At 35.7% G+C, this 72,089-nt stretch overlaps 1 protein-coding gene and 1 pseudogene across 2 annotated transcripts; both read right to left on the bottom strand.

Annotated features, from left to right (window-relative positions):
* Positions 1–30,733: 30,733 nt before the first annotated feature.
* Positions 30,734–35,141, bottom strand: LOC145041820 (putative pectin methylesterase CGR3; annotated as a pseudogene). Its single transcript, XR_013680432.1, has 10 exons — positions 34,507–35,141; positions 33,692–33,834; positions 33,524–33,563; positions 33,397–33,438; positions 33,038–33,319; positions 32,899–32,954; positions 32,601–32,799; positions 31,898–32,384; positions 31,292–31,798; positions 30,734–31,195 (listed from the first exon to the last, which is right to left on the bottom strand). The product of XR_013680432.1 is annotated as a putative pectin methylesterase CGR3 (transcript).
* On the bottom strand, positions 31,332–32,431 carry LOC145039594 (pre-mRNA-processing factor 39-1-like). Its single transcript, XM_078987629.1, has 4 exons — positions 32,042–32,431; positions 31,898–31,984; positions 31,725–31,798; positions 31,332–31,377 (listed from the first exon to the last, which is right to left on the bottom strand). The coding sequence occupies exons 1-4, from the start codon at positions 32,429–32,431 to the stop codon at positions 31,332–31,334; spliced, it is 597 nt and encodes a 198-aa protein (XP_078843755.1).
* Positions 35,142–72,089: the final 36,948 nt, after the last annotated feature.

Genomic DNA, 72,089 nt, shown 5'->3' on the forward strand with positions numbered 1-72,089 from the left:
TACCCTAAGCCCACAACCAAACAAGAAAAAGGAAATAAGGATAAGTCAGTCATTCTAATGCTATATAACCCTAATCGTATACAACTATACAACATACACTTAACAATTAACATAATCAATTATCACATAACAAGCAAATTCCTAAACTATAAGGAATCACAGAAGTCAGACAATACTATCATGCGGTTCTTGAAAGGATCCTTAGCTTATCCATTAGCATGCATTTCTAACAATTCACATATAAGCAAGCTCAAATTTAGCGTATAAAACAAGTATGGATATTTTGGTAACCACCTTCATGTTTGGGCTCTGGATGACTATACATATCACATATTCTTATAGAACCAAGGTTTAGTCAGACATTCATGTTCACAATCCCAAGCCAACAATCAAACAAGAACATGACAAGAGACTGGGCCTATGTCTCCAACCCAATCATTTTATCAAAATTTCTTTTTCAAAAACATTGTGTGAAAATTCTCAGATCCTAGTTTGAGTTTGGATTTACACAAGTGTTCCTCCAAATCCCTCAAACCAGAGCTTTCATACCAATTTGTAACGTCCCATTTTCACAAACATTTTTTTTATTTTTAATTAAGATAAAACACCATTTCCATAAACCCAAGTTAAGAAAACTCATTTGTTCTAAAATACAATTGTTTGAAAATATGAGTAATATAATAAATGCGGAATCTCCAATGTTGTTGATGAGTGTGTACAACCACGCCTTTGCTTTCCCATGCTCAATACTGGTACTTGAAAACATTTAATCCATAAGTGTAAGAGAAAGCATAGTGATTTTCCCCAAAATACCACACACATAATACACATAGAATGCATGCACACACATAAGCCTTCAATTTGACTGGATCGCCTCGCGAGGCCTATAATACACCTTGGATCACTCACATGGGCCTCTAACCACGACTGGAGCCCCTCCCACTCCTACAAAATACAGATGGTTTGCACCTGGCCTACAATACACCGCTGACCCACCCGAGTATCTTGGCCTACAACACAAAGTAGGATTGTCTCAACCCACCACCCAATATGTCGACATATAAACCAAGCAAGTAATCAAACAAGAATATAAACATAAGAAACTACCTACACTGGTCTACCTATCTAACAACTCACTACATCATACCGAGCCTCATACAATGCTTTACGTCAATATTGGAAGATCACTAATGAATACATAGCTATTTGCAATTAGAGGTGAGATAGACAGTCAAAAAATTGATCCCACTCTAGATCCACAACTAAAAAAGGACATGGAAGAAGGCCTAGATCAAGAGATCTCAGGTTATCCTACATAACTATATACAAACCCTATGACATTCAACTAGACGATCACCGACTCCTGGTACTCTAACCAACATACTACTACTCCTATATCCTAACATACAAGGATATATATACACTGTAACACATAGTACAGTGAGGAAACGTACATGAATAAAGACCCAATGAAACACAACAACACACTCACTCGTTGCATTGATCGCTCCCACAAACCGACTAGCACCAATCAAATATAAAATCTTAATCAATAACCTAATTCCTTCAAGTTTGACTAGATGTTAAACTGGTCAAAAATTCAATGGTCAACAAAAGTCAACGATTAGCCATATCAATACCTACTACAACATGGAGACCTCTTGGCCACGTCGTGGGCACATCAAGACAAAACAGTCAATAATCAGGACACCATCACACTGTAGGCCTTCCTTGGCCACGTCGTGGTCTTTGGCAAAATACCCTTTTCTTTATTAAGAGCTTAATTCGTTTAGACTAAGGATCATAAGATCAGCTCTTGTACTTAATAGCATCGTAATGGATAGAGTTTCCAACTTTATCCATTAGGATGGTCTAAGCAACCAAAATCTAAACTTTAAGTCTCAAAGGGACCAAGAATGCATCTTTCTCAACCTAATCCATTAAGTCTAAGTCTCCAACCTTCATAATTGATTCCTTATAATGTCTAAATGGATGAAGTTTCCAAATTTATCAATTAAGAAGCTCTAAACAAGCAAGATCTAAAACTCTAGATCGGAAGATGTTCAAAACATAATGTTATTCATGCATGGAGTAAAGACAACTCTTACATGTACTCTTTACTCCACCAAATAACCAAATCTGAACCCAAACATTACTCAAAAGATCAAGATTCTCCAAAACTCTATGGAACAAGCCTAAAATGGGACCAAAACTCAATAAAATGGACCAAAACACTAAACACACCTAGATCCAAAGATGAAATACAATAAAGCTTGGAACTTTGTGACATATAAAGGTCCAGAAGGTAGATGAAAGTTGAGATATTCAATTGCCAAGCTTCAAGGATCAATCTTGCATGAAAGCATCACTCTAAAACCACCAAAACCACTCCAAAAATTAGATGAGAAAAGCTCAAACTATGAAAAAGGAGGCTAGGGTTACTCCTAAAGAGTTCTAGATGATATGGAGTGTAACAACTGATTCTTGGTACCCAGTTTATTCTAGAAATCTTGATATTTTCACTGGGGCTCGACGAGTTGGTGGCCTAACTCGTTGAGTAGAGTCGTGACCGGCAGGAAGTTTAAGTGACCTAATCGACGAGTCGGGAGACCGACTCAGCGAGTAAGTGTTGTTTGAGTGAAACCCTAAATTTAAGGGTTTGCACCCTATTTAAACAACTTATATCCCCCCATCTCAGCCTCCATCGTCCCTTATACTTCCAGAAAGCATTATCTTGAAACCCTAGCCTTGTTTGAGTGTTTTAAGGCCATTTTGTGCATTTTGGTGGATTGTGAAGCTTGAAAAGAGGAAAGGAGCTTGGGAGTTCAAGTTGGAGCTTGGAGATCCAGAGATTGTGTTCCATTTCCAGCTCATTTAAGGTAAAAAGCTCCTATCTTGATCTTCCATGTAATCAATCATCTTTAGGGCTTGGATCTTGGTATATTTGGGGCTTTCTAATCTATTTTCGGGTTGTGAAGTGCATTATGGAGTTATGAATTCAGATATGGGGCCATTGGGGGTCTTTATGGCATAAAGATGCCAACTTTGTTGCCATAAACACCCCATGCACCTTGTAGACCATCTTTTATGGCTTTTTGAGCCAAAGAACCATGCATGTGCATCAAGCTTGAGGCTTTACGTGTAAAATGGACATTAGGAGGCCGGATCTATGGTTTTGATGTGTTAAGACCCATTTAAATCGACTGTATAGTAATGGTCAAGGATGGACTTGACGAGTCGTTCTTAGGACTCAACGAGTCGGCATGTAATGACCGCCAAGTCCCTTGTGTCGAGGGACCAGATGATAGTATGGAAGGTCCCTTAGTTGTTTAGGCTCTTAAGGGACCTGGGAATCATGGGACTCGATGAGTGTTAGAACAAATTTGGTGTAACGCCCGTAGATCCAAGCTAGTCAATTTAGAGATAATAGGGGTCGAAAACGAATTTTCAACAAAATATTATTTATAATAAATAATTTTAACCAAGTTGTAGAATATGTCTCATGGGGTTCGTACATATAAAGAGCGTCGAAATCCGAGTTATAACGAAGAAGTTATGACCCGTCGAAGTTGCGCGACGGAACCGACACGACACCAGGGAGATGTAAATAGTGAATTTATGATAGAGCGACTTTTAGCCTTAGTGATCTAAACGAAAGTCATAGAATATGTTAACCTGAGAGCGTCCATAAAAAGAATGCCCAAATCTGACTTTGTATGAGGAAGTTATGTTTTTACTAAGATTTGGCTTCGCAGTGCGCGACCTGAAATTCGAATTTTAGTTCGAGCGGTTTTTGGCGTACGCGACCTAAATGAGAGTTGAAGATCTCATTAATAGGAACTCAACGGTAAAAATACAGATGGAAACGGAGTCTGTATGAAGGAGTTACGAATTTTTCGCAGTCATTTAACAGTCTAATCTTTTTGTACTGTTAAATTTAAGATCGGTCGAGAATTAGCCAACAGAGTCAAAATGAAAGTTGTAGATCTTATTTTTACCTAGGCGTGGATATAAATAACATCAAAAACAGAGCTTGTATGTGAAAGTTATGAATTTTAGAAGTCAGAAGTGTACTGTGCGAAAATGGGTGACGTGGCACAATCTTGGCCATTGCTTTCTCCCCAAGTCTTGTCACCAGATGGTGACATGTGGCACCAAGTTCATCCATATTTCACCCTATAAATAGATACTCTCCCACCCTCATTTTCTTCATACATTTCTCATTCTTTGTTCTCTTTACTCTCCCTAGCCCCGAAACCCTCAGAAAAGCCTAAGGAGCCTCCCTAGCATGAGGCGGAAGCCCCTGAGTGCTCGACGGCTACGAGAAGAAGAGATTTTTGGCTCAAGAATGCTGCTCCAAGCAAAGCTCGGTTTTCTATAAAACCTGATGTAAGTGAGCTACGCCTACACTATTCTTAATATAGCTTTTATTTAATTATAGTAACGTTATTAGGAACTTATAATAAGTACTTGGGCTATTATGATGGGTTATATAAGTATTGTTTAACGCTTATATAATAGTAATAATAGTTAGACTACTAATTGGTCTCAGTGAATAATAGACGAAACTCTAGTGGTAATAATACTAGGTTTCGTCGAAGGAAATTATTTTTAAGAAGCGAAACACTGTCTGAGTTCGGAATCACCACCTTTTCAAGTGAGTGCATAGTTACTTTCATCTTACACATAGATATGAAGTATTTAATATAAATTACATGCTGTGAGTTCATAGTTAGTTTGATCTTACACATAGATATGAAGTATTTTATATAAATTATGTTCTATGTGTGCATATTATTTGAATACTTGTTGTCTATGCTGGATGAACGATTTTATACATGTTTTAAAAGATTTAAACGATATATTTATTTTATATCTACAAATACGTTGCGGATGAAACATGGGTAGATGAAATAGTTGGTGTGTGATGAAATCAAATGATGAGAGATAGGTGATGATAGAAAGGTGATGATAATTAGGTAAATAGATGATGATGAATAGGTGGTGTAGGATGAAAGGAGATACCACAACCTTAACCGACAATGTGGCGATGTAGTCATCTACCAGAGTATAGATGGCGACCACAAACTATTATAGACAACCCCGTGGAAACACCAGCAGATCCATAACCTGTAAGTGATGAATTATGAGTTCAAGCGATGTTGTAACTACGTATTCATGCGATGATACTCTAACCCCTTACTATGTATTACGAGTTCAGGCGATGTTGTAACTACGTATTCATGTGATGATGCCCTAACCCTTGTTGGGCACGTATTGAAGGAGTAATCCCTGAATCAATACTACCTATGTGATGTAGGCGATGATCCTTAGGGAGAGTCCTTAGGAACAAACATATAAGGAAATGCAATGTAAGGAGATGAGAGGTAAATATGATGTAGGAGACGATCCTTAGGATAAATCCTTAGGGAAGCTACTTAGGAATAAAGAAGATAATGGGGATGGGTAATTGGGTTAATTGTTTGATGATTAAGCATAATAATTATATTATTGTGGGTTGAAAACCCTATGTACTCACCAGGTTTCCCAACCTGACCCACTCAGTTTACTTGTATCACAGGTGACGAGGTGAAGTTACATTACACTGAGATATTAAGGAGATATAGATCACTAGTGTAAATGAATGTAAGTTCTGTTTATGCTTATGTTTCTGTATTGATGATGATATCCCAAATGTTTTAAAATGAATAAAAATACATTTCTTCGGAAATGCTTTGATAATGAAATTATCATGTTTTTTCTAGGAACAAATTCCGCAACGTTTTTATTAAAAAAGATACTTTGATTTTTATAAAGCATAAACAAAATCTATCTTTTATGGCCGTGAAAATGGGGATGTCACACTCGGCGAGTCCAAGGCAATCTCCCAATCTTTGAAGATTGACTCAACGAGTTGTTCTTACAACTCGACGAGTCATAGACTGGACACATTCATATGCTGAAGATGAACTCGACGAGTTCAAGGAAGAACTCAGCGAGTCGGATGAAGATTGACTGAAGTGTTGTTGAAGGTGAACTCGTCGAGCTCTTGCTAGACTCGACCAGTGGGACGGGTTTGTAGTATTCCGGGGACAAAGGGATTGGACGAGTTGGCAAACCAACTCGGCGAGTCTGGTCGACCAAAAGATGACTTGACTAGGGTTTTACTTTGACTATGCCTTTGACCTGGATTCAAGTTGACTATTGTAGGGGTTATGAGTAGAAGTTGATAACTTAGAGGGGTTATTGTGTAGGGATTCAGGAGTTGAGGATAGCCGACTTTCACACCAAGGACAGTGCAGACACTACACGACTTGGAGGTAAGTTTCATTCTAGTAAGGGTGGGTCTACGGCTACAATGCTGACCCACCAGCAAGGGCGTTGTATAGATGGTTGTCTTTGTGATAATCATCTAGGATTGATGTGCGATATGATTGCTATGCTTGATATGATCATTGTATTTAATATGCTTGTTGTGATTGATTTGTATTAGTAATAGTAGGGGTGGAATAGTCCTCGGATACCGGTTGAAAGATACCGAAGGGGAGGGTAGCTCCCGATTACCGGTTGAAAGATATCGAATGGGAGGGTAGTTCCCAGTTACCAGTTAAAAGATACCGATGGGGAGGGTAGCACCCAGTTACCGGTTGAAAGATACCGAAGCGGAGGGTAGTTCCCAGTTACCGGTTGAAAGATACCGACGATTATGCATTATTTGGTATGGGTATGATGGGGGAACTCACTAAGCTTTGTGCTTAAAGTTTTAGTTTTGGTTTCAGGTACCTCTTCGTCTAAGGGGAAGGAGCCGATGGTGTAGCAGCGCATCACACACACACTCATATGGATTATCCATGGAGATTTCTGGGATTGTACTCTGATTTTTATTACTTTTGATGATATGGTTTCATACACGTTGTTATGATTTTTATAAATTGATATGACATTGGCAATGTTTAGTAAACTATGTTACGAATCTTGTAATTAAAAATAAAATTTTTGGACTTGAAAATTGGGATGTTACATGGAGGCTATGAAAATGCCCTAAAACATGAATCCTTACCTTTAAATATGTTGAAAACCCTAAAAATCATGGGCTTAGGCCTGCCCAACTTCCACTGCATGGAAGACAATTCTCCACTCTATGGCATTTTCCACGTCGTGGAAAACAATTCTCCACTTTCGTGGTGATTGTCACTACGTGGAAGACAATTCTCCACTCTGTGGCGATAGTTTTTCACCCAAACCCATTCTAGCTGCAAACAGTCATAACTTATTCATTTCAACTCCGCTTTCGACGATCTTTACATGAGCAGAAAGGTATTGACGAGCCCCACAATTCTATCTAGTTACTTTTGACTAAAAACATATCAAACTAAAATCATAATTCATGCAAGAAGACCGAATTATCACATTTCCTATTTTACCCTTTTTCCAAGGAACAATTCGAGGTCTTTAATCACTAAACAAACATTATCAATATCCGATAGGGTCTAGAATCTATTCCTTTGAAGCTAAGACCTTTACTCGATGAAGTTACGATCCACTATCCCAAAATTACAAACATCAAGGAAACTAGGTGTTACATAAATGCTAATTTTACATGTAATATCCTAACAAACTTGATCATCACTGATGTGTGTAAAACCAACTAGTTTTAATCCTACTTTAATTATCAAATAACACACAAAAGGCAGTGAACCTATCAATTGTGGTATAGCTAAATAAGCAGGGTATCGAACACAGGGAACGACAAATTAAATTAAAAACTAATTCTACCTAAGTTGATTAAGAAAATAGGGGTTTTTCTCTAGTTTTACAAGACTAGAAACTTACTAACTAAAACTAATTAAAGACTAGAAAATGACAATTTAACTAGATTCAATAATGGGAAAGAAACTTCTGTTTAGTTCAACTCAGTTAACTTTATGGTTGATTTTAAGGTAATAGTGCAATGGATTAATTCTTTCGTTGGTTACCGATTCAAGTGTTTAGGTTCATGTTCACTACCCTCATCCTTAGCAAATAAACTAACTCAAACAGTGGCCAATTGCTTAATTTAATTATATTTACTAGATTAATTATTCGGGTTAAGTTAGACTTGCAATAGCTAATTAATTCATTATTCTTAATTAACCTCTTGTTTGATGGTCATCTTACAAGCTTGCACATGAATTTACTCGATCTCCTTATTAATCCTAGTTTCATATTTATTAATTCTAGACATATGATATAGTGGTCACATATCATATGAGGTTGATAATCAATAGATGTTCATGCTAAATAATTATCTTCCTATTAACAGAAAATTAATTATCATTCATACACAAGGTTCTTTAGCAAGCTAAAATAACAAAAATTCACCAACTTGGAATTAAACATACCAATCAATCAAACCATATCGTCAACTTTGTATTCCCAAACAGAAGTCTAAAGAATTTAGTTCATAACTAAGGTAAATAACAGCAAACAAACAAGTTCAAGTTGCTTAATCATGTTGACAAAACAAAAGAAATAAGTAGAATGATGAAATTATGCCTTAATTACTCCCGGAATTAAATTCTAGCTTCCTTGGTCGACTTTTAGGGTTCTTCTGGCTTCTTATTCGCATCAAAGCACTTCTGAAACTTCCCAGAATTCTCCTCCTTTTTCGATTTGTGGAGTTATCTTTAAATATGCGTTCCGACTCGTCGAGTCAGATGGTGACTCGTCGAGTCCCTCTCACATTCTTCGTATTGCGATAACTATCTTGACTTCCGAATCATTATCCTCCTGAATCCACGATCGGACTCGTCGAGTCAAGGCTCGACTCGACGAGTAGAAGCCTTTTTTAAGGTGTTTTCCTTCTTCATTCCACTCTTGAGCTCCTAACCGCTTCTCTTGCTTCCTTTCGCTTCCGAGCTTCATCTTTGGACTGAAAAACATAATTTAACACTTTTAAGTACCTTTTGTCCATAATATGCAATAATTTAGCTAATATATGAATAAAAAACTATAGTTAATACACACTAAATATGCACATATCAAAATACCCCACACTTGTCTTTTGCTTGCCCTCAAGCAAAACTGAATTTTAACACATTAGAATTATGTATAACAACTCCAATCTAACCCAGCCATGGCCAAGACCGCAACGCATGCATTTGTGTCTAAATTTTTTCCTAAAGAACCCCCCATATTCCAAATACTCACAATCCTCATAAACATCCGCCCACTCACCCCGAACTATTCTCATTTTATGCAACCCTCCGAATCCATCCTCAGAAAACCTCTTTACCCTCAAAGTATTTTTAATTGAGCAACCCAAGCATACATATTCTAGAAAATTACAATTTTTCGATACCACATTGGAACTCTTTGGAATTCTTCACTTCTTTGACATTTGATCTTTGATTTCTTTGAATTCACCACCTTGTTGTTTGATTTTTGGCATCTTCAACTTTTTGGATTTCTTGGAATTTTCGATCTTAAGATCTTCACTTCATTTGCTCCAAAATTCTTACAATTTTTCTTGTAATTCTCTCTTTTTTTACATGTATACCTCACTTTTGTCACTCAAATCCCTACATGCTTAAGCAGGGGCGCTCAATCTCAACCTTTATTGACTAATGATAAAAATTTTCCTGGATACATTTCAGGTTTAGGCTGCTAAACATATTGCATCCCTCAGGCTGAGCAAGGTCATGTTTTTGTCTCATGATTTCACTGGAATAAGGAAGCCACAAATGCACTAGAACGTATACAGGCTCAACTAAACATTTGGGTCTTCATGCAATTATTAACACAATTCTAACATGGAATCCTAATTTTTACCAAAATTTTCTAAATTAAATCCTAAATAATACTTTTGGTATGCAATTTTTTTTTTAAAATTTACTATTATGTAACCAACCCCTTACCCCGCACTTATATGATGCAATGCCCTCATTGCATATGATGCATAAAAACATAAAAATAAAGAGGGAATTGGAACAAACTCCCCTGGGATAGCAGTGGATAGGTTGATCACTCTCAATAAAGCTCCAACTTCAATCAACTTTAGACATGGTAACATCTCATCCATGTCTTGGGTGTTTCGTCTCGTGTGGGTCGCTCCAAATATGCGAAAATCGGTGTAAAATCTTCAAGAATGGAAATGGAAGAATAAGGAAGCAAGTGGTACAAGTATCAGCATCAAATCAGCAGTCCTTCGGCATAAAAAATGAACGACTCGTCGAGTCTGATGGTGGACTCGTCGAGTAACAGCGTGCCTTCTCAGAATTTGTGGAAATACAAGGCGACTCGTCGAGTCAGCTTAGTGCACTCGACGAGTTGGCCACTGAACGAAAAATCTTGGTATTTTGCAACTGTTTTAGCCTCTAAAAACTTCTTTAACTCTTCCTCACGTTCGGACTCAATTTCTCATACCCCTAAGACCGGACTCGACACTTTGACGTTAAAATCCCGCTTCCTTGACTCGCTCTCACTCGCAAAAAACATCCATGCTTTATATCTCTAAACCATCCTAAGCAAGCAATCATAATTCAATCCTGAAAAATAACTAAAGCAAACAACCATTATACATAATAAAATTTCAAAGCATACACACCAAATAAAAAAAATAAAATTGTTTGATTAAAAACACAAAAATATAAAAATCAATCTTCATCCTCCTCATCATCATTGACGGCTCCACTTCCCCCGACTCCACTTTGTCGCGCACCAATCCTCTCATCCCAAGATGGAATGAATGGGTAATTGCCACCATCAATATGTGGGATATTGAAGTGGTCAAAAAGTCGTATGTGGGATTGGTTGCTAAAGTTCAGCCCCCTCGCCATTTGATCCTGCATCCGCCTCATCTCTACATTGTACCAATCCATTGGTACGTCTTCATTCTCGACCGGAATCACTGGCGGCTCGTCCTCCACATCCCGTTCTCTTCTTGATCTTACCCTCCTTCCTGGTGCTTCGGGACCAACAACGGGGTCATCATTTGGAATGGCATAATGGCCACCACCATAGTCTTCAATTATCCGTGCTCTTCGGAAAAGAATGGGATTGAACGGAGGTGTCGGGATCAATTTCATGAAGTTCCAGGCACCGCGGTTCATCAACCCGAATGAATTAACCAATCGGGTGACAAACATTCCACCATTGATACGGGAGGTTTTGCGATCTTTGACCGCACCCTCCGAAAGGTATGAAGCTATACACCAAGGGATGTTGCAAAAGACGCCGGGTGAAATTATGCTCCATAAGTAGAAAACATCAAGGTTGGAGACCTTGTCATCGTCTTTCCTTTGGTTGATGGTGGAGGAAATAAGACGGTGAATGAGGCGGTGAGTTGGGGATCGGATGCTCCCTTCTTGTGCAGACTTTGGGATGTAAACTTTATTTCCTATGGTATTCCACCAACCCGTGCTTGTAACTCCATCGGGGAACACCATGTGAGTGTTTGCCAAAAAGGCCCGAAAGATGTTTGTTGTCACCAAGGATTGATCATAGATCCCTAGTCGGCAGGCAAGGTCCACCACCGAGCATTGCCGATACTCTCCCCCAAGACAAAAAGTAAAGCTTTTCGGGTAATACATATCCACTCCCCCGGTAAAAGATACCGTGGAGAAAAACTCCAAGCAAAGCTCTAAATAGACCGACTCTTGTATGCGGAAGACCCGGCTCCACCCATCGCAGATTATTGTCTCGCCTTCATGTTGGAACTCCTTCAAAAGGTAAGGAGCTAATTCTTCTTCATATCTAACACTTTGCAGCCACTCCCAATCAATTCTGTCCGGCACATACACCTCCTTCTTCTTAATGTCGGAGAGCTTCTTCTTGCACTTCCTCATTGTTGAAGCGGATTCAATTTGCGGGAAGTTTAGCCATGGAAACTCCCCTTGGCTACCACTTGAAGATTGTCCCCTTCTGAACATGATTTCTACAAAACAAATAAACAAAACCCAGAAAACACATAATATAATTTAAAAACTGGATTGCATCTGTAAATCGACTGGACTCGTCGAGTCCATGCCCGACTCGACGAGTCGCGCAACCTGCACGAGTCTCATAAAATTGGACCAATAAACCTGTAAATTTTTTCAAGGGTTTTGTCTTAACACTTAGTATTGATGTATTTAGGCCAAAATAAGCATTCAAAACAACTTAATTCATGAGAAATCAAAACCCTAGAAATTTAGAACTTCTCAAAAACGGGTTTTTCATGCAATTTCTACCTTGGATTGCCTTATAATCATGCTCTAATCATAAAATAGGAAGAAATTTGATACCTTTTTGGATTGTGCTTGAGAATTTTGGAAGAACTTGAAGAACTTGATGAATGCTTGAGAGAGAAATTGCAAAAAAAAAAAAAAAAAAACAGCCCGTCGACGAGTGTTGAAGTGAAACTGATTCTTTAGGGTTAAAACCCTACTTACCCAATGTAAAATTAAATTTGAAATTATTTTTTTCTGTAAATAAGACCGACTCGTCGAGTCGTGGTAAGACTCGGCGAGTCATTTAAAAATTTGTATAATTTTCAAAATTTTTTCTGTTTATTATGAATCATTTCACCCCACACTTAGGCTATGCACACTCTCAAGCAGACATGCCCGATGATTTGGACGATTAAGAATAAAAACCAAGGGAAAATAAAAATAAAAAGAAAACTAAAAAGTAAAAGAAAGCAAACTCTATATAACGGGTTGCCTCCCGCCAAGCGCTTCTTTTTGAGGAGTCATGAGCTAGACTCCTTCCCATCTACGTTTTGTCATCTTCGAGCATCGGGAACGCACGCCTAACTTTTTGTGATTTGTACTTGGTCTTGTAAGCGTGGATCTTTTTCTTGTAAGCCCTTTTTAATTCATCTCTTTTTATTTTCATTGCTTCATCTTCAGCTGCCTGGGCTTCCCTTTTCCTCTTTTTCTTCTTCACCCCCTTCTTTTTCACTGTCTCTTGAACCTCCTTTTCTTTAAATTTAATAACTTCACATTCCATGATGGTCTGTGCTCTAGGTTTAGTGGTGAATTGGTGATCAGCTTCCTCCTTCCTTTCCTTTATTCCTGCATCCTTTCCCGTGCTTAACCCTTCCTCGAATTTGACCGTATCAAGACATGCAACATTAGCGTATTGAACTCTCCTTTCCTTTCCCTTTTCTGTTGTTTGTTCTTCTAAAAACTCCTGTATATTGCTGAAATCTATTATATGTGAAGGATTAGTAACAAGCAGATCCAGGTCGGCCAAGTGTTTGCCCAAATCGACTGGACTCGTCGAGTCCATTGAAGTGACTTGGCGAGTCGGTACGAATTCCATCGATTCTTGGGTTTCTTCTGAGTGGGCTCCTTCCAGTAGCTTTTCCAATTCTTCCAAGTCCTTGTTAACATCTCCTTCTTCTTCAGAGTGCATCATAAACTTGCTTGGATCTTCTTTCATCAAATGTGCAAGCTCTTTTTCTAATATCTCATCATCCAATTGGATCATTGAGACTTCTTCAATCTTTTTCTCTTCTTGCTTGATTTCTGGAATAGCTTTAAACTTCACAGCCTCATCACCCACTCTCAATGTCAATGTAGACTCACTTACATCAATTAAGGCACACGCGGTGTTTAAGAAGGATCTTCCCAAAATAATTGGAATTTCGGGGTCTTCTTCCATATCAACAACCATGAAGTCTACTGGGAATATAAACTTGTCAACTTTTATAAGGAGATCTTCACAAACGCCTTTTGGATGGATTATTGTCTTGTCCGCCAAATGGATCTTCATATGCACCGGTTTTGGTTCTGGTAGATTAATCTTCTTATAGAATGAAAAAGGCATCATATTGATGCTTGCCCCCGAGTCAGCCAATGCTCGTGTGAAGATCTCATTACCAAATTGGCACGAAATCACCATATTGCCGGGATCACCCTTCTTTTTAGGTAGTTCACTCATCAAGACTTCTGCAACTTCAGCCAAATCCTTCCTAGCAGCAAAAAGGCCCTTAAGCAAGTTGAAGTATTTAGGCGTTTGACGTATTGTTTCCACAAATGGCATATTAACTTGTAGAGCGTTAACATGATTCATGAAGGTTCTGTATGCTTCAACTTTTTCTGCAGGCATGGCTTTGGTTGGGTATGGCAGTGGAGGCTTATAAGGTTTCGAAGAATTGATGAGTTTCTCATTTTCGCATGGACTCGTCGAGTCCATAGGAGTGACTCGGCGAGTCGGGTTGGGTTTAGCTGGCTCCGGTTCTTCTACCTTGTCTTCCTTCTTCTTGGAGATCCTTAGTGCTTCTGTAATGTTTTCTTCACTTCTGGAAGTTATTGCGCTCACGTTCTCATTTCTTGGATTGGGCTCGGTGTTGCTCGGAAGTTGGCCCGGTCTTCTTTCATTTACTTGATGTGCAAGTTGTCCTAGTTGTTTCTCAATGTTGAGAATGGAAGCTTGCTGATTCCTCAACATGTTTATGGTTTCTTGCATTGCTACATCATGATCATTATGTCTTTTCTCGGACGCGGTTATGAACCTTGTGAGTATGTCTTCTAAATTCGCCTTCTTTTCCGTCACCGGCTCTTCCTTTTGATAATATCCCCTCTCCCTCTGTTTGTATTTTTCCTCCTTAGCCTTTTTATACTCTTCGTATGGGAGCCATTCCTTTTTCGGTTTCCTCCAGTCTTCATCGTATCTATCGCCACTGGAATAGAATACTTGAGCCTTTTTATTTCCATTCTCGTCGCGATCACAATCCTTGGTAAGATGGGGGCCACCACAATTTTCGCATCCAACTCTAATAGCATGGATCGTTTGATCCATTTTCGTCATTCTTCGGTCTAGGCTATCGAGTTTAGCTATTACTGCCGCCATGCCATCGTTCACCGAGTTTACTGCTCCACGACTCACTTCATTCCTCGGGTTGTGGTATTCTCTAGAGTGCCTGGAGAATTCTTCAATTAATTCCTTTATTTCCGGAGGTGGCTTTCGGGTGAGCGGGCCTTGTGAATCGAGTAGTTGCCTTGTGGTGACATTGACTCCATCATAAAAGATAGAGACCTCTTGTTGGCTATTAAGATCATGGTGGGGGCAATTTCTTAGTAGGCTCTTATATCTTTCCCAAGCTTCATAAAGAGATTCTCCGGGTTGTTGCTCGAAGTTGGCGATGGCTTTCTTTAGCTTGGCTATCTTGGAAGGTGGGCATAAATGATCTCTGAACTCTTCTTTCATTTTGGCCCATGTGGTAACCGATCCGGGGGGGAGTGACTTCAACCAATCCCTTGCAGCTCCTTTAAATGTGACAGGAAGCATGCGTAGTAGCTGGATCTCGCGGGGCACATTGGGTACATTGAAGCAATCCGTCACATCATTTACTTCATCCAAGTGCTTGTAGGTGTCTTCATGATCTCTCCCGTGAAAAGGTATCTCCTTGAGTTGAGCGAGAATATGGCCCTTTAGTTCAAACGTAGCGGTGGCGGGAATTGCGGGTTGCACAAGTCCCGGGCCAGTGTCATCACGCATCCTCTTCTTCCACTCCCCCATGGGAATTTCGTCAATATTAGCCATAGCGGTGGCTAAATCGTCTTCAAAATCGGATGTGTGCTTGCTTTCTTCCTCGGTCTCGTAGTCGGTGTCTTTTGGGATCGGGTCTTCGATTGTGAATGATGCACTGGATGCTCCTGATTTGCTGCTCCTTTTCTTGCAAAAAACGGATTTGAGGTTTTTGAGTGGTGAGTTCTTTGAAGAAGCGGTTTCTCCAACGGTTTTGCCCTTGTTTCTTCTTAATGCGGTTTCCGGGTCTTCAAGAGGGGGAACTAGAGGGGTAGCAGATCCTCGGGTCATGAACTACCTGCAAACAAAACAAAAAAACAAAACAAAATGCGTAAAAAAGAACAAAAAAAAATTAAATCTGATTCAGCGTTGTACTCGCCGAGTCGGGGCGAATGCACTCGGCGAGTTCAAGTGAAAATCAGGTTTTTTTTTTTTTTTTTTTTTTTTTTTTTTTTTTTTTTTTTTTTTTTTTTACCTAAAAACTTAAACAAAAATTAAACAGAAATTAACTTTATGTAAGATGAATCTTACACAAAGGATCGATTGAATTAGAATTTTAATGCTAATTTTAGAACCGTTCCTCGGCAACGGCGCCAAAAACTTGGCGTGTGTAAAACCAACTAGTTTTAATCCTACTTTAATTATCAAATAACACACAAAAGGCAGTGAACCTATCAATTGTGGTATAGCTAAATAAGCAGGGTATCGAACACAGGGAACGGCAAATTAAATTAAAAACTAATTCTACCTAAGTTGATTAAGAAAATAGGGGTTTTTCTCTAGTTTTACAAGACTAGAAACTTACTAACTAAAACTAATTAAAGACTAGAAAATGACAATTTAACTAGATTCAATAATGAGAAAGAAACTTCTGTTTAGTTCAACTCAGTTAACTTTATGGTTGATTTTAAGGTAATAGTGCAATGGATTAATTCTTTCGTTGGTTACCGATTCAAGTGATTAGGTTCATGTTCACTACCCTCATCCTTAGCAAATAAACTAACTCAAACAGTGGCCAATTGCTTAATTTAATTATATTTACTAGATTAATTATTCGGGTTAAGTTAGACTTGCAATAGCTAATTAATTCATTATTCTTAATTAACCTCTTGTTTGATGGTCATCTTACAAGCTTGCACATGAATTTACTCGATCTCCTTATTAATCCTAGTTTCATATTTATTAATTCTAGACATATGATATAGTGGTCACATATCATATGAGGTTGATAATCAATAGATGTTCATGCTAAATAATTATCTTCCTATTAACAGAAAATCAATTATCATTCATACACAAGGTTCTTTAGCAAGCTAAAATAACAAAAATTCACCAACTTGGAATTAAAGCTACCAATCAATCAAACCATATTGTCAACTTTGTATTCCCAAACAGAAGTCTAAAGAATTTAGTTCTAACTAAGGTAAATAACAGCAAACAAACAAGTTCAAGTTGCTTAATCATGTTGACAAAACAAAAGAAATAAGTAGAATGATGAAATTATGCCTTAATTACTCCCGGAATTGAATTCTAGCTTCCTTGGTCGACTTTTAGGGTTCTTCTGGCTTCTTATTCGCAGCAAAGCACTTCTGAAACTTCCCAGAATTCTCCTCCTTTTTCGATTTGTGGAGTTATCTTTAAATATGCGTTCCGACTCGTCGAGTCAGATGGTGACTTGTCGAGTCCCTCTCACATTCTTCGTATTGCGATAACTATCTTGACTTCCAAATCATTATCCTCCTGAATCCGCGACCGGACTCGTCGAGTCAAGGCTCGACTCGACGAGTAGAAGCCTTTTTTAAGGTGTTTTCCTTCTTCATTCCACTCTTGAGCTCCTAACCGCTTCTCTTGCTTCCTTTCGCTTCCGAGCTTCATCTTTGGACTGAAAAACATAATTTAACACTTTTAAGTACCTTTTGTCTATAATATGCAATAATTTAGCTAATATATGAATAAAAAACTATACTTAATACACACTAAATATGCACATATCAATCACCACTTGCGAAAAGGTTTCCTCATCATTTCCTTGAGTATGGGTGTAACCCTTCGCAACCAGTCAGGATTTTAATGTGTGTACATTCCTATATAAGTCAGTTTTCTTCTTGAAGACTTATTATCTTCCAACGGTTTTAATTCTAGTTGTGTGATCAACCAAGTTCCAAACTTGGTTATTGTATATAGACCAAATCTCACTCTCCACCGCCTCTTTGTATTTAGCAGCCTTTGGCCCTACAATGGCTTCTTGATAGCTTTTGTGCTCATCATCTCCAAGTAGTGTGTCATTGCCCTCAGTGATATGGTAACCGTAAAACTCAATATTATGACACTCTCTATCAGATCTATGTGGATGAGGTGGAGGTAAGTTAGATTTCTCAACTACTATATCAACCTCTAGTTGAGTGTTAGGGCCAACTTTAGTTTGTTTATTGATTGAATCTTGAATCTCATCTATATCAATTTGTCTTCCACTAGTTCCTTGGGATATTAGATCCCTATCTTAGAATACTTCCCTTCGAGCAACAAACACTTTGTTGTAATAGGGTTTGTAAAAAAATATCCAAAGGACTAATGAGAAAGAAAATGAAAAGATATAACCAACCACTTTTCTGTTTCTCTACTTAGCACCCATAATACCATGCATCTATTTACCCTAAAAAACATGATTAATATACAAATTATCATAGCCATTATGTTTTTGCATAAAAAACAAGATCTAAAGACGAAACAACATGTTAGATACGATCATATCCTTATTCAATAGAATGTTCGAGCATATTCATTATCTTAATGAAACTAAAACAATTAAAGTAAGTTGCTTCTTGTATTTAACCCTAATATGTTTGATAAATTTTCACGTCATACCAAACGAAGAACATATGCATATCACATTTTACCGATCCGAAGTTTGAAAATCTCATGTTATTTTTAACTACTATCTGTGATCCATAATACAAAGCAACCAAGATATATATTTTACCTTCACATAAGTGTCTATATATGGATATAGGCTAATACTTATTCTTCCTCCATGTATGTGAAATAGATCATATATACATAAACACACATTGTTAAACAAACACGCTTACATGGACAAATAGAGAAGTGGACGATTTAAAATATGAAACATACAATTTTCAAAACCCTCATATTTGTGTAAAACCCCTCAAATTTAGAGCTATTTTTTGTTTTAGAGAGAAATGGGATAAGGAAGCAGGTGATTAAAGGTGGTGGGTGCTTGGTGGTCTGGTAGTGGTGTTACAACGGTGGTTGCTAGGGTTTTTAAAAAGAAAACATGGGTGATGAAGCAAGAGTTCGGGCTAGGTTTTTTTTTTTAAAGAGAATAAGATAGGTGAAGGTGGTAGTGGTGGTAATGGTATCTGTTTCTATGATTTTAGAGAGAAATGTTGTTGTGGTGGTTAGGGTTACATTATAGATTTGGATAAGAACAAATAGAATGGTACATGATCTGAAGAAGAAAAAGTAGAGGGAGCAAGATGTGGTGGCGGAGAAGAAAGACTGGTGGTAGGGGTGTACAAAAAATAGAAAAACCAAGCTAATCTAAAACCGAAAAAACCGAAATAAATTTTTTTTTGACTATCTACGAGTCGGTTTCGGTTTGAGTATTTAGGTATCAACGGATAACCATATCGAACCGTTATGTGTGTGTGTGTGTATATATATATATATATATATATATATATATATATATATATATATATATATATATATATATATAGGTTCAAATGAGAACCCAAAAAGATTAAGAACCCTAAGAACCAATGTTTAAATGTTTTCATTAAGGGCATTTTCGACAAATCAAACATTAGTATTATATTAAACAATCTTTTCCATTCCTTATTTTATGACTAGTTTCCACTTGTTGTTGGTTAGCCGCTGGACAACCACTAGACCGCTACCTGACTGTCGTCGGACAACCACCAAAATAACTCAAAATTCAATAACATTTTCTGTAACGCCCGCGTTTCGGAGATAAGCATTTCAGATGATGTATAGTCTATGTCAACTATTGTAATTCTTTTTGAAGTAATAAAGATGAATGATTTGAATATTATGTGAATTTATATGCTTATTATTTATTTATAAATGTGTAATAAATAAAGAATAAAAATAAGCATCAAAGTTAAAGTGTGAGATAATCCAGATGTATTTACATAAAGCTGTAGTGGTCGAAAAAAGGATTTCGGGGATATAAACAATGCCGAAATCCGAGTTATAACGAAGAAGTTATGGCTCGTCGAAGTTTTACGGCAAAACTGGCACGACAGTGGGAAGCGTAAATAGTGAATTTACGATAGAGGACTTTTTAGCCTGATTTATCTAAACAAAAGTTGTAGTATATGTTAAACCGTGAGCATACAAAAAAAGAACACACAAATCTGACTTCGTATGAGGAAGTTATGCATTTTCTAAGATTTGGCTTAGCAGTGCACGACCCGAAACTCAAATTTTAGATCGAGCGGTTTTTGGCCTATGCGACCTGAATGAGAATTGAAGATCTCATTAATAGGAACTCAATGGTAAAAAGACAGACGAAAACAGAATCCGTATGTAGAAGTTATGAATTTTACGTGGACATTTAACAATATAATCTCCTCGTACTGTTAAATTTAAGATCGGTCGAGAATTATCCAACGGAGTCAAAATGAAGGTTGTAGATCTTATTTTTACCTACGCGTGGATATAAAGAATGTCAAAAACGGAGGTCGTATGTGAATGTTATGGATTTTAGAAGTCGGAAGTGTGCTGTGCGAAAATGGGTGATGTGGCACAATCTTGGTCATTGCTTTCTCCCCAAGTCTTGCCACCAGATGGTGACATGTGGCACCAAGTTCAGCTATTTTTCACCCTATAAATAGAACCTCTCCCACCCTCATTTTCTTTACACGTTTCCCATTATTTCTTCTCTTTACTCTCTCTTTAGAACCTCTCTCTAGCCCCGAAACCCCCCGAAAAGCCTAGGGAACCTCCCTAGCACGAGGCGGAAGCCCCGGAGTGCTTGACGGCTCCGAGAAGAAGAGCTTTTCGGCTCGATAACGCTGCTCCAAGCAAAACCCGATTTTCTATAAAACCCGCTGTAAGTGAGCTACGCCTACGCTATTCTTAATATAGCTTTTATTTAATTATAGTAACGTTATTAGGAACTTATAATAAGTACTTGGGCTATTATTATGGGTTATATAAGTGTTGTTTAACGCTTATATAATAGTAATAATAGCTAGACTATTAATTGGTCTTGGTGAATGATAGACTAAACTTTAGTGGTAATAATACTAGGTTTCATCGAAGGAAATTATTTTTAAGAAGTGAAGCGTTGTCTGAGTTCGAAATCACCACCTTTTCAAGTGAGTGCATAATTACTTTCATCTTACACATAGATATGAAGTATTTAATATAAATTACGTGCTATGTGTGCATATTTTCTGAATACTTGATATTTATGTTGGGTGAAATATTTTTATACACGTTTTAAATGATTTAAACTGTATATGTATTTTATATCTACAAAACATGTTGGGTAAAACATGGGTAGATGTAATAGTAGCTGTGTGACCAAATAAAATAATGAGAGGCCTCGATATAGATGTTATTGATGATCCAGTCATCTAGCAGAGTATAGATGACGACCACAGACTATTCTAGACAGTCTAGTGGAATGCTAGCAGGCTCGCTACCGTAGGTGCTTATTTGAAATGTGTGCTCACCAACAGTACTCCATCCCCCACATGGTTGACTTATTTAACATGAAGTGCTGAGGAACCCCCGAAGCATGAGTTGTCACCCCAATGAAAGTCCTTAGACGAGGTCCCTTGTGTTAGATGTTTTAGGGACATAAAGTGAGGATAACGAGAATGGGTAATCGGGTTTATTTGGTTTGATAAAGTTAATAAACTTATTTATTGTGGGTTGAAAACCCTATGTACTCACCAGGTTTCCCAACCTGACCCATTCATTTTATTTATATCACAGGTGTTGATATGAAGTCACATTACAGTGAGAGATTAAGGAGATATAAATCACTAGTGATAATGAATGTAAGTTATGTTTATGCTTATGTTTATGTATTGACGATGACATCCCAATGTTTTAAAATGAATAAAAATACTTCTCTTCGGAAATGCTTTGATAATGTATTTATCATATTTTACTGGGAACAAATTCCGCAACATTTTTATTAAAAGAGGTACTCTGATTTTAATAAAGCATAAACAAAATCGGTCTTTTCTGGCCGTGAAAATGAGGATGTCACATTTTCTGGTCGTATTCATAGCTTAATAGAATAAGCATTGTAGTTCTCATTTCTTTGGTAATATTTTTTAATATATACCACATTTTTTTGCAGCCAAATATATAAAATTTTTATGAACTAAATAAATTTATGATTTAACAAGTTCAATTTTCTCTTTTCTCTAAATTGTAGATTTTTAAAAACAATATAACATGTATAAAACATATTCACACTTTAAAATATCATATTGAAAGTTTAAAATATACAACTTAATGGAGTCCATTTTTAGTTTAATACAAAAAATTTACAAAATAACATAATAAAAGTCATTATGTACTTATTCACATATTCAAATAAGTCAAACTCAAACTTTATCGCCAGCATCACCAACTACTACCACACGCCATTACCAACCATCTGTGTCACCGTCACCATCATCATTCATTCCAAATTAGATCTGTATATATAAAATCGTTGATTAACAAATTAAATACTATATTCAAAATTTAATAAACTAATTAATTCACTTATTCATAATTTAATGGAAAATAGTTAGACAATACACATAATAAATATATTCACAATAAAATTAATACAAACATTCATATAAAAATCAATTATAGTTGAACACAAATTTCATTAAAAATTACAGCTTAATCAAGTTAATGCACAATTTAGACAGAAAATTCACAGCTTAATACAGTCAATTCATAGTTTAAAACACAAAAAACACACTTTAATACACAAAATTCACAACTTCAAATAGTTAATTTGTAGTTTAAATATAAGATTAACAACTTAATGCAGTCAATATCCACTTTAAAACACAAAAATCGCAGCTTAATGTACAAAATTCACAGTTTTATAAAATAAATTCACAGTTTAATACAAAAAAATGTATAAATTTACAACCATATTATTAACTTAAAACTTATAATACAGGTAATTCACAATTTAATACACAAAATTTACAGCTTAATACAATAAACTCATAGTTTAAAACAGGAAAATTCACATGTTAATATAGTCAATTCATAGTTTAAGCAGAATATTCACATCTAAATGTCGGCAGTTTACAGTTTAAAACACACAAATCACAGTTTAATACACAAAATTCACAGCTTAATACAATAAATTTACAGTTTAGTACACAAAAGTGTGCATTCACCAGCATATTATAAAATTAAAACTCTTAATACAGTTAATTTATAATTTAATACAAAATTTACAACTTAAAAAAATAATCCATTTGTACTTTAAAACTTATAAAAATCATGCTTTCATAATATAAAACTTATAAAAATCCATGAATTCCCAACTTAAAACTTATATTTTCTTATTAACAACAGTTAAAACTTACATTAAAATAACTAAACAATAAACAAAACATTAAAACATCACAGTCACAACTTAAAAAAACATAAATTAACATTTTAAAAAAAGCACTAACACAATAACACACATTCTAAACTCGATTCATTATATAAAAATTATGAAGCATAAGCTATGACTATTAATTTTAGGCAAATATTATAACAAATAAGAAAACAAACTTCGATTCACAACTTAATAGCATCGGATTCACAACTTAAATATTTTATGGAAATATTATAACATATAAGAAAATAAACTTAGATTTACAACTTAATAACAATTAAAACTAAGATTAACAAAAGCAAACAACAAATGATATATTAAAACATATAATTCACATCTTAACACAAGAAAAAACAATCGAAACAAAACTATTTTTTTTTATCACAAATATCAAAGACAGAGAATTATTTTAGGATAAAGGGGCTTAAATTATTATATAAATACATACTCTTAAAAAACCAATATCAAAACATGGATCATTATTAATTCAAGTTTTAATATTTAGTTAAAGTGTTAACAAAACAAATATCATAAAATGGTATGCAAAACAAAAAATTAAAAAAAGTAAATTAGAAAAAAAACTAAGTGCAAAGGGAAATCGTATATCATATTCTTCTAAAATGGAATAATGAATAATACTTTCATAACAAAAGCTTAGGCTACAGTATATCATATTCTTCTAAAATGGAATAATGAATAATACTTTCATAACAAAAGCTTAGGCTACAACAGTAAAAAGCAATATATATATATATATATATATATATATATATATATATAGAGAGAGAGAGAGAGAGAGAGAGTAATGTATCCAATAAATATTGTGTACATGGATACACCAATCACAAATTAGCAAATAATTAATTAATTTATTAAATATGTAAGGGTAATTATGTAATCTTTCATTTTAATCCTTATTTTTAATTTATTTATTTTGATTGTTATTCCTTTATATTCGGCAATGATTTATGACCAATTTACTTATCACTAATTTAATTATCTCTATTTATCTAATTGAAACGTCCACACACAGATCACAAATATCAATTCCTTTCTTTGTTCGTTACTTTTGTTTTACAGAATCGATGGATGTTCATAGTGGAAATCAGAATCAGGTATTCATTCTTGTTCTTTGATGTTTATATGTTTTTACACACACACACACATACACATATATATATATATATCCAATTTGTTAATCTTGCACGATAATGAAGATCAGAATCCCGGGGAGGATCTGGGTAATGTCAATGATCCCAAGAATATGGTGAACGAAGTTGTGAAGAAAAAAAGAAAATATAAAATATGTTTTGAACCTGGTCATGATAGCAGGAATTGTCATTTTGGATTAAAGAAAGCATAGAAGTACAAGAAATTCATTAAATTAGATGTTTATAGATATCATTAAATTTGATTTCAGTAAAATAAAAGTATGGTTTGATGAACTATATGGTATTATTAAGTTTGATTTCAGTATAATAAAAATATGGTTTGATGAATTCTACGTGTTTTTCTTATATATTTATGTTTATAGCCAATAAGTGTTAATGTTACTTCATATACATAGAATCATCAAGTTATCACTCCAATAGAATGTCAAAAACAATGTTTATTATATTTCATAAAAAATGTTTTACAGTTGCTTAAAATGAAAACACATAATGTCAAAAAAAAATGTGTAAACAATGAGTAATACAGTTACTTATATTGTAAACAGTATAAGAGTTAACTTTCTTATAAGCCATATTCTTGTAACACACAGTAAACAGTTTTTTTAAGCCATGTTGCTATATTATTCTAATAGAATGATTTCCAGACAAAACACCGTGCAATGTTTTATAAGCCACATTGATATATCTTATAATCCATATTCTTGTAACATTCTGATAGAATGATTTTGAGATAACACACAGTGAACAGTTTTATAAGTCATATTGCTATATTATTCTCGTAGAATGATTTACAGACAAAACATTGTGCAGAGTTTTAGAAGCCATATTGATATATCATTCTGATAGAATTGTTTCGAGAATAAAACATTGTGCTGATTTTTTTTTAAAAAGTACATAATAATATTGTAAAGTAATTAATTTAATGTAATGTTGAAATATTTTATATTTGGAATATGAATATTTTTATCTTTAGCATGTTTTAAAAAAGAATCACATAGAAATAAGTTTTTATCAATGATCCCTAATATCATGCCTTTTAAGTTGCATATAATCTGTTTTCATCCCTATTTCTTTTCTATGTTAGTTTATAATATTTTATTATATTCAACTTCCAAAGCATATAAAAACACTATCTAAATTACTTAGGTATGGACGATTAAGTATCAGATGTTAATAATCTGTCACACCCCTGAACGAGGACGGCGGAAACGTCCGGGGATGGATGTCATCATTGTATAGTATCATAACAATTGAATATAAATGAAACATAGTAACCCAAGCAACATACACTGAGAATACAAACTTACATACTTTACATACTGTATTTGTTCATAAGTTACACAAAAGTGACTGAAAAGTAAAATTCCATAGTGCAACATCACTTGATCTCAAAAGAGTTGATTACCTATTATATTTCTGGTTCCACAAGAATACAAGTGATTTTGAAAAACGTCAACATTGAATATTGGTGAGTTCATAAGCATATATGTATGAAAAGATTTGTAACTGCTTTGTTTAAAAATGGTTTGTATATCTCTAGAAAATCCGATCTTTTCTATAAAAATGAGTTGTATGTCTTACACCAAAGACTAAAAATGTATGTATGCATGACCTTTGTTTCTTTTCCTTGTAATTGTAAAATGTATGTTCCCAGAAAATCCAATACTTTCCGATGTATAACAAATTGTAGTCTTAAACCTTAAGACCAAAAATGTAACCAATAGTGTATTGAAAAATAGTACGCATTTTTATATTTTAATAAAACTAGTGAAGTGTAAGCTTCCCGTAAACCAAGATAGTATTGTTGATCCCTATGTGAGTTATTATAACCATGATTAATGTGACTGTTATGCATGCACGACATTCTTCAGGCATCGGAATCGGTAAGATATTTGTCATCCTAGACTGGCCCATCTAGATGTAGCGAACAACTCAGGTGTGGGGTTGTCAATCCCATATAGATCTATTCACAACTATCTCCCTCTCCCTCCAGGAGACTCTGGTTATAATGCAGGACTTAAAGGGTACGCTAGGTAGGTATGGTGAAGTGAATGTCTTACTAGAGCATTAACATATTTATGTGAACTATGATTCACCTTTTCTTGTATTATGAAATAATTATATTGTTGAGAATTTATGACACGTATTTTATGACACGCGTTTTATGGCAAGTGTCATATGACATACAAACTATGCCATTTGTAGTTTAACCTGTATACTTTTTTGTGAAAACTATTTATATAACTTTATATAAATAATTGGTTATAATCATGTCTAGTGGTAATATCTGTTTTTAAAACATAGCATTCTTTGGTTTTAACCTACCAAAATGACTAAAAGTACGATCACTTTTACTAGAAAAGTTATTTTTAGCAAAAGTTACCAAAAATTTGTAATTTGTGTTTCTCATACTTGACCGATTGAAACTTATATTACAAAATAGCTTTCTTTTGTCAATTTTACCATAAAGGTCACAATTTTTAGAAATATCAAATGGTGCCTTCAACATTTTTATACAAATACTTGTACCAACTTTAATTTGAAAAGTGAGACATGAGGGTATCCAAAAGACAACATATTTTTATATAAGTTTTTGGTATCTCCTTGTGTGTGTGTGTATCTCAAACATGATTTCTAGTAAACAAAATGGTGTTAACCATATAGATTTTGATTTTCATGTTATAAGCAAATATTAAATTTACTTTTTATACAAGAATTGTTTCATGTTCAACAAATAGACATAGTGCATGCAAATTTCCAAAGGACAAACACATTTTGGCTTGTAAAACCTTATGAGTCACGATTTGTATGTGTATATGTAAGATGATTTCAACATTTTATGCACATATTATTTCATGAACAAGTTGATGCATGAAAATATCCATTGGGTAAACGTAATTTGACTTGTATTCCCCCCTAAAAGCATGTAAAATACGAAAAATTGGGGGTATGAAGCTCACCTTGGTGATTTTCGTGGGTTATAGGAAGGAAGAGGTGAGAGTTTTCGAGCCTAGCCTTGTGTATGAACTTGAAGAACTTCTCAGAGGTATTAGTGTTCTAAGGATCTAACACACGAAAAATATGTTTAAGCATGATGAACTTGACTGCAAAATGTATAAAAACACTTGGGTTTTATGAGAAAACTTACCAAAATCTTAAGAACCGGGTTGGTAGTGTCGATCTTGGGGAGGCTTGGATGAAATTTTGGAGAGAAGGAAAGAGAGAGAGTGGGAAGGAATGGCAAGAGTGTAAGAGCTTCCACTCTTTGGCCATGTCTAAAAAGGAAGGAGGGGGATGCCTATTACCTTTGTATATTGGTCCATTTAGTGTTATGCATGGAGGTATGAAGTGTATTTGCATGTATGGTATATATATATATATATATATATATATATATATATATATATATATATATATATATAAAGCCATGAGGTGTCACCCCATTTGTATATTCCTTTTTTTTGGTCTTGTGCCATACCCAAAACCTCATAGGGTTTTCGAACTTCATGGGCTATTCCAAGGAGTTTTCGGTTTTTAGATGGCCCATTAAAAGGGTTTTCGGTCTAGGGTTATTTGGGCCGAAAACCTTAAAGCAAAGGCCCAAAAATTGATTTTTGTTTAGCTATTAGATCAAACTTGAGCTTATAAGAGGTTATTACAACTCGATTCTTAGTGTATGCATATATGTACTCATATAGCAATGTCATTTTTTAATACAATAATCTATTTCAACAAGGTTACATAGAGAAATCGTTTGTACTTGAATATAATCTCGTCCCTAAATTCGCTAGTTGTGACATAATCATATTTACGAGGAACATTATTTTGCTAGTGATGATGAAGTTGAACTTGAAGATTTCAATTTTCCTGATAATGATACACTATATGATGTCAAATTTCAAGTAGGAGAAAGCAGTAATCCTAATGTAGGTGAGTTTTTGAATTTTTGTTTAAAATTTCATTGTATTTCAGATCGTATCTTGTAATAATCATGTTTAATATTATATGTTAATAATTTCATGGATGAACATACAGAGGATGCATAACATTCAGAAGACGAAATTCAGTTCATTGATGAAGATACAGAGGTTAATATTGATTTTAGTGAGGGTAACAACATCAAACAAAAATATTCAAGAATAATAAATTCAATTCAGAATAATAAAAATTCTTACAGAATAGTAAATTCTTGCAGTATAAAATTTATAAAATTCTTACAGAATAATAGTTTTGTCATTTTTTATATTCCTTCACATTCTTTTGTTTATTTCATAAGTAAATTGTTAATCATGTATTTGTTCTATTTATACAGGACAACCACATGTTACACTGACTTACACATGATTACGTTTCTCCTGGTGGCACCTTGTATTGGACCCCGATTGTTTTTGATGATATCAAACCAAAAGTTACATCAAAATATGATTCATATGGTGAAGCAGTAACAATGTATAGAAACTATGCATTAGAATCTGGTTTTGATGTCCGGCTTGGAAGAGTTAAAAAACCAAATACAACATTATTACAAATATACATCCGGTATGCAATCGGGAAGGTAATCCAAATACTAGTAAAGTAGATACTCTATACATTCAACATAATAAGACTCAAAGAAGGAAATATTTATTTAGGAGGGACGGTAAAGCGAAAGTTATTTTAAATATAATTCCTGGTACTCTTAAATATGTTTTGAGTGATTTTGTCGAGAAACATAATCACGAGTTGTTTAGCAAGGGCAATATGTACTTATCTCGTACAAAGAGAAAATTTGATTATTCCCAGGAACTTTCATTCATAATTTGTCAAAACAAAATATTGTTCCTATAAAAGCACATAAACTGTATACTGCTCTTCAGGGCGGTCCTTCGGTTCGAGGTGGATTGGTTTCGGACTTTAAGAATGCTAGGAGAAATCTTAATTGTTACATAGGTGGGAGGGATGCGAAATTCCTTGTTGACAACACGAATGACAGGAAGAGAAATGTCCCAACATTTACTTTTGAGTATAAAGCGTTGAAGAAAAGACTGAATTCTCTATTCTGGGTTGACGAAACAACAAATTATAACTATAATTCATTCGGAGACATTGTATCACTCGATGCCACATTCATAATGAATAAGTATTTCTAACCTTTAATACTTTTACAAAAAAAATATTTCATTATTTTCAGTTATGTAAGTTAATATTTTCTTTTTAAAATAGGTATGATATGGTTTTTATTCCGTTCACTGGCATTAATAACCATAAAAAATGTGTAACATTTGGTGCTGGACTTTTAAGTAAAGAAGATGGATTTTCTTATGAATGGTTGCTTAGAGCTTTCTTGAAAGCTTTTAGAAAACAACCTAAATTGGTTATATCTGACCAAGATCCAGCTTTGAAAAAAGCTATATCCTTATTTTTTTGCTTATGATTTCTAGAATGATTTTTTTTCATATTCTAACAGAATCTTAAATGAAAACTAACATCATATTTTCCATCATACAAAACATTCATTGATACAAACATCAATTTCTTTAATATTTTTATTTAGCCATCCTCATTAAATTTCAATTTCTACAAATTTTATCAATCGAAGATGTAGCCACCAATCAAAAATTTCGAAAGAGTTTTCATTCTATAATTTGGAATTCTAAGTTAGAACCACATGACTTCGAGAATGTATGGCATATGATGTTGGAGGAGTTTAAAATTACATATAACAATTGGATGAAAATCATGTATGGGTTGCGAAGATTTTGGAACCCTGCATTTTTCAAGCACATTCCAATGTCTGGTCTTATGCGGACTACATCACTGTCTGAATGTCAGAATTGGTCATTTCAAACCACCACACTAATCGGTTCTTATCTTATCATGTTTATGATGACATTTAATTCAGTCATGGAACGACAAATACATAATCAAATTCTCAATGATTTTAACACTGCCACCACTTTTCATAAATTCATCACCCGTAGTCCGAATGAACTTCATGCTTCAGAGCACTACTAAAAAAACAGTCTTTTACGACGCGCAATGCATGTCGTAAAATGCTTAAACGACGTGCAATGCATGTCGTAAAATGCTTAAACGACGTGCAATGGTGTCAAGAAAGGCCCTGTCATAACGAAAGACGACGCGTATTTATTACACGCATTTACGACACGCAATGCATATCAAGGAAGGCCCTGTCATAAAGGAAGACGACACGCATTTGCGTGTCGTAACCTTACGACGCACGTTTAGGACATACATTGCGTATCATTATAGCCCCTATCATAAATGAAGATGGCACACATTTGCGTGTCCTAAACTTAGCAACCATTTACAATATGCATATACGACGTGCCTTTACGATACTCTTTTACACATAATACAAAAATATAGAAAAAAATTATATACCAAAACAATCAATTTCATCCAATAACATCATGTCAAAAAATTGTAATACATTGATATTAAAGGGATCTGATTGTACATTGTTATTAAGAGGTTTTCCCTAACTATATAACCTAATGCTACATTGCTATAAAGGGGCACTTTCTTGTTTCAGTAACTCATCATTAAGCTGTTTAAAGAAGCTCTGAAACCCTTCATGTATCCAACCAATCATCATGTCTCTTAACTTCAATATCAATCCCAACTCTAGATAAAAAACAACACATAAATTCTACACAATAATCATGTCAGTTGTACAATATCAATATAACTAATTAATAATACACATCGTATGTATGAGAGTGGAATCAGAATGATCTAGAATATACAAAATGTCAAGCAAGTATGATTGATTGTAAGACAACTTTGCAGTAATATACAAAATCAGTTGTTGTGGTGACACAAACTTGCAAAACACCAAATTACACTTACCATGGGAACGTCATCAGGTTTCAACCACCCTAATTAGACACTCCACCACCTTCAATTTACAAATATCGACATTTATTTAATTTTATTCCCTTTCATTTTGCAAATTGAGGAACATTTATTTATTTAAAAAATATTAATCACTTACTACTTTATATGCTCTAGAAGAGACTATTAACCGACATCCATCAATCTCCATTGTTATCTGGCATAGCATTGGAAGCAAGAAGCAAACTGAAGAAAAGGAGCTATAAACAAAAATTATGATATTTATATTCTAAACTTAGTAATAAATGAGAAATAAAAAGAGACAAACCTTTATTCATCTTCACCTTCAACTAAAACCATATACCCTAACTTAGTAATAAATGAGAAATAAAATGGATGAATACTGAAAATTGTTTGTTGGAATGTAAGGTGATATGATCATTTAGTTTCATTTTAAAGGTTTATTCAGTCCAGGAAAAAAAAGAACTTTATATATGCTGCACTTTATCCAGATATGCAACATTAAGTCATTGTACACATACAGAACTTAATGGGGAAAAAGTAAACAACCCTTAAGTGATTTTAATTTTTACCAGGCGATAATTGCTCCTTCAATGTTTCCATTGTGTTCTCTAAATCTAGCAGCAAAAAGATGAATCTCTGGTTGCTTCAGTAAAAATAAATAAATAAATAAGTAAAATCAACTTTTACTAAAAAAAGTTTACAGAACACATGCCAACAGAAATTGAGATTGCATATAACTTACTTTAACAAAAACATGGGTAGCACGAGCAAGGGCATTTTCGGCAACATCCGTATTTTTTCTAGCTTCCATGCACAAAACATAACGTATCTAATACTCGTGATAATTTGCACAAGCAATTAGACATCTTTCATATAGTTTGATTACTTTATTCAAGTCATCACATCCTTCAATGAAATCAAGGTAGTTATGATAGTTTTCAAGCTCTGTAACATCAAGTGGCCTAAAATTATAATAAGGTCTCCTGATGGCTGTTTCAAAATCTATGATTTTAGAATCGAAATCCTTAGTTTTTTTATAAAGTTCTTCTCTAAGGGAAATATAGGTCTCCAACTCTTTAGCTTCTGTTAATCCATCATTCGGATGGATCTCACCCTCACTTTCTTGATTCTTGAATTCCCCTTTTGCCCTTGCTGCAGCTTCAAGTTCTTCAGCTGTTCTCAGTTCTGATAAAGCCCGTAAAGGGCGACTAGCAGCTAATTCCCTAAAGCTGTCAAACAAAACACTGAATTTACCTTTCCCCCCAATAAAAATCATATAATATCTGAGAAAGGTACTAAAAACAGTCTAAAAATAATCATTTGTTCCAACAAAACAATACTTAAAAAAAACATGAAAATAAGAGTGTAATAATAATATACATCTTCTTCATAAAAAAAAAATCCAAGTTGTTGTGTATGCATGGTATTTGAGGTATATAGTTTACCATTTTTATGTTTTCCATATTTCATATTTCATCAAAATATTAAATTCAATGGAGTGATTTGAGATGGAAAATTTGACACGTTGACTGGTATGCCTTCTTGGCTGCAGCCAATTCGAATTTTTTAGTAGCAACTTCATTTTCTTCTAATTTTGTCTGAACAAAAAAACCGAATCCACCACAAAGAGCTTCGTAATTTCACCTATTATAAATATATATAAATTCATTTTTTATTATTCAATGTTTCTTTAAATTTTAAATTTGAAGTAATTGGGATCAAGTAATATAAGAGAGGACTTACAGGGCGACCAAATTTGGACATTTCAGCTACTTTGACTTTACGTTGACCAGGATAGCCTTTATCAAAATAAAATCCACATTACTTTTATAAAATATAAGTGAATAATTGCTAAAAAAAGCAAAAAAAAAAAAAAACTCACCAGAGAGAATAACAAATCCATCTGAACAATCCCTTTTCTTAATATCAGCAACATGAACAATCCCTTTTCTTATAAGGCTTTTGCAGTTTGCATCACTTTCATCTAAATCATAAGGTTCAAGACCCCATGCTTATGTATCTTCTTCTTTCAATAATTTGGACACCACTGAACATGAACTGGGACCCACGTGTAGAACTTTATGCATGCTGTCAAGTGTCACCATATGCTTTTTTTTTAGAAATAGTAATGCTTGATTAATCTCTGCTGAACATGAAACACCACCTGCATATTCAACACATCAGAAAATTTATAATCATTCAATAGATAACTGATTGTTATTATTATCTTAAATGGTTTACCTTCAAGCCTACTTAGAGCCACTTTATCAATATTGCTTCCACCTGTTGTTACAAAGATAATTTTGATATAGGTTGAGATAGGAGAAGATAGAATTTTTTTAGCCAAAAGAAATTCATATGTACTAACCTGAACCACTATAAACATAGCCAATTATGAGAAAAGCTCCCTAAAAGTTTTGAGAGAAGGGAAAGTCTCACTCAGTATTTTTTTAAGAAGAGAAGAAGAGTATCACAGGTATGAATCATGAGTAACAGATGTTACAGTAGATGCAAAAGCTTTAAGAGGTGTGATTACCACAAGAACAAGGGCAATGGATAAGAAAGGGGAAGGGCGTAATTTTGGATTCAAGGATCCCATAAAGGGAATGCCATTTCCATCACCCAAACGCCTTGATAAACTAGCTGGCTTCCTTGACATCTATATATGTTGTGATTCACCTGCAGAAAAATGTTTAACTTGTTTTATTATGAATTGAATTGAGTTATCTAAATTGAAACAATGGTAACTTTGAAAGATCAATGGATCCAATATCAGTGACAAATGGGGTGTTCCACAATTTTAATTCAATAGCTGAGATTTTAGTATCCTAAATGGCTAAATCAATCTGTTAATTTTAATTGTTCTGAAGCTGATGAACATTTCATTAATTTAAACTAACACAGTCGTTTCCAAAACATGCTGATGGATAATTTTACTCGGGATAATTATCCAGTTAAATAAGCGAGACTCAAAATCCTCTTTGAAGAAAAACGAGAGAACGGAAGTGTCCCGAACTAATACATTAAGCGACTTGACCACTTGGTATGAATGTATGATGAAAACCTAACGCGGAATTCTTCAAATCGTTTTTAGCCCAGCAAAACAAGCAATCAACCAATTTTCGTTACCACTCAATACACATAACAAAAAATTCACTAGAATCGATCAAGTCAAAAGCATTAATCAACTGTTTTTGACATAATTCATTGTTCATGCTGCTATATTCCTCGAATTTAACAAGCAGATAATCAGCAATTGATTAAACAATTTATTGTAATGCGAGAAACAAACAAAAACCACAGTGCGCGAGTGATGATTAGATAGAGAAAGAGAAAGAGTGTGTGTGTAACCTTTTTGCTTAGAAGTTGAAGGTTTTTGGTGTAGCTATGAGGTGCGACGGTCTCCATCCGGTGGTGGCTTCACAGGGAGGCGATGGCTAATGGCGGCGAGCATGGAGGAATCGTTACTTGAGGAACTGAAGATTGAGAGAAGTAGATGGAGGGTTTATGAACCGAAACCCTAGTTCCAACAATAGTCGTGGTTCCAAGAACTGTACCCCTGTGATTTCAATTTCATGGCCCGGTGACCAAAAAACCTTCGATTTCACTAAGAACTAGAACCCTAGTTCCAACAATAGTCGGTTTTGTGGCCCTATATAGAATTTTTGGCATGAGACTCCTTGATTTCTGCCGACTGGTATGGGAGAAAGGAAAAGCGCATCGTGGTTCGTTTTTTGAATATTTGACTGAGCAAATTAGAGCGGGGGAAGAGAATGGGTGGAGACATCGGTTGGAGATCAGAGATTTGGTGATGTTGTGATGCTGTTGTGGGAGAAAAGAGCAGTGACGGTAAGAGAGACATCGTGGCTCTCCGATTGAAGGTTTTTTTTGGTATTTGATTGAGAGAGAGAAGAACGATTGAAAGGAGAGAGAAGAACAATTGAAAGAAGGTAGAGGAGAACATGGCGGCTTTTCAAACTTTTGGAATTTCATATCCCCTGCGAGCTTCTAAAACGCGTGTTTATGAAAAATATATATATATAAAGCAACGTGCGCACACGACACACATTTTATCATATGCGCCCTCCGTGTTTTTTTTGGACACTAATTTTAGGGCACGCACAAATACATGCCCTTTATTCTTCAAATTTTATAAGAGATGACATTATTTTAGGACGCACGCTTTGCGTATTGTAAATCAATGTGTGTCATTGTTTGCACGTCATTAAAATCTGTTTCTCTAGTAGTGGAGGTATATACGTGCAAGATTTTTTATCAGGTTCAAAAAGGGATATCAAGATCTGAAGATAATTGTTTCCAAAAGAATGTGAATTCTTCGAACAGTGTTGACACAATTATTGTTTTGGAGAAAAAAACAACATAAGTACTAGGCAAACAAATGATGTCGTTGTTGATGAAAAAGAAGAGGAATACAATTATGATTGTCTTATAAGGGATGCAGAATACACAATATACTTTTTTCTCATTAATTATCATTTCATCATTTGACTTTAAACACTAAATATTTACAACTTAGACAATCTCACTAATAATCTTATATATTCCAGGTCACACACTCAACCAAAGATGGTTCATTCAAATGTTCTTGTATGTATTCTGAACATGTCGGGATCTTATGCAGATACATATTCTGTGTGTTTAAGTTTTATAGCATCGAAAGAATTCATGAAAAGTACATTTTGAAACATTGGCATAGGGATGTTATTCCAACAGAATTACTAAAAAGATGTTTCACTAATTCTTTTGATGATTCAAATTATGACATGACTACTATTGATATTTTTTCAACTATTGACCATAGTGTGTCTTTTTTGAGTCATGATGCAACTAAGTTAAAGTTATGCCTTGACGAGCAGAATAAGTTGAAAAAAATCATAGACGATTGTCCAAATCATGATAAACCAACACGGCAGAACATTTCAACAAGCTTATAGGCGTGGTAGTTCCTGATGTAGTACCTGATGATAGTGACATTTAGAACCCTTCAGATATTTGTAACAAAGGATCCAAAATTCATGTGAAAGGATTAAACTCTAGAAAAGAGATGCTTGAGAAAGAAAGCTCGAAACCTAAAAGAAAGTGTGCTACTTGTGAACAGATGGTTCATCATGACAAAATAAATTGTCCTTTAAAGAACGTCCAGAATTAGTTTTTTTGTATGTTACTTTAATGGTTTTACTAAAATGACATTTCCTTTGATAAAGTATTTACCTTGATTGTTCGTTAAGAATCTAATTTTTGTTACTTATGATGTCATTGTCAATTAATCTCACAATATCTCTGATTTTTTATTCGTTAAGAATAATTATATAACTAAATACAAATATTCATTCCATCAAAACTATACATTCATTCTTTTCATTACTTATAGCAAGTTATACAATAAATTATTTAATACATCCACCCGCATCCACATTAACTTAAACAAAAAAAAACTCAATGACTAAAACATAGTAACTTAATGTTAATCACCCAACTTTTTTCATTCATTTTAATAATGATTTTAATTTTAGCAAAATTTTATATTGCTTTTTACAGTATATTAACAATGTGTATAATTTATTCCGACATCATATACTATCATTAATATACAAGTATTCAATATACCATATTTCATACACATATTTCATTTCAAAAAGACTACATATTTCATAAACATATTCATTCCAACGGAATTTTGTATTGCTTTTCTCTAAATACTACATTTATATACACATATTTCATTTTAAAAAGACTACATTTTACCGAAAAATATATTTGCCAACAACATCCCATTAAGAGATAATAACAAAGCATAGCATATTCTATTAGAATAATAACAATTGACGTATTCTAACAGAATGTTAAATCAATCAAAAACAATCCAGTAACAAAATAATATTTGACCATATAATAAAAGAAAATACATCAACACATCCATTATTCAGTATAACCAAGAATTATATCTAAAACAACTTAATAATTTAATACTAAATTTTTTCAGAAACATCCTATCAAGACTTAGTATTAAACTATAACTCATTCTACCAGAATTGTCTGTTAACAATACACCACATCATCGTTCTAGAAAATAAACAATGCATTAACATAACCATTATATCAAAACAAATATTTCATTAGAATATATAAGTTGGATTCTTGCTAACAATGATTCAAAACGTCTAAAAGACAAAGTATTTTTTCAAAACGCTAACATAAACCAAATTTATGTTTAAACAACCGAAAACAAAAAGTTCAAATACTTTCATGTTAATATGTATCTTCAGAAAACCAAATTACTACTTCAAATGCTTACCGATGACCCTTTGCTTTTCTCTTTTTCTTCCTATTTTCACCTGACTCTTGAAGAAGCATAGTTTGTTTCAAAATATCAAGCTTACGAAACGTTTCAAAATCTTTAACCATCATACTCTTATACTCGTTGAAGTCAGTTGTCAACATTCTTGCCATGTATTTCGTTCTTAATTTGCCAATAGCTGCCACATCACCAGGCAATTTACCTATAAGACCACACCCCCAACGCCCTTCATTTTCCCCCATGTAAATTTCCATATGCCTTATAAGGTATACTCCACAATCTGTTCCAGACTTTTCTACTTGCCAATATATGTTCATCACACGAACCACTTTAAAACTTAATGCTTTTGCCATTGGATGATGTTGTGATGTTAAGTAGTTGCAAAATAGTTTTTTTTTTTTTTTTTTCTGTCATTGAATACAACAAATACATCGAATATAGTCTTATAACAAATTTTAGAGTGCAAAGCGAGTTTTCAGAATTATATTGATTATCTTACCACCAAATTTGGTATCATGCCATATTTCCTATCCAAAGTTCCTTTTCGCTTCACATGATCTACTATGTAGTAGAAATTTGATCTCAGATCAAAGATTAGTAAGTAATACTTCGCATCATCGACTATTGGGAAGAATACCTTATATACATTAAAAACAAAGTTAATTTTATAATAAGTGATGCAAAAATTAATACATTTACTTAATATACTTACAAGCACAAATTTCTTAATGTAGATTCGTAATAGAGCAACAAAAAGCCTACATTTCAGATCTTCTGTCTTTAATTCATTCAATACATCTTCTATCTATGAAATCCCACATCACCATCAATATTAATCCTAAAAAAATAAAATGGAAGTTAAACTTAGTTTAAAAAAAATCATACCACAATAGTTGTATTGAAGAAAAATCCTGAAAGCGATGATTCATCATTGTAGTTTTCAATTTTATTTAAAAACCCAACCCAACAATCAATTACTTTAGAATGTATAAACATTCTTTGATTAAATTGACATGCAAAACCTTGGTGCAACACTTGACGTGTTCCAATGTCCCAAATCTCATCTATATAACAAAAATTATATTTAAAATCAATCTATATACATTCACATTTGTATTTTAAAAAATACTAAGCGACTCACATATACTTACCCATCATCTCTACTAGATGCAAAATCTTAATTACATATTCCAATTTCATCCTTACTCAATTTATCCCAAACCTTAATTATTCTTTCAATGTAAGAGGAATCAAATATTTTTGCCTTTTTAGGGGTACGTATTTCCCTTTTGTCATTATCGTCATCTTCTGTAGCATTATCAAAGCTTCTCCCAGATTTCTTCCAACCACATTATCCCCATTGAATCCTAACATTAACTTTTTCCTTATATACACCTATAACTCTATTTCATCCAACAACTTAACCATTTCATTATTCACCCTCGGAAGTGCATGAAATTGACTCATTGTTAAAGAATTGGTATCAATAGGTGTACTATAATTGACATCTTCTTGTGCGTTAACTTCATTAACTATCAATCCTCTAAGAGGTGAACTATTTCCTTCAACACCATCACATATATTATTCAGACATTATAACTCATGCACGTTTTCGTTGTTTGCCCCTTCATGCACTTTAATAAAAAGCTCATTCATCTTTTCCATCCACTCCTTCAGCACCACACTATCAGGGATTTTTTCCAAACCATCCTTCAATGCAACTTCCATAGTATGTTTTTCTATTACAATTAACCCATAACTATACTCTAAAACAGCAGTGTACGCCTGCAATACACATAATTAATTATTAATTACATTACAAGAATATTTTCAACAACTTTTATATAAGGAATATATAGTCAATTAAATATTCTTCTAGAATATTTAATTTATATTCTAACAGAATATTCATTAAATTACTAATTACAATTACTACAAATTAGCAAAGTGTGCAAAAAAAACTATACTATTACCTCCTCATCTCTAAAATCCCTCTTAAAACTGACCAATTGTTCCTCTTCACCTCCTGTTTCATCCTTCATATCAACATCCTCATGGTCATCCCAAAATTGCCTCCCGAACCCTCCCAAATTGATCTCCACATGTTGAATCACTAATAAATTAGCACCAATAATTGCCCAATAAAAGGAAGCCTTTTATCTAACTTTATAGCATACTTCATATTATACACATACACCAACTACAATAAAAAACATTAAGTTAATCAATACACCAATAATGAATTACTACGAAATCTATATTTTCATATAACACCATTTCACACTTACTATCAGGAGTGTAATAGGACCACTATAGTAGCTTGATTTTTCATCCCTTTTCCATAGTTTCTTCCTTGATCGAAAACAGTCAAGCATATATTTACACAAGTTTAACTTTGAAAAGTCATCTACCAACACAAACTTCCTTACCACTTTGATTTGATTCGTCCCCATCAACATTGATTCTTTGAAGTTGTTAATGAAAAGGGTCAGAAAAATAATCCTAAATATCAAACTATCTTCTGTCGTAGCCTGAATTCTTCTTAAATACTCTTCACCATTGAACTTATCACCAATATACTGTCCTTTCCATTCTTCCAGAATTTGATTCTCCTTATCACACAACGACAAACTCATTGATGTCTTTTCCAACAATTGTCAACCCCGTCATATCATGCACTATCTCTTCTGTGATCTCAATAGCAGAGTTTTTTAAGACAAGTCTTCTACTATCTAGATCATAAACATCTAAAAGATAGTAGCTTAGTTGTCCCCAATAACTTATTATATTCACTTGCATAATTGATCCAAAACCCATTCCTATGATTGCTTGTTTTTGTTTGGTGACATCCCCTTAATAGCTGCAGTGATGTTATCACATTTCATTCTTGTTGGAGGGTTTCTGAAACCAGGTGGATACTCCTTACTTGTTTTTCTAACCTTATTTTCTTGTTACTCGTTCACAGATTTTTTAACTCCCTTATTCTTTAAACTATTTACAATTGGAACTTTCTCATATTTTCTCTTTGACCTTATCTCTCTTTCCATGAGAAGTACATTTAAAGGTTTAGGAGTTTTATTTTCTGGAACTGATTTATCAAAAAATTTCTTCGACCTTATTTCTTGTTTCACGTGTTGTTCTTGTACTTGTCCTGCTATAACACATACTACATATTAGAATGTCTAGTATAATATATTCAATGCATGACTAAAACACAATACATTAACTAATGTTTTAAAATAAAAGATATTTTGTTTATCCCAATAGAATAAAAATATACTACAATAAAATAAACATACGATACACATAGTCGCAATTCTAACAGAATAAAAAACTACTAACAAAAACATTCTATACACATAGTTGCAATTCTAATATAATAAAAAGATACTACCAGAATATCATACATGTCACTTTGATACCTAATCCACTAACCACTGAAATACTCACATTCATATACATAGTTGCATTCTATCAGCATATCCTGCATATAAAGTCTATCATAAGGTTATAATCTATATAACCCTTTCTTTCCTTCCTCTTTGTCATGCTCAGATACATGACTCTATCATACATAAACATACATACATACATACATACATACATATACATATATATATATATATATGCATACATACATAAAATGTATAAATTAACTTAAAGAGAAAGAGAGAGAGAGAGTGTGTGTGTGTGTGAGAGAGAGAGAGAGATATATAACTCACCTTATCAGTTAGTGATGACTAATTGTCTCATGTTTCCTTTACATTGTCATTGATGCCTTATTGGATCAATCTTATTTACTCTTATTTCTAATCGTACATATATACAAGTGTCTTATTACTTATCTTAGCCTATCAAGAGCTTTTAACTTTTAAAGCTAACATAACTACTTAATGGATCCATAACCTATCTTTTCAATCTCTATCTCTTAATCTCAATCAATTAATGAATTAAGCATCCCACAACACTTAATTCATTATTACCTAACATATAATGCATAAATTCATACATAATCATTAGTTAGGGTTTCAAAACCTAAGTCTCATTGGATTGATTCCACTCATGGAAATCACATACAAGCTTGTTTAAGGCATGTTACTACCTTCTTTAACACTACTAACATGCTTCCTTACTCTAATCTGACATAACTAGCTTAATTAATCAAAAACAACAACCTTACTAGCTTAAATGGTTCAATTGATTACCTCATGAGCTTTCCTTCATCCTTCCAAGCCATATGCACCCAAAATCGACTCTTTATCCTTCCCTATCCTTTAATTGTCGGGGCTAGGCTGTGGGGGTGTTTGGGGTGCAAAATGACAAGAATAGAGGCTTAAAACCTTATGTTCTGATGATTAACCGCACCACAGATGCATGTTCACAACGCCACAACGATCCTTTGACCTCAGTCAATGGATACATGTCACACCCCAAAACCGATAACGGCGGAATACGTTTCGGGGTGGAGGACGTCATGTACAGTATCATCACAATTGAATAATAGTAAAAACAAGAAACATACAACCATTTCATTTACAGAGTGAGTTTAGTTACAAGTGTGTTTCGTAATGTTCAACAAACACCAAAAGTAATACAAAAATAAGAGATGGATCTTGTATGCTCCACCTTCTCCAAAATGCTGCACCTGTACCTGTCTATCTTTGACCTGAGGATACAAGTTATTTTGAAAACGAATATCAGCATAAAGCTGGTGAGTTCATAAGAGTTTAGTGTGAGTTTTTGTATCAAAAAGCATTAGAACCGATAGTGTGAAAAGCTGTAATTCACAGTCATAAGTAGTAGTAAAACCTAGAAAATCCTATATTTTCCAGAAATACATTGTAAGTGAAAACCTTTAAGAAACATGTCATTTTAATCTTTGAAAACCATTTATTGTAAAAGTATAATAGTGACTCTCTAATAAGTAATGCAATATGGTAAGTTATGCCTGAAGTCAATAATAGTGGTACCAACTTCCTTTAGTACTAGATACTTGGTTACTTCGGGATATTAACTTAACCTTTAGTTTAGTATTTTAGTGCGGTTATAGTGTATTTCTTGTATGTTACCAAGAGTGTGAGTAATAGTGGACCCCATGACCTTACCGGTCATTCACAGTGTAGTGAAGTAGTGGCATCCATGGACCTGTGCGGCTCGGACTGAAGTTAACAGTTGGGATGTAATAGCGTCTGCCCCGTATAGATCTATACATATAGCATCGTCTTCCTGTCGGAAAACTCTGGGAGTAGTGGGTAGTGAATAGAGTATCTCGTAGTGAGTTAGTGTGTTATCATCTGTTTAGTGCTTTCTCTTTTATTGTAGTGTAGTAGTCTTTTAGTATAATTCATAGTGTGTTCTCTTACTAGTGTATTGTTTGGTAATAGTGCATATTATAGTGTAGAGAGTAATAGCTATAGTGAGTAGTAGTGGTAGTAGCATTAACTATACCTATTATAGTTAACTTAGTGTGTATGGTTCTTGTCATGTTAGTGATTTAGGCATCTAGTGAAATGAGAAATACTCGTGTCCCATACTAATATACAAGATATATAACTAAGAAATCAACGACAGTCGGACGGATAACCACTACCCTAAGCCCACAATCAAACAAGAATAGTAAATAAGGCGAGCTATCGGTCCTAAGTCCTTCAAGTCTTACTTATATAATTATATTAGCGTGGTTACATTTTATAAGAATATTTGTTTAATAAAAGTATTGTCCAAAAGAAACATTTAAAAACTTGATTATTTATCCAAAATAGTTTTGAAAACGTAGAATCTATTTATAAGGCATAGCGATAAATCACATGTGATTCGAACTACGGATAGTAAATCGCATGTGATTAATTTCCATAAACATGTATAATGGACTTGTATCCGCCCCCCTAAAACATATAAAAACAATTGAAAGGTTCATTAAAGGGGTATGAACTCACCTGTAGTGAGTGGTTCTGATGACAAAGTTGGATTTGATGCTAGGTGTCAAGTGGTGACTTGAGTACACACACGAAGCCTATTTAGCATATATTGGCACATGTATGGATATAATTAGTGTTATGAACAACTAATTGATGATTTTGGGACCATCATAGGGACTAGTAAACACTTACAATGAAGTGTTATAATCATATATGATTGTATGAGGGTTTATAAGGCTATACAAGAGGGTGTATGGCCAAAATACACACTATATGTGTGTGTGCGGCCATGCGTGCGACCTAGTGTGCTGCCAGCACATGTGTACAGCCCTGTGTGCGGCCAGTACATGTGTGCGGCCCTGTGTGCTGCCAGGTGGTGTGTGCTGCCAGATGAAGATCTTGGTGTTCTTGGTACCTTTTATGAAGATCTTCAAGGAGAATGGATGATACTTGAGAGGATTTTCGTCTTCTATGTTTGAAGAAGTGAAGGTAGTGTTCAAGAATGATCTAAGGGTGGTATATATATGTAGAGTGTGCGGTTAGGGAGGTGTGAGGCCGCAAACAAGAGTGTGTGGCCGCACACTCAAGTGTGTGGCCGCACACTCCATGTGTGCGGCCGCACACTCCATGTGTTGGAGTGTTTAGCCCGATTTTGATTCCTACGCTTCGAGTTAACCCTTTTTAACACTCCTACCTTGATTATATCACATTTAGAATGCTTCATTAGACTCTAAAGGGTACTACTATATAGAAAAATAAGTCTAATATTGGAAAGAATTGAAGAGTGCATGCGAGAAGTTTTTCAAGTTGCCATAATACATAAATGGTTGACACGCTGTGGTACTCTATCCCCACTAGTTAAGTACTTTAGCCACCGCACCATGGGGAAAAGTATGCTTCCCTTCTTATCTCACATTGAACACTCTCCGTGCCATGGCAGTCAGCCCACCATGCTGCAATTCCAGCTTGACAACAACCCTTGGTTGTTTCTCTTCGAAACATTGGGTCATTTTTGTCCCATGTTCTATCCTGCATATCGTCTTTGTTTCTTACCCATCTTTATGATCTTGATATCCACACGAATTTAGGAACATACTGTACACATCTGTAAAGTCACTTCTCATTGACTTAATACATGTCTTAATCTATTAAGTCACAAACTTGGTCCAAAAAGCATAAAATTCTCATTTTACTTTTTTGACCATAAATTCATCTTCTCAAGTGTTATTTCTCTTAATCTTACTCGTATAACATCATCATAGTAAGTTAAATTAATGTTGGCCATTTTCATGAAGTTACCACTTCATATTCTCATCATTTCTCATAATTTACCAAATTGCCCTTTTGGTCAATATTTGAAAAAAAAAAGCCAACTTACTCTAAATTTCAGGTTCATACATGGCAGATGTTCAACCGAAAGGTGTAATGTATGAGGAGGCCCCCGAACTAGGACGGCAGAAACGTCTGTGGGCAGATGACGTCTTTGTATAGTATCATAACAGTTAGATATAAATGAAGTATAGCAACCAAAGAACATACATTGAGAATACAAACTTACATTGTTTACATATTGTATTTGTTCATGAGTTACAGAAAAGTGACATAAAGTAAAAGTTCCAAAACACAACAATCCAGTTCTCAAGACTTAGGTACCTGCTTACTGGTTCCCTGAGAATACAAGTGATTTTGAAAAACATCAACATTGAATGTTGGTGAGTTTATAAGCATATTTGTATAAAAATATTTGTAACTGCTTTGTTTAAAGGTGATTTGTATGTCTCCAGAAAATCCGATATTTTCTATAAAAAAATCAGTTGTGAGTCTTACACCAAAGACTAACAATGTATGTATGCATGTCCTTTTTTTTTCTTTTCCTTGTAATTGTAAAATGTATGTTCCTAGAAAACCCAATATTTTTTGATGTATAAAAATTGTAGTCTTAAACCCTAAGACCAAAAATGTAAGCAATAGTGTATTGAAATGTAGTATGTTGTTTTATATTTAATAAAACCGGTGAAGTGTAAGCTTCCTGTAAACCAAGATAGTATCGTTAACCCCTTTGTGAGTTATTATAACCATGCTAATGTGATTGTTATGCATGTACAATGTTCTTCGGGATTCGGAATCGGTAGATGTTTGTCACCCTAGACTGGCTTGTCTAGTTGTAGCGAATAGCTCAGGTGTGGGGTTGTCAATCCCCGTATAGATCTATACACAACTATCTCGTTTTACCTCTATGAGACTATGGTTATAATGCATGACTTAAAGTGTATGCTAGGTAGGTACGGTGATGTGAATATGTCTCACTAGAGCATTAACAGATTTACGTGAACTATAACTCCCTTTTTCTTGTATAATGAAATATTTATACCATCAAAATGTTATAAAGTATGGATTATGTGTAAACTATTTATATAAGTCTTTATAAATATCAAGTTGTAAACTTATCTCGTGTTGATGTTTGTTACCAAAACATAAATCCTTGGGTTTTAACCCACTAAATACAATAGTGGCTCAAATATAAACATTTTTACAAGAAGAACTATTGTTTGTAAACACCACCAAAATGTTATGATTTGTACTCACAAAATGACATATATTTTTTGTAACGTCCCAAAATTCAAGACTAAAAATTTCATTTAATAAAACATTACTTAAAGCAAAGTCATCATTCCAAAACATAATCAGAGTATTAATTTTCAAAACACATGTTCGTTACCAGATTAAACATTCTCAGGCTGTCTAATCTATGGTGTGTGCCATGCGATCACCCTAAGCTCTTCCCTCCGCTACCGGAAGTACCTGAAAACAAAACTGAAAACCGTAAGCACGAAACTTAGTGAGTTCCCCACCCTACCACATACCATGCATAACCACATACTGCACATACTGGGCCACTCCCGCTATCCTGGGCCTCACCCCTTGCCTCGGGCCTCGCCCGCTATAACGGCCCCACCGCTCCAGGCCCCGCCTGGCTTTGAGCCCCGCTCGGATACAGATCTATTTCACTTAGGCCTCGCCCGCCAACAAATAATAACACATAAACATATCACAGGGCTCACCCGCCAACAAATAATAACACATAAACATATCACAACACATAAGCTAAAATCATACGACTGATCCCGTGCTAAGGCCTCGCCTATCCTGGGCCTCGCCCTTGTCCTGCTATTGATGAGTCATGGAACCCCGTCTGCGCTCCTACTGGTAGTGAGATACGGGCCCAACCCACTCTCACTCCTTCCCTAACTTGGGCCTCGCCCCTGCTCTGCTACTAATGAGATGTGGAACACCATCCACACTCTGCTATTGGTGAGATACGAGACCTTGCCCACACTCACCTCCCTACCAGGCACATACATGTATCACACATACAACAAGTATAAAGTATCATATAAACAAATCCTTGGGCACCCGCCCGCTATTAATGGACCTCATCCTGATTATCATACTAGCATACTGTTCCTAGGGCTAACCCCCGGGTCTTCTACTCATAACTACATGGGCCGGCATTGTGGCCTTAGAACCATTCACACAAAGGGAAACTCACCTGCACTGGCTGAACTTGCTGATGATCTCACTAGCTGCTGCCCGACAACTCTGAACTCTTGCTCCCCTTGCTCCCCGAACTACCAATATCAATGCAACACTGAGTCTAACTGACCCCTGAGAGACAACCAAGTCAACTCAGGTCAAAGGCAAAGTCGTGGTCAAAGTCAACCTTCCAGGTCAAACCTACTCGCCGAGTCACCCTACTAACTCGCCGGGTTCATATGTTCAGAGTCCTTCCTTTCGCATCTCGACTCGCCGAGTCTACCGATTTCAGAGTCCTGACTTGTCCAACTCACCGAGTCTCCACTCGACTCACTGATTCAAGTCTCAATTCGAAGGGTTTGGGGTTTCGCGACCTGACTTGCCGAGTCCAAGAGCAGACTCGCTGAGTACAAGGCAATCTTCATCTGAATCGACGAGCTGTTCATCCCACTCGTCGAGTTGCTCCTAATCTTCATGCTACTCGCCGAGTCCACTCAAAGGACTCGCGGAGTCCATTTAGATCTCCTTACACGCATAGGACTTTTGAGTCATGCATGGACTCCAAACTGTAGATCTACCCTTCCCAAGCCTATTCCTCACGTAAAGTTGCAAACTTTACGTGTAGAGAAGGAGATCTAGGCAAAATACACCATAAACTAGGGTTTAAGGCAAAGAGGCTCCATATTCAACTCAAGGGCAGATACTTTATGCTTCTCAAGACCATAATATGCTTAGATCCGAAGTAGCAACTTCAGATCTGGCTTCTAACTCGAAAGGGGTAGCTAATCATGGCTAGAAAATCCCCAAAACTCACAACCATAATAGATCTAAAGGAGGGAAATGACTTAATACCTTCAATAACTCAGAAAGTTTCCCCAATCTTTAGCTCTAAGGCCAATCCTTGAAGCTTTAATGATTCCCCTTCTTCTTCTTCCTTCAAATCACCCAAAAAAAAGGCTTGGAAGCTTGAATGAGCAATAATGGGGCTTAGGGTTCGATGTTTTGGGTGAAAGAGGCAGTAAAGGAACCCTAGGGGAGATAATGAGACGTTTAAATAGGCTCCAAGTCCCGAATTTAGGGTTTTCCTCGCACAAACCAGACTCCCCGAGTCCCTTTGGCTGACTCGCCGAGTCGGTCACTTAATCCTCGACCCAAATCCCGCTCGGACTCGCCGAGTTCCTCCTTGGACTCACCGAGTCGCCCCTTAAAATTAGGGTTTTCTTTCCTTTCTTGGCCTTCCAGACTTTGGGTGTTACATTTTTGGTTATTTTTGTACATCAAACCCATAAAACATGATTTTTGTGTAAATAAAAATGGTGTTAACCACATCTTATGCAAATATTTCTTCACATTCAAATAATAAGTTAAAGCATACAAATATTCATAAGACAAACATATTTTGACTTGAATCCCCCCCCCCCCCACCACCTAAAAGCATGTAAAAATCGAAAAATAGGGGTATGAAGCTCACCTTGGGTGATTTTGTGTGGGTTGATTTGAAGTAGTGAAGTGAAGATCTCGAGCCTAAACACTTGAAGAGTTTGATAAACTCTTTGAAGTTTATGATACCCTAAAGATGCATTCACATAATGTTATGTGTAAATAAGGTGAAAGCAACAAAATAGTGTGTAGAATCACTTGCCAAACTAGAAAATACTTACAAGGATCTAGGGATGATATTGGAAAATGTTGAGCTTGAAAGATCCTAGGTTTGTTCTTGAGAAGGTTTTGAATTGTTTGCTAAGTGAAGTGAAGGAGGGATTCTTGAGAGAGTATGAATTAATCAGAGAAAAGATGAAGGAATGGTGATGTTTAGTGAGGATGATCTCATTCAAATAAGAGGAGTAAGGTTGATGTGAAGTTTACTTTGAGAACCCTTGGTTGCTTCCTGGGTGTTTGTTGGATAATACGTAGAAAACTGTGAATTGCATGGGAAAATAGAAATGGATATCACATCTTAAAGTCAAACTTATCTACTGGAAGCATTCTTGGGGAATTCACTTTAGTTTGCAGTCATAAAGAAGGTGGTGACCGAAATCCCTTGGTGCATGATCCCGCATGTTTGATTTCGGCCAAACATTGATCCATTAAGGTAGTTTACGGCAAAACATTGATCCATTAAGGTAGTTTACGACCAAAAATTGATACATTAAGGTAGTTTTCGGTCCTAGGTACTTTGTTTTGTGTTTGTTTTCGGTTTTGGATCCCCCATGGAAGGGTTTTCGGCCTTAGTGGGGTTTTATGTTATAAATCCTAGGAAATTGTTTAATGTGAGCTTTCTTGTTAACTTGTCAAGGATAATTACAACATGGTTCCTCAAGGCTTATATATACTTATATATATATATATATATATATATATATATATATATATATATATATATATATATGTATATATGATAGCTTACAAAATCAATTCCCATATGGCTTTCAAATTGTTTTATTGCAATATGGTTACATCATACAATGTGGATACCTTTATACACGAGACTCCCATAGACTCGGTTTAAACGTAAACTTTCTAGTTGTCACATGTAATTAAATCGAGTTAGGGGTTAAAGTTTAAGAACTTTGTACAATTACAATGTAATATGGTTCAAAACGATGTAGTTATGGTATTGTTGGGTACCTAAGCTTATATCATGTTATAAGGTATATTCACTTTTTTGTATCTATAGAAAAAGTGTCTATAGCATACAAGGTATATAAGTTTAGGTACTCAAACCCACCATACTATATCATTTTGTATCATATATACATTGTGATCCTCTATAGTTCTAAAATTCAACTCTCAACTTGATTTACTTCCAAGATTTTTAGAAATTTCATCATTATCTTCATCTTACATAATTTTTATTTGCAACTATCATATATATAGTGTGGTAGGTGTTCGGAAGAAATATGTGTTTTAACAACTTTAGATGATTATAATGCATATAAGATACAAAAACGACGTAGTATGGTGGGTTTATATACCTAAGCTAATATACCTTGTAGGGTATATCCATTTTTCCCACACACACACACACAGACACACACACACACACACACACACATATATATATATATATATACACACACACACACACAGACACACACATACATAGAGAGAGAGAGAGAGGTGGGTTCAATATAAAATTTAATTTATTAATAAAACCATAGGACCACCTTTTTTACTATTAAATCAATTTAAAACTAAAGTGACATGATGGTAAAATAACTCTTTTACTTAAAAAAATAGTTTATTAATGAATATTAATAAATTATAACATTTATTTGAAATCAATCTTAATAAAATAGGAATGAAAAATAAAAAGCATCAATTATAAAAAAATTAAAATTCTAATTGCATGCATCAACAAACATCAAGCATCATACATCAAAAAATTATTTTTACAGTTAACTTCATAGATGAAGATTGACGATTATTATTCATAGATAAACATTGGAAAATATATGAACACTTATAAATGTCCATAACTAAACATGTATAAATGTTATGATCATATATAACTAAAGGTTCATAACTGAATATGTATGAAAATTATGATCAAATATAAATATATGATTAGAAATTGATAATATTAATAACCAAACCTGTATCAATATAAATATTCATAACACGTTTGAAAGTATGAATATAAATGTTCATAACATGTATGAAATTTACGGATATAAATAATATTTGCATCATACCATTGTGTGTGTGTGTGTGAGAGAGAGAGAGAGCATTACACATGTTTGAGAGAGTGTATATTCACATGTTTCTCATTAAGGGCTCGCATAGTCGTTTTGTGGTTTGGAAATGGGTTATTTGGGTACCATCGGGAGACACCTATTTGTTCAACGTGTTTAGCGGTTTAGACTTATTGTTGGCTTCCATTGGGTTCACCAACCCATGATAATTGAATGCTTTCTACATTTTCTTTAGTCCATGCAAGATTCCATGCATATTCTAATGCATGTATAATGGCAACTTTAATGCATGTATCAACTTTAAGACCAATATTCACCAACCCGTGAGTATCATTTTTTTTCGTTTTTGTTTTATAAGTTTATGATGAATACACATTTCACAATTCACTCATTTTTAGTGTGTTTGTCTGGAAATATTGTACAAACCACTTCACTTCCTTCAGTTACCTTCAATGGATTCCTGAGGCAAAGCTGTACAAACTTGTTTTAACCAAAGATGAAAATCTATGCAAAGCGGTTCAATTTTATATATTCCATTTTATTCTCTAACCTTTTCAAAACCTAAACTATCAACAATACAAAAATTACCAACAAAACCAAAACTAACAACAAAATCAAAACTATCCAAAACAATATTACTCGGTGCAACAATCCTACAACATATTTAGGATTTCAGAGGAATATCTAGCTGATAATCCATGTAATCAGTTTTCTCAAAGGGTTCTAGAAACCCAATTCCAGTCTTCTCAACCCAAGCATTTCCAGTTTCGTGATTCTCAAAACGTAGAATCTGTCAGTTCTAGTGACGATCAGGTTCCCGAAAGAAATGAAAAAGAACCCAACAAGGAGTTGTAACCCATATCCAAGAAAAAGAGCAACTATACAAACCACTAAAAGTCAAAGAAATGGATGGAACGCGAAGAATTGGCTTTGGATATGGCATATGTTGATGTTTCTCAAGATGAAGAACGCGGAAATCAACAATGGTTATGCATTTTGGGATTGGATTCTAGATAATTTTAATGTTCAAATGGGAGGTTTAGATTGGTCACAACACAAAGTAAACTCAAAATGGAAGGAGTTTGAAAAGAAATGTAACACTTTCAACTTTATTTATAATCGTAGGATGAATAGTGTGGCTAAGTGGAGATATGAGGTTGATTTTTTTAAAACCTTCACTCTGCGAATATCAGAGTACTATTAATTAAAAATCCTTTGCTCATCAAAAAGCTTGGGAGTGGTTGAAAGACCACGTGAAATGGGTGCTGGTTACAAAAGCTGGTGAAGACTCCCCTCCTCCTTCAAATTTCTAAAAATTCAACTCTTAACTTGATTTACTTCCAATATTTTTAGGAATTTCATCATTATATTTATCTTACATAATTTTTATCTGCATCTATCATATATATATATATATATATATATATATGTGTGTGTGTGTGTGTGTGTGTATATATATATACATATATATAGTCTGTTAGGTTTTCGATAGAAAGATGTGCTTTAAGAACTTTAGAAAATTACAAGGCATATATGATAGAAAAACAACGTAGCATGATGAGTTTGTAGCTAAGCTTAAGCTTATATACCTTGTAGGGTATGTTCACTTTACCCATATATATATATATATATATACACAAGTATATATATACGTATATATATATATATACGTATACATATACATACATATATATATATATGTATATATATGTATATATATATATATATATATATATATATATATATATATATATATATATATATATGTGAACTCACATCTATATGTGTGTTTATGTTTATATATATATATATATATATGTGTGTATATATATAGACACACACACACATAGAGGTGAGTTCAACATAAAACCTAATTTATTTATAAAACCATAGCATCTTTATTATTAGATCAATTTAAAACTAAAATGATATGATGGTAAAATAACAATTTTACTTAAAAATAATAGTTTATTAATGATGTTAATAAACTATAACATTTATTTGAAATCAATCATAATAAAATAGGAATGAAAAATTAAACTATCAATCGTAAAGAACAAAATTTTTAGTTGCATGAATCAACAAACATCAATCATCACACATCAAGAAATTATGTTACAATTAATGTTCATAGATAAAGATTGGCGATTACTATTCATAAATGAACATTGGAAAATATATGAACAGTTATAAATTTTATAACTAAACATGTATAATGTTATGAGAATATATAACTAAAGGTTTATAACTGAATATTTATAAAAATTATGATCAAATATAAATATATGTTTATAAAATTATAATATTGTTGAGTATAAAACTTGAATGATTGAATATATTCAAACAGGTAAAGAACCAAAATCAAATAAAGAAGATCAAGTTGTGTTGAATGATTAATAAGCACAACCTTAGATGAGCTCGATGAAGAACTGCTACTGTAATGGCTGTTTAGGGTTTTACAGAATTGACGATTACAAGATATGGTACATGCATGCACTTTAAATAGTAAAACCCTAATAACAAATAAATGGGTGGATAGACCCAACCCATTATACAAAACGAACTAAATACTTAATACACAATGACACAACATGTATGACCCAACAGTCTCCCCCTTTGCGTCAATTGAGGCAGGAGACTTCGTTGTGAGTTCGCTTTTAAACTTCAAAAAGCTTCGGAATGATGCTCAGCAAGGCCTTGTGAACCTGGATATACCAAAGGATCATATCGGAGAAACACTTCTTATCTCCTTTACGATTCCGTTTGCTTTTATCCATAAACTCCAAAATGTACTGCAGGCAAGAAGTGGAGTAAAGATTCTTATCAACAAGATATAAACAAACTTTGTGGAAATCGGCATCTATTCGCTCTATCATTTGAAAATCCATGCACAACCCTTCCTTTCGTATTATCCCCAGCTTCATTTTGTCAAAATCTTCTAGAGCTTCCTTAGGGAACACAGTCAGCTTCTTTCGTAGAATTGTTGCAATTGCAACGCCCATTTTTCCCATCTCTTGGATGTACGAAACTAACATTCTCTTGAGATAAGAAACAATGGGTTCATACTTTTGTTCATCCTTGAGCAATATATTGAGCAGCAAAATCCAATCGTACGGGTTCAGGCAAGGTAGATCAGCAAGTATAAATTCGCATACCTGACTCGTACACTACTACAAAAATACCGTTTAATGACACACATTGCGTGTCATAAAAACCACAGATGACACGCAAATGTGTGTCAAAGAAGTCCCTGTCATAAAGGAAGACGACACACTTTTACTTGTCGTAAACTTACGATGCGCATTTACAACACACATTGCGTGTTAAGGAAGGCCCTGCCATAAAGGAAGACGACACGTATTTGCGTGTCGTAAACTTATGACGCGCATTTAGAACACGAATTGCGTATCATTAAAGCCCGTGTCATAAATGATGATAACATGCATTTGCGTGTCATAATCTTCAACAACCATTTATGATATGCATTTACGACATGCCTTTATGATACTCATTTATGCATAATACAAAAATATGGAAACAAATATATACCAAAACAATCAATTTCATCCAATAACATCATGTCAGAATATTGTAATACATTGATATTAAGAGGATCTAATTATACATTGTTATTAAGAGGTTTTCCCTACAGAGGGTGGAAAGTAGTCATGAATTTTCAATTTTATCACCACTTGAACTCACTCCCCACCTGTCACCAACTTCTTTCTTTTCACTAGCAGCTGCACCCCATGCAGAACCTCCACCATCTTCCAATCATGAAATAAGATGAATTTAAAACATTACGATATGATTATGAAATAACAAGACACAATATATCGATCCCTACCTTTACTGGAATCATTATCCATGGAACCAAAAAGGATCTAGATAATTGGATTCTGGTTGAAGCTATACCAAGAAATGAATTATCATATTACGAAAATATTTAAAGAAAGTAGCTTAAGATATGAACAAACCGATGAGCCTGCTGCAGGAAAAGGTGCCCAAGAACTCTTATATATACAAAATACTCAAATCATCAGATAAATACATAAGAGCATTTGTGTTTCTACTTTCTATACATAAGTTATGTATGATAAAAACCATTCAGTAGTTTGGACTCCAATATTCCACCCCCATCACCTTGAGGCTCAGATGCTGCTCCTCCATCCATCCATCCTTTAAAGGATGAAATATTATATTAGCCAAAGATGACACACAATATTTAAAACAAAGAAAGATAAAAAACTCTTTTAACCATAAATATAATTTCCCACCTTGAGAACTCCCAGGCTCACCGAGCAATCAAATGGCTTTGCAGAATCAAAAAAATGTTAGGATAAAGTTTATGGGGTAGCAGATGAAATATAAAGAACAAAGTTTAAACCACTATATCCAATGGAAACACCAAAGCTGTTTCCTTTAGCCTCAGCACGATACTCAGCTTTAACTGCAGGGCAAACACAATATTATACAAAAATATTACCTCCTAAATCCCAAGAAAAACAAAATATGACTAAAAAAAGATCACTTGTAAGAATCTTGTGTTGGGAATCAAGCTTGACTGTGATATCTGAATATCAAATTGCCATGAGACGGCACATGTACCCCTTTAGGGGGTCCACACGTATTCTCAATGACTACCCAACATTGAAACCTTCTTTATATTCAACTGCATGCACGACACAATAGAATCAGAATATTAAGGATATGGTCATATGTTTGAAAAAACTTCAAAAGTTTTCTTAGGTGTTAAAGGGGACTTAGGTGATGATGGGACTTCATCAAAACCAGAGCCACCTGATTTACCACCGTGCAAAACATAATTTTTTTTAGTAATATTGAAGAAAGAGCAGTTACAATGCTCAATATATATAGTAATGTATGATCAACTAACCTTTCCTTTATAAGAATCCATAGAAGATGCCATCTTTTCACAGATATGTACCTTAGCACAAAAGTAACTACAATTTTCCTGTAGAGTCTCATCATATACAAACACAACCGCGTTGTATATTTGCTTGAAAATTCCTCATTTATTTTGCAAGGTTTACCCAAACCACTAGATGCTTCATACATAATATAATACATTTGAAGTCTAATTTTGATGATAAAAACCTTGAAACTTTTAAAATAAGAAAAAACCTCTAGTGGACCTTCCATGACCCTCATAGTGTCATTCATATATATGATTTTTTTTTTATGTTGATCAAAACATTGAATTTCTCATCAAAATCAGCCTTCTTGAACAAATAACCTTCAACTGCCACTACCACCATCCGTTCTGTACCTTCAAAATCTGGAAATAAAATGTTGATATCATAAATAAATAAATAAGAAACCAAATCAACAGTCAAAAGAAGAGTGATTATATATATAACATTATAATCTTAATTTGGTCATCCTTCTCTCTCCCGATTACAATCCCAAATGCCTTGTGACTGCAAACAAAATTACAAAAAAAGCATATAAAGAAATGATAAAAAGGTAATGAAGGAAAACATATCAGATAGTTAGAGAGAGAGCATACCCATGGAACACAAGATCAAGAGCTTCGAAACTATTCTCCATGTTGGAGCTCCCCTCTCATTTTTCACTTGTTCTATCATTATTTAGTGTTTGTTTTTTTCTTTTTACGTTCACCAAAAAGTCCACTAACACATTCTACATCATTGGATTATTCTTTATTGGCAGGCATACATTTTATAAGCTCAGTTTCATAAGGAATGACATCTTAGAAACTCAATGAATCCAATGGCACTTTTTTGTACAGGTAACCATCTTTTAGTCAAAAAATGATCCAAGTCTTCAAAATAAGCCTTCATGTTATCAAGTTTGTTATTTATTGAAACAAGTTCAATTATTATACGCTGCACCCAGGGTTGTTCACGGTTTAGTTTGAAACCGAGAAACCGACCAAACCGGGCATCAATTTAATTTCACGGTTTGTTTTTCTCTTTACGGTTTGGCTTGCGGCTTCAAACTTTCGAAACCGTATCGGATCGGTTTGGTTTAGTTTTAGGTTTCAATGGTTCAGCTTTGGTTTTTGATTGCCAAAACCCCGTTACTAACGGTTTGGCTTCAGTTTGATCTAAAACCAAAAAAATCGGACCGTGAACACCCCTAGCTGTACCATTAACAAGTGGTTTTCTTGCATTTGATGTGTACATCCCATTACGTCTAAAGGCACTTGCACCAATTTATTAGTTTCTTTGAGCTCTAATAGCTTCTATTTGACCAATTGCATGTTTTAGAGATTTAGAAACATCTAACAGAAAGCTTGTGAGCTCTACACATGCCCTCTCCCACTCAGTATTGCAGCGTATACACCTCGTCGTCTTTTTCTTCTATAAATCTTCTTAGCTTCTAGTTTTCTTCAGACATCTTTTTAATGATAGGTGGCAGGTTTTTTGGTCTTCTTAGCTTCTTGTTTTATTTACCCACATTGTCCAATCTGGCTTGTAAATCCATCATGCTGTCGTCAGTGACAGGTGACATGTTTTGGTTTTCTAGATTATGGCTCTCATGTGTCTGTGCATTGTTGGTGTTGTTTAAGGTTTCTACCAGCCTGTCATCCTCTTGGTGAATATATTGTAGCTCTTCAACCAATCTAGCCTGCTCAGATTTCATGGCACCCAACAAGGCTTTTGCTTCCATTAGCTCTTTTATATTTCCAGTCGATTGCAACATGTTGTTCCTTTTGAGACAATTACTATCAAGTACAACTCTTTCACTTAGTCATAGGCTTCCATCTCATCTCCTAAATCAATGCTACTCAACAAGCTTCCAACCTACAAAACCAAAAAATATGTAAGACTTAAACTATTGAAGCTAAAGATACTTTGAACTGAGATAACAAGGATTTTGAGCTAAACTTGGCATATCAAGAATTGTTCGGAGTTTAGATCTTTTAGCTTCTTGAAGAGAAATAGAATCCGTAAAATTCATCTCAAAAATCCAATTTAAATTAAAGTTGAATATATCGTGCTTACAGGATATGTTGTTGTTTCGTTATAGGTTATGTATTTGCTCAGTTCTGTTTTCAGTTCATCAACCTTCCTACAAATTAGGGAATAAAACTTGAAGATTAGCCACAAGCCTCAAGATCATATACAATCTTAAGCCTAGAAAAGGAAACTAAATCAAAGATAAAATAGGAAACTATATCAATCCAGACATGTCACCAGCTGCATCATCAAGTTGTTGTAGAACAGTATTGGATAATATCAACTCAAGGTCATTATCAAGTTCAAATGCCTCTTTTCTTAATTCGTTTAATAGGTCTGAAGTTTCCATACATCTATAGTCTTTGTCCTTCCCATTCATTTGTAAATTCAAACATGAACACCTCAATATGTGCTAAATATGGTATAAATATAACCCAAATAAAAAATCTCCACAAATAAAGGATAGAACTCCATCACTTCTTACCTTCTCTAGGATACCAGGTATGGATGAATTTTCCATCTTTAAACAAGTCTATAACAATCTTATATTACCTGTGGAAATACATATACATGAAACAAATAGAAAGTCAGAAGCTACACGGATAATGTTTCTTGCATGTATAAGATAAATAGAAAGTCAGAAGCCACATGGATAATGTTTCTTGCCATTTAGAATTCACACACATTCTAGCTTCCTATTATGTTGCTCCATCATTCCAAACAGAATTACAATTTTTCTATTGGAAAAAGAATCTGTTGAACTACAGATTTGTCAACTACAGTAAGTAATAGGTAACCCTAAATTGCCAATTTGTCTGTGTTTTGAACCAATTTGTCAAAATTAAGTACTATTCAGAGAATAAAAGTCAACATGAGGGGGAGAATCACCAAGTCAAGGGTAAAATCGACATAACTAAGCAAATATTTGAACAGTAGAAAAGATAATTTAACACCATGTATGTTTATATAGGAATAATGTCGATTTGAGAGAGACATTGTTTGAAATTTCATAAAACCTCATGTTTGAAAGACATATGTTGCCGCTTTTTAAACTGTAGTCTTGATTAATGTAGGTAGAATCTCATATTTTGGGGTGCGATCGAGCCCACTAAGTTTTAGATGATATTAACATACCTTCAACGAAGTTATGGGGGGAAATATTGATTCGATCCCTAGAAATTGTATCTAAGGGGAGGGGCTACTGATTACAGTGTTATATAGTGAAGGTTCAATTGAACAAGAATTATGAATATCCGATAGATCGAGATCTGGAGGAGAGAGTGAAGAGGTAGATAACAGATAAGGCGGGGTACTTCAAAATTTTGGGAGATTTCGTTTTCCCAGCTTAGCTATCAAGGAGGATTCATTTAATGGATGAACAAGCTTTTCATTATAAAAAATATAAAAGCTTACATGACACACATCCTAAATCCTTCGGATTTTAGGGGAGATGACATTATTTTTAGGACACACACATTTGCATATCATAAATCAGTGTGTGTCATGGTTTGCGTGTAATTAAAGGTCTATATTCTAGTAGTGGTAGAACCTCTAGCAACCTTTAAACGAGCACTTAGGAAGCTATCTGTTGGGATTAAACAATCTTTTAATCTATAAAGATCGATTAGATCTTGAACAAGTAAGTAAACAACGACGATATAAACACAATAATAAGAACAAGACAAGATGGAATCAAATGTGTCGAATGATTAAACAAAATCCTCAGAAGAGCTCGATTAAGAACATCAACTGTAGAGGATTGGAAGGTTACAAGAACGATCAAAGAAACCTGTTGTTGTCAAGATGTATCGCGATACCCAGATCTCTAAAAACCTTAACCTAATATGCATGCAAGCGTAAACTTATATACAAAACATAAAAGGTTCACGGTTGGACAGGCCCAAACCGGAATACAAAATAGCATAATCAGTCGAGCCCAAAAGACGCAATCTACAAAGCCCAACAATCTCCCCCTTTGCATTAATTTGGAGCGAGACCTTCACTCTCTTTTCACAGCAGAGGGCTTCTTTACCGTTTCAAAAATCTTTGGTATTAAAGCCAGAATATGATGCCTGAAGGTAATATACCAACGAAGCATGTCAGTAAAGTTCTTCTTGTCTGCCGTTGAGTTCTGTTTGCATCGGTGAATGATATTGATGATATGCTCCAGACACTCTGTAGAAAACAGATGCTTGTCTACCAAAGCAAACAGAAACTTATGCTTGTCGCCCCTGGTGAACATAACCGTCAGATTGGAAGAATCAATTTGCCCTAACTTCATTTTATGAACATCTCCGGTCTTGGAAGTGGGCTTGACAGTCGGTTTCTTGTTCATTACTTTTGCTATTTCCTGATCCATAGTGGCGAGCTCATGGACGTAGGAAGCCAACATTCTTTTAAGATGTGAAAGAATTGGTTCGTATTCTCTCTGGTTGGAGAGAAGAATGTTGTATAGCAAGATCCAATCATGCGGGTTCAGACTGGGAAGATCTGCCAGAGAAATAAGATGTTCGGTGTTGGCCGTTCCTCTGTTGATTTTGAAATTGACGTTTACAAATTTCCCAGTCTGTGTCGGTTTCAGTACCTTGACTTTAACAATTTTCTGAGGACTCCATGTCAAGTACTGCGGTTGACCGTATTTCAGATAGAAATCGATGAGCTCTCTGTCAACCTTCAGGTTCGGATGAGGGACATTGGCAGTGACATCAAAGCAATGAAATGTGAAAGCTTTGCGCGTTATGGGCATGTCGAACTGCGAGTCTTTTGAATTTTCACACTCAAAAGATGCAATCGGTTCCAACCAATAAATAGAAGGAAACTCAATCGCTTGAGTGATGAGTGTGTCTCTATCCCAATCTGGGAACGGAGTCTTTTTGGCTTGAATGGCCTCCTCATCCTCCCTGATTTTTTTTCCTTGGCCTCGGCCTCACGAGCTATCCTTAAAGTTTCATCAAGCTCTTTGTCCCTTTTATTGCGTTGAAGAGCTTCAGTGATAGTTTCGTCTGATTCTGATTCGCTCTCAACTAGGACTTGTTTACCAGAACCCGAAGCTACATTACCCTTCGGTTCTATCTTGGACACACCTTCCTCTCCCCCTTGTCTCGGAAGAACAAGTTTCTCCGAGACACCCTTCATTTCACTTAAGATATTAATTGCAGGAAGGAGTTTTGCCTGGAGATGCTGACGAATAGTGAGGTTCAGGAAGGGATCATGGGTGTCAAGAACACTTGTTAACATATTCTTAACGTCACCAGCGCAACTTTGAAGAACTGCCCGCTGAGTTTGTAGAAAAGTTATTTCCTGTTGTGCCTGGGCCAGTTGGATCTTTTGTAAGTCAATGGTTGCCTGGTGTTTTACAAGATCTTCTTTCAGGGTGCTCTCGGCTGCCAGAGAGGCAAAACGTGAATCCAAAGATTTGAGGAATGAGGTGGATTCAGTTTTGAGGTCAGCACGCAGAGCCTCAAATTTGGTGGTTTCTCCCTGAAGGGTAGCTGAAAAAGAGTCTACTGACGCTTGAAATTTGGACGCATTAGTGTCAGCATGAGCCTTGAGGGAATCAAGAAAGATCTGAGTTGTATGAACAACCTCAGAAACTTCCTGAGTGGCTTTGGAGCATGAAGCTGCTGAATTGTTTACGGTGTCAGTTGAACGATCCAAGGCTTCAGTGTAAGTCTGGATCGCAGACTCTATGAAAGCTTTCAGCACAGCACCCCCATAAGCTTTAATGTCAGCTAGCAGACTGTCAAGTTTGGTGTGAATTTCCTGAAGCTGCTGATTTGACACAGGGGTATCTGCATCAGTGTCTGTAGGAATCCGGTAGGGGCTATAATAGATGGAATCGAAGTCTTCATCATCACCCCCTAAGGTAGCACCGGAGTTGGAGGATGGAGAAGGAGATGAGGGAAGGTTGATGACCGGGGTTTCAACCATAGTAGCAGCCCCCGTATCAGATACATTAACCATTACTGGTGGTTGGGAAGTGGTGATGATAACAGATTCAGTGATAATGGGCGTAGAGATAGAGGATGAAGGTTGAGAAACAGAGAAGGGAATATTAGGTTCTGTTGTGGTTTCGGGGATAGATATTGGAACAGAAAGTGTGACCTTCTGTTTAGGTGATTGGGTTGGGGTTGGAAGTTTTGGGGAATTAGGAGGAGAAGGTGATTTGGTAATTTGGGGAGATTTAAGTGGGGAGGGTGATTTGGGAATATGAGGAGATACTGGTGAGGATGGTTGTTGTGGAGACTGAACGGGTGTAGTTTCGGTTTGAGTATCAGCAGCTTCTGTTTCTGATGGTGCATTCGGTTCTGATTCAGAAGAAGGAGACCCTTTGGCTCTTTTAGCCATCTTCTTTACCTTTTTCAATTTAGACTGAGAAGGTGCCTCTGCCTCGGATTTGCGTTTGGAGGACCTTCTCTTTCTCTCCTTTTGTGGTGCGGTTTCTTTCTTCTCCGCCTTCTCCTTTTTGCTCACCCTCTTGCCTCGGATGGCAGGCTGATCCAAGGCCTCAAGAGCAGCACGTTGTTCCTCAGAAAGAACCCTAGGAGGCAAGGGGGTTCTGGTGCTGTATTCCGCCATGATCGTGCTGTGGGGCGTGACGCACCTATACATGGACTCAGGGATTAGTCCATAGTGAAGAAACTTAGTTGGATCGGAGACTATGATCTTCTTGGTGTGGTAAGTGGCAATTGAAGCCGTAAGAACATCCTTCATTACCGGGATGTCAAGAGAATCAATAACCCTTCTGGTGATAAGGGTCCAAAACCTGCCGCAGGAAATCTCGGAGTGCCTGGCAGTAGTGTTGAGACTCTGAACAACTTGAGCCCAGATGATGGACCCATAATCAAGATTAATGCCATTGTAAAGACCGTACATGATTGTTAGAAACCCTTTGCTTGTGGTGTCGGAACCACCACATCTCTCCGCTAAACCCTTAATCAGAAGGGTAAGCAATCCGTTCCATTGAGATGGAAGACAAGATTTCTTGACTTTGGCAATGGAGGTAAGAACATCTGTATACCCCATCTCATACATCATCGTAAATAGTTGTGCGGTAGTGATGAAGTCCGGTGAGATGACAGAGGAGTCGACGGCAAGCCCTAGAAGAGAGCAAAACCGTGTTTTGGACACTGAAGTCTTCTTGTCGTGAATGGTGAAGAAGATGCGGTCTTTATGTTTGTCGTAGCTGGCTGTGGTGTAGACTTGGGAGAGCAGGGACATGGGAACGGCCTCCACTTGCGTAAGTGCCAATAACAATGGGGAATATTTGAGGCATTCCACCACGTATAGCATGTATGAGTCATAGAGGAATGGGGACATCTCTATGATCAAATTCTGGTTTGGTTTGATTGAGAGCAAAGAAGAAGATGCAGATTGATCTTGAGCGGAAGAAGAAGTCGCCATTGTTGAGTTGTGGAGGAAGATGAACAGTGGTAACTTTTTCAGAGAGAGAATGCTTGAGAGGTAACTGCCAAAGAACACGATCACGTCTTATATATACCGTTCACAGGAGAGAGAAAATCGTGATGATGAAGAAACCAAAACGTCGCCTGAAAAAGCGCGATTGGAAGTTATGGTGTATCCCATGAATACGTCAGCACACGTGGGTTTGAAACGAATCATTTGCACGCGCCCAAATCTTTTTCGTACCGTTTGAAATTCCTTGTGCCCTTGTTTGGTTACAACTGAAACTGAGAACTATGTACCAAACAGTAATCAGAATGTAAAAAAAAAAAAAAAAATTTCGTGTATAAGAGTGTGAAAGACAAAGAAATAAATCAAATGTGTTTGGAAGTGGGTGTTGTCTAGAAAGAAGACAGAAAGCGGAAGATTCCGGGCAAGAATCGCTTCCTTCAAAGCCAAGAGAGACCTGAAGTGCTTGTGTGGTTTCCCGAGAAATACGATCAGTTGTCTTTAAAGAAACAATGAAAGGCATCTTTTGATAATGGCTGAAGGGTGGCTGAACTCAAACCAAGCATTAAGTCTTGACATAAAACTGAGTGTTGGTAGAGTTACCTGTGAGACCGATGAGATCTGTTGAACAGGTAGGTGGGAAGTATTTCGTGACAAGAATGATATATACAGAAATCTCAAAAAAAAAATAAACTGGACCTCTTTGGGAAGAAATGTCTTAGGACGAGACAATGTCATAAAAGATCACGCACAAGGAAAAAGAGATTTCCAAGTAATAGCTTGAGTTAATAACTCACCGTCAATTCATTTTAGGTGTTGGATTTTGGGTTTCACTTAGAACGTGGTAAACGAATCTAAGATCATAAACACAGATGTTGTGCAACCATAAGCCTCAGTGGTAAAGACCGAGAGCATCAAGGGTTACTTTGGGGAATCAAAGGCAAATGAAGAAGATGAAGAGAGAGTTAAGAGACCGAACGTACCTTCTGCTACAGAAATGGGACAAAGCAGAGCAACTCATGTTTCAGATGAGTAAAAGAAGGTAGCTCTAGACCGAGTATGAGAGAATAGCCTGATTGGGAAGAAACAATAGGTATTGATCGAATCATTAAGGCATGCTCGAGGTCATAGAGGCTTGCGACAACATACAACAGCATGCTTCTAGGGACGTCTAACTAGTCTGATAAAGATAAAACAAACCTGGGTGAACAATATAGAAGGAGATGCTAGTATTCACCTGTGCAAAACGTACACCTATTAGAAAGATAAAATGTTTTTGTAATTTTGGAATTTACTGAGAGATATAAAAATAAAACTGAAAGACAAAATATTTTTGTAATTTTGGAATTTTCTGAGAGATATAAAAATAAAACTGAAAGACAAAATATTTTTGTAATTTTGGAATTTTCTGAAAAATAAATAAAAACAGAAAGATAAAATATTTTTGTTATTTTGGAATTTTCTGAAAAGTAAATAAAACAGAAAGATAGAATATATATAAAAATAAGAAGCAGAGATCGACCGATTGATCTGTGTATTTCGGTGATAGTATCAAAATCGAGAAGAACCGAGCGGTCTGTGTAAATCTTTTAGAACAGAGAGAGACCGAGCGTGCTGTTTGCTTGAGCGCCTTTAAATTACTGGAACAGAGAGGGACCGAGCGGTCTGGTTGTTTCGGTTCCTTTATTTTACCAGAGCAGAGAGTGACCGAGCGGTCTGGTTGTTTTGGTGCCTTTATTTTACCAGAGCAGAGAGTGACCGAGCGGTCTGGTTGTTTCGGTGCCTTTATTTTACCAGAGCAGAGAGTGACCGAGCGGTCTGGTTGCTTCGGTTCCTTTATTTTATTTTATTTTTTTAAATAGAGACTTGAGGATTTGCGACCGATTCTGCAACCATCATTCCTAAGCCTTGCAATATTTTATTGAATGATGCTTCAGGAAGAGCTTTTGTAAAGACGTCAGCCAGTTGATCAGTGGTTCTTACGAAGTGAACTTCGACGTTTCCATCTTCCACGTGATCTTTGATGAAGTGATACCTCAGTGCTATGTGTTTGGTTTTGGAGTGTTGCACTGGGTTATGACAGATCCTAATTGCACTTTCAGAGTCACAATATAGTGGGATCTTCTTCATATTGAGTCCGTAGTCTCGAAGTTGACTTTGGATCCAAATCACTTGTGATGTACAGGATGCAACTGCAATATATTCCGCTTCGGCGGTAGACAACGACACGCACGTTTGTTTCTTGGATTGCCAGCTGACTAACTTCCCGTCAAGAAATTAACAACCACCAGTTGTGCTTTTACGGTCGAGTCCACATCCTCCGAGGTCAGCATCAGAATAGGCTTGAACAAAGAAGCATGAGTTGGATGGATACCATAGACCTAAGGAAGTGGTTCGCTTGAGATATCGTAAGATGTTCTTCACTGCAAGCATATGAGGTTCACGTGGGTTTGCTTGAAATCGAGCACAATAACACACAGAAAACATGATATCTGGTCTGCTAGCAGTAAGATACATTAATGAGCCAATCATTTGACGATAGAGCGTGATATCGACAGCCGGTTTGTCTAGGGATGGGGTAAGCTTGGTGCCGAATGCCATTGGGACTTTGACTTTTGAGTCTCCCATCATTCCAAACTTTGCTAGGAGAGTCTTCGTGTAAGCTTCCTGATTAATAAAGATGCCTTCGGGTCCTTGTCTTATGTTTAAACCAAGGAAAAAATTAATAGGACCCATTGAGCTCATTTCAAACTTAGTCTCCATCAGCTTTCTGAATTCAGCTGTTAAGCTAGGATTCGTGGAGCCAAAGATGATGTCATCGACATAAATTTGAACTATCATAAGGTGGTTACCTTCCTTTTTGCGAAAGAAGGTTGGGTCAACCGAACCTTGTTTGAATTTAGACATCTTTAAAAATTTTGTAAGCGTTTCATACCAGGCTCTCGGAGCTTGCTTAAGGCCGTACACAGCTTTATCCAGAATATAGCAATGATTTGGATGCCTTTCGTTCACGAACCCAGGAGGTTGCTCCACATACACCGTTTCTTCGAGTTCTCCATTGAGAAATGCACACTTGACGTCCATTTGGAAAACCTCAAAGTTCTTGTGAGCAGCATAAGCCAGAAATATTCTAACAGATTCTAGCCGAGCTACTGGAGCGAAAGTCTCTTCATAGTCTATTCCTTCCTCCTGACAGTATCCCTTTACCACCAGTCGAGCCTTGTTCCGTATAACATTACCTTCCTTGTCCATTTTGTTCCTAAATACCCATTTGAGACCAACAACCGAAGCATCAGGAGGAGTTGGAATTAGGCGCCAGACTTTGTTCCTTTCAAATTCGTTCAGCTCGTCTTGCATTGCTTGAACCCAATCAGAGTGATCGAGGGCAGTATTAACTGTCTTCGGTTCAACTTTTGATACGAAGGAGTTTAACATACAAAACTCAACCTTTGAAAATAAGGAAGTCTGTTTTGCCTTCAGTTGTGATCGGGTCAAAACCTTTTCAGAGACATCTCCAACTACTTGAGAGACGGGATGATCTCTGGTCCATTTGATAAGAGGAGGGTAATTTGGATCAATGGTTGGGTCTAGTTCAGCATTAATTATTTCGTCTAGCTCAGATTGGCTATCGTAACCGAGTGTCATATCATTATGTTCCCCCTCAGTTGATGAGCTTTGAAAGACATGAGGTTCAGGTGTTTCTTGTGGTTCTGAGCTTCCTGGTGTTGAGACCTCTTCGGTTGAAGTTGTAGAATTTGGCTCCCCCTGGACTTGAGTTCTTGGCTCCCCCTCGACTTGAGCGTTGTTGGAAGGAGAGTCGTTAGAGGTTGATGTTTCTTCATGCATTCTTCTTGCAGCAGCTTCGACAATCTGCTTCATGTGATCAACTTTGTTGTCTGCTGCACCTGCTTCAGAGAGTGAAGCATTCTTCGGTTTGTCAAAGAGCTCCAGAAATGTGTCATATAAGTTGGCGACCGAGACTGTGACCTGGCCAGTTAGAGGAAAGATTTCCCCAGCGGTGTCTTCTTTAGCCTGTAGCTTCTTGACATAGTTGTCGTCAAAGGTCACATAGTATGTCTCTTTAATCTTTCTCGAACGCTTGTTTAGGACCCTGTATGCCTTGGATGTGAGCGAGTAACCTAGAAATATTCCCTCGTCGGCTTTGACATCAAACTTGTTGCGTTGTTCTTTAGAATTAAAGATGAAATACCTTGAGCCGAACACATGGAAAAACTTGACATTTGGCTTTCTATTGTTCAGTATCTCATATGGAGTGAGCTTGAACCTCTTGTTGAGATAGGACCTGTTCTGTGTAAAACAAGCAGCCGAAATAGCGTCAGCCCAAAAATAAAGAGGTAAGGAAGCGAAACTTAGCATGGTTCGGGCAGCTTCACACAAAGATCGGTTTCGTCTTTCGACTATTCCGTTGTGTTGCGGTGTGTAGGGAGCTGAGAAATTGTGACTTATTCCCTTTTCTGCAAGAAACTCTTCAAACTCCCTGTTCTTGAATTCGAGACCATTGTCGCTTCTGATGTTGCAAACAACCTTCTTGAGCTGTACTTCAATTTGCTTGATAAACACTTTCAGCTTTTGATTCGCTTCAGATTTGAGCTTTAGAAAGAACACCCATGTAAATCGTGAAAAGTCATCAACAATAACAAGAATATACTTACTACCACCGATGCTTTCGATAGATGAAGGACCACACAAATCGATATGAAGTAATTCGAGTGGTTCAACAACTTTTGTGTTGATTATAGATGGGTGACTTTGACGACTCTGCTTCCCCATTTCGCATGCAGCACACAGATGATCCCTGTCGAACTTGAGCAATGGAAGGCCCCTAACATGACCTCCAGTAACAAGACGGTTGATATCTTTAAAATTAAGATGAGATAATCTTCGGTGCCACAACCAGCTTTCGTCAGATTGAGCTTTTGACAACAAGCATATAGCTGGGTTTCCTTTGATGGGTTTAAGGTTTAAGGGAAACATTTCACCCTTTCGCTCTGACTTGAGAATCACTTTCTTTGACTTTTTCTCTATGATTTCAGAACCTTCATCATCGAACGAGACTTTGAGACCTGTACCTCCAACAAGATGAGATACACTAATTAGGTTGTGTTGGAGTCCTTCCACATAAGCCACCTTCCTTATAGTAAAGTCCCCATTAGTTATCATCCCGTATCCCTTTATAGTGCCGAAAGAATTATTTCCAAACTTGACGTTGCCACCATTTGCAAGAGATCTGTATTCCCTAAGCTCCTCTTTCCTCCCTGTCATGTGACGTGAGCAGCCACTATCGATGTACCATTCTTCGTCGAACTGCTCGTCACTTATAACCTGCAAAAATTAGACAGATTTAGGAACCCAAAATTTTTTGGGTCCACGTGAGCTTTGCATCGGAACGGGAACAATAAGAGAGACATCAACAAGATAAGTTCTTTTAATAAGAGTTGTTGCATCTTTCCTTTTAATGGTAAAAACTTTTATTTTGTTAGGATTGGGTGAGTTAGGTTTGGATTCTGGTTGGGATTCAATGACCTTTTTCTTCCACTTTTGCTCAGTTGACGAATGAGATTTTTGAAAGCAAGAGAAATCAGCTTTAGAGTAAGACGGAGACGAATCGGTGGGAGTAGAAGAATTAGGAGACCGTGAAGAGGAATTAGAAGAACGAGAAGAATTTGAACAAGAGGGTTTGGATTGAGAGAAGTTCCGAGCTTGAGACTCTAGGTGACCCTTTTGCTTTTGATCATTGGAGGGAATGACCTTAGAGTTTTGTTCTCTTTTGACTTCAGAACCGAACCTTTGCGTTCGGTTGGAACTGTCTTTGGAACCGAACCTTTGGTTTCGGTTGAAGTCCTTTTCTTGTGAACCGAACCTTGGCTTTCGGTTGAAATCTTCTTGTGAACCGAACCTTGGTTTTCGGTTGATATCTTCTTGTGAACCGAATCTTGGCTTTCGGTTTTTGTGACTTTCAGGATTTCCTATAGGATTGTTTTCATGCTTCAGATTCTTGTCTTGATGAGAGAAATATGCATTCTGGGAATGCCAGAATTGTTTCCTTTCAGAAAGGTTCTTCCTGTATCTATTGTTCCTTTCTATTTTCCTATTCCTCATCTGAGGAGGTTGATGATGAACATTTGCTTTCGTTTTTGGTGACTCCTTGGCTGGTACCTTTTGAACTGCAGGAGTTTTACTTTGAGCTGAAGGAGCCGAGGGAATGTCTTCTTTTGCAGAGTGATCATTCTTCTGAGGGATATCTTTTGTACCACTGGTGCTCGGCTCATCGAAGTTGTTCGGCTTATTCAAGGGTTCAGGTATGTATCTTCCTTTGCTCTTCCAGGAAGTTCTTTCAGATAAACCAATGGTTTCGTCTGCATTATCAATTGGAGCATCCCAGAAGTACTCATCACAGCCATCAGCATTGTCTTCGTTTACAATGGCTACAAGTTCAGCTGTTTGATGTTCGGTTACTCCTGTTACCTTGTATACTTGATTTGGAGTGGTCCTGACCTTTTGATACACAACAGCTTTCTCAACTAATTTTGGGGACTTTTGATGGGACAACCGAGCGAACTCCACAGAATTTTCAGATATAAGATTCTTGTGGTTTTCAGGTTCGGTTTTAATAAATTCTGAGCAGTCAACCGTGTCCTCTACAGAAATTTCGCTCATGTTATCGTCCTCATTAAGCTCAGATGCATTTTCAACATCAATTTTGTTTTCTGAGCTTATGTTGGCGTTTAAAGAGTCAAATTTTTGCATGGTTTCGGTTCTCAGTTTAAGTCTGTCATTTTCATCCAAAAGATTTTTAAGCATGTTCTTGTGGTCTTTGGATTTAATGAAGGACTCAATTTTGTCCAGTCCATACATGTAGGTTGGATTGACATCATCAGACCATATCACACTCTCACAATTATAGGCTTCGGCATCGATTTCATCTTCCTTAAACTCTAGGAAGGGCAAGATCATGCGGTGGATCTTTTGGCCTATTTCACAATCCAAATGAAGCTGAGTAATATTAGAATACAGACGTTTAGCAATTAAACAAAAAAACATTTCTTTGTTTTAACAATTTTAAATTGTCTCTTTGCAAATAAATGTTTTCATCTTTAACTTTGACTAATTCTGACTCCTTTAATTCTATCCACATTCGCCGCTCCTCACTCTTCGACGCCGCCCAGCTCAATTGATCAGTTAGGTTAGAATTTGTGACTCGAGTTTGAGTTAAGCTACTATCTAGATGAGAAATTCTTGTATTGACATTTTTTAGTTCTTTCTCATAAGAGTATGATGGTACTTTGCATGAAATAAAAACAGATTGTACCTTCTTTATCAGTTCATCGAGCTCATTGAACTGCTGGCTGAGCGGTTTGGCCGTAAAGCACATGTCATCCTTTGCCTTCGGTCCATCACTGCCTCCATCGGTGTTGTATCCCCTCATATGAGATACGTCAGTTACCATGAAGCATCTTCCACCACTGCTTTCTTCCCTAGACATGTAGGCCTTTTCATGGGTAGGCTGCCTCACTTCTTCGTCTTCTGAGTCAGTAGACCAAAATTCCGTGCTACCGAACTCATCACCTTGAACCGAACCCTGCACAATAAGAGCATTAACAGGAGGGTTAGCGGTAGACTTCTTCTTTCTCAACTCGTCCAGTCTTTTCTGCAACACGGCTTCCTCGTCATTCCCATCATCTTTTTCAGCCATTTTCTTAAGGACACAGTCCTTAGCATAATGATTTTTCCCACCACAGTAGAAACAGCTTAATCCAGAATCACCATCCACCTTCGGTTCCTTCTTGTGCTCCTCAGCTTTCGGTTCATTAATCACTTTTTCAGAGCTGTAACTCCCCTGCCAGTTTCGGTTTTTGTTGCTGGGGAATCTGTTCTTTATGAACCTCTTGGGATTGGACACCATCATGGCATAATCCTCTGATGTGAGATCATATTCCTCTAGGTTGAGGTCTTCATCCTCCATAACAGCTTTACTTTTTGACAGGAGGGTCAACGAACCGAGATTGGAAATGACGTTCTTTTCTTGCAGCACAATCTTCTCTTGGGACTTGAGAATACCCACCAGTTTCGCCAAAGAATATGATTTAAACTGCTCATGGGCTTTAACTGTGGAAACCACTGCTCTCCATTCAGACCTCAGACCATTCAGGAAAGTAACCTTCTGTTCGATAAGCTTCCTTTCAATATCATGTTTGATCATCTTGCTAAGAAGATGATTGAAGCGATCGAACGTCTGGGTCACAGTTTCTTCAACCCCTTGCCTGAATTCTCCAAACTCAGATAGGAGCAAAGTTTGAATAGAATGTTCAAGATCCTCGTCTGTAGAATACAGTTCGCGAAGTCTATCCCAAACATCCTTTGCCGTCGTGCATGAGCTAACCAATCTGAATGTATCGGACTGAAGGGCGAACCTTATCAACCTTAATGCCTTGATATTGCACTGGAACTTATCCTTTTCATCTTGTGCAATATCTTTCACGTCCTTTAGCAGATCATTGTACTCTTTTTGTGTCTTGATGATTCTGGACGTTGCAGAATGAGAAAACGGTCCATTGGTGATGGCTTCCCAAATGAGATACCCATTATCCTCCGATCCAATAACGTAGTCTTTGAAGTGATGTGCCCATACTTCATAGTCATGGGTATATAAGATCGGAATCTTTGTCGTCGAACCAATGCTGTTGGAAATATTAATAAGGTTTGATTGTGTCGCGTCCATTATGATCGTAAAAACCTGTTCAAAGATCAGACTTGTAATAAAGCAGATTAGGGCAAAATAATAAATATCAAGATACGTTAATAAAGAGATGACGGCTCAATAAATATTGATGATTGCGGAAAAACCCTAATGGAAATCTTTTTCACAGAAAAGATGTGTATCAATTACACAGCTTCCTGCTCTGATACCAATTGTTGGGATTAAACAATCTTTTAATCTATAAAGATCGATTAGATCTTGAACAAGTAAGTAAACAACGACGATATAAACACAATAATAAGAACAAGACAAGATGGAATCAAATGTGTCGAATGATTAAACAAAATCCTCAGAAGAGCTCGATTAAGAACATCAACTGTAGAGGATTGG

The sequence above is a fragment of the Lactuca saligna genome, chromosome 4 (genome assembly GCF_052625555.1).
Source record: "Lactuca saligna cultivar CGN05327 chromosome 4, ASM5262555v1, whole genome shotgun sequence".
In the NCBI taxonomy this organism is placed as follows: Eukaryota; Viridiplantae; Streptophyta; class Magnoliopsida; order Asterales; family Asteraceae; genus Lactuca; species Lactuca saligna.

What these genes read in the sequence shown, in the direction of transcription:
- LOC145039594 (XM_078987629.1), bottom strand. Translation starts at nt 32,431, where the DNA reads ATGATTTTTATTGGGGGGAAAGGTAAATTCAGTGTTTTGTTTGACAGC. An exon ending in GATGTGATGACTTGAATAAA is followed by an intron (nt 31,985 to 32,041) that starts GTAATCAAACTA and finishes CACGAGTATTAG; the next exon opens with ATACGTTATGTTTTGTGCAT. An exon ending in CTACCCATGTTTTTGTTAAA is followed by an intron (nt 31,799 to 31,897) that starts GTAAGTTATATG and finishes TTTTTACTGAAG; the next exon opens with CAACCAGAGATTCATCTTTT.